The following is a 72089-nucleotide window of genomic DNA, read 5'->3' on the forward strand; positions in this document are numbered from 1 at the left end:
ATCTATTCTATTTCCCTTTCCTAATGAGGTCTATCTGCACACCTAAGTCCCTATCTCTCTATCTAATCTCTGCGATTATATAGATTGTAGCTTGGTTATCATTGCCTTAACAGCTAATATCCAAATATTAGTGAATATATACCATATCTGTCTGTTTGGGCCTGGGTTACCTCACTCAGGGGTCTGACAAGATTGACAGTGCAAGAACATATAAGAAAATGCAGGAATGCCTTCCTATTTCTGAGAATTTGTGAGATAAGGATCCTCACTCAGCTGTCCAGGAAGCCTGTTCCATTACTAAACAGCCACACAACTGAAGACCACCACTGAGCACTTCAGCTCATTTCAGTTGCATCCACAGGCTAGGAGGAATGCCTCTGCTTTGCTAAGGAGGCACTCAGTTGAAATGGTTGGCCATGACTTTATAGCAGATCACTTTTAAGTCAGATGGCCTGAGTTCTAATATAAACCCTAGATTTTTCAGATAGTAAATTACTTTACTTCTCTAAACCTGAGTGTATAAAAGAGTCTTTACACAGTAGTCATGTGGGATAAATGTGACAGCAAATATGAAATCTCTCAATAAAAAACATTTTCAAAATGCTATCCACACCCACCCTCCTGAAAAATATGAATTTAACTCAAGCAAGACTCACAGACTTGACAAGCAAAGTGTATCTCTATGTTTATTCTACAAATGGGGAAACTGAGGTGGCATTAGTTAATGGCAGGCCTACTGAGTTGTTTGGGTCTAGACATCTAGAATTAAAGTCCAAATCAGAATTAAAACCCACATTCCCTAATTCACCACCCAAGCATCATTCTTCCTAATCTACTGGAGAAAGACCTAACCTAGAAAGAGCAGGGTTTGTACAATTCCTCCACAGTTTTACATGCTTTGGTACTTACAAATTATTCAGTTGGTCTTAGTTCTGTCCTTGTAAAACCCTTGCTTTAATCTAGGAATAAAGGCACTGATAGCACAGCTCTCTGCAACACCTGAAAACATCTTTGAGAAGCTCACTCGGTAGCAATACTTGGGAAGAGAACTACTCTGTCTTACTGTAAGTCTGAGCCTCCTTCCCCTCACCATCTCCACACCCTTGTGCCTTTCATGCCTCTTCTGCTGTGGATAAATATTTTCCCACTCTGTCTGTGAGCCACAACCACACTGTCAGTTGCAAAACCGTGTCAAGAGGGCAGTCAATATTTTCAGATTTTCTTCATCTCAATTTATCCATCATTCATACTTGGACAGGCCAAAGCTGTGTCCTTAATTCCAGGAACAACTGGATTCAGCAGCTGACATTTGCTTCTCCAATGTCCTCTAAGAACCGAATGTTCTCACAGGTCATGTCTTCTTGAACTGTGAAGTTATTTTAAGTACTTATACAAAAGATTAGCAAGGGGCCAGCTACTAAGGGCATTAAAAGACATCATTTTGTTGGGTATATCCAAGAGACATAGAAAAACAAAATCCTACTCATATAATGGAATGTTATTTTACAATTACAACATTTAATCAATATTAAAAAGAGATTAATCAATATTTAAAAGATAAAATGTAATTTGCATCTGTAAATTATGCACTCTTTTTATCTATGGCAGCATATAATTCACATTTAAAAGACAGCAAGGCAGAACTGTATCTTAGGAACCTAATCCTAAAATAAGCATGATGAATTAACAAAGATGCATCCTGGGAAATATTCTCTTCAAAGACACCTTCAAACTAACTGTAGTGCTAACTCTGAGAGAAACAAAGACACTATCGTAGACAGTAATGTCTGAGGGGCCTTGGAAAGCATACCTTCAGAGATTGACAACTGTAATCCAGAATATATATATATGAGAGAGAGAGAGAGAAACAGGGAGATTTTTCATGAAGCAAGTCATTATATCTACAAATGGTATGCCCTTTCTTACTCTATTGTTTTAACTTTGAAGATAAATACTGGTCTAGCAAATGATCAGCACCTGAAGGTATCTGCTCCCCAAGCCTGACAACTTGAATTCTATCTCTGAGAGTCATGTATAGAAAGGGAGAACTGACCCTACCCCAATTTGTCCTCTGACCTCCACATGCAACACCTTTGTATGTGTGTGCCTCCCCAAACACATATTTACAAACATGTACTAAAGAAATAAAAATGTAATTAACTCTTTGTGGAAAGTCACTAAATAACTTTTAGAACACTCTAAAAGATCCCATCCAATGGCTATAAAACACTGCTACAGCGAAGTTTTCTCATGTGTTTAAAGAAGAGTCTGAGCACTGAGCACACAATTTCAGGTTGCATGTAAACTAGAAAGGGTTGTTTTCTTAAGCAATTTTAGTACATGAATGCAGTTTATACGACAATAATGTTGTGGTTTTGTTCATTTAACTCTCAGAAATCTTGTCTCTGTGTTTCTATTAATCCTGGTATAGTTATCTAATTTTGTATGGATTTTCTGAGAACTTGAATTTTTCATTTATCCCTATAGATTTAAGTACTGTGCCTTCATTTTTCGACCAATACAGATATATTTTGTCTTTTTCATGAAGAATCTCCTCCAACAAAGCATTAGTTAACACCAGTTGGACATAATTAAAATCCAGCTCAGGTGTCCAAGCCACAAAGAGAGAGAAAAGAAAAAAAGGCTTCAAGTGTAAAAAAATAAAGGGGCTTTATATTTTCATAAAATGTCCCATGAGATAAATAAGTAGCAAAAAAATACAGTTAAACAGGAAACAGTCAATAGTCCTCTATACATGCTCTATACTGAAAGGATAGAGTGGAGCTTATGAAATCATGTACACATGAGAGTAAATGCTTGGATTGTGATTTCCACAAGGTAGAAGTGAGAAAAAGTGCCCACCTCTAAGACAATTTGGCAGCCTTTGACTTTCCCCTAAGATTTATGAAAGAGAAGTTGAAAGAAAGATGACTCTGCTGGATTCTCAAATTGTCCACAAAAAGTGATACAAGTCCTCATGCATGATGTTAAGGACAGACACCCAGGAGGGACAGACTATGTTCTCAAGGAAAACTAGCTCAACCAGTTATCCAATGCAGCCTACAGAAACACTCCAGGTAGAACTACTTCTAGAAAAGCTCTTAAGGCAGAGGGAGAGACAGGGTGTCTTCTGCTGAGTACAGGACTGTGTAGGAAAAGTTCAGCTAGGGAAAGATGATAATGGCATGAAACTTCAGAGAGAATGGATTTCCTTCTTTAAACAAAAATAAGAGTAAATTTTATTATTTTCAAATATTGTGAACATCCAATACATATTTACATGAGTATGAAAAACAAATTAAAAGAAAAGGAAGAATGGCCTTGCATTGTAATACACAAGAAAAACACATTCATTTCAGTGCACAGGCATCTATTACTCTATTCTGTGACACGGGCAGTTTTACTCGGTGAAAATCACTGTAGATACTGTTTATTGGGTATTTAGAACTTATCAGACATTTTACATGTATTTTATCATTTTTATCTGCAACTCTTTCAGATTCAGTGTAAGATAATCCTACTTTTCAAATGAAGACACTGAGTTAGAAGAGAGATCTTCTACCTAGGATCACACAGCTCAGAAAGGGAAAAGGAAAGGGAGGGTCTTTTCCTCAAGCCTCATGATCCCAAGCCTTAACTCCTCACTTGTGGTAGCATACACTGTGCATTGGCAGGCATCCAGGGCTGATACTTCTTCATTCAGATTCCCCATACACTGCAGCTTCTAGTTACACTCTCACTGAACACAGTTAAGGGTTCGGTGAATCATGAACAGTTGCTAAGTCGAAAATAAGAAAGCAAGGCTGGGGATTGAAAACAGCTAGGCTGAAGTGCCTAATTCAGAATGAAGGAACTCATAATTTGTTTAACCACATTCAGGATTTTAACTCATCCTGTCTGTTTTTAAAGAGGTCCTTTTCCTCTCTCGCTAGAACCATCACAAAGAACCTCTAAGGAGCAAGACTGTTGTGTCACAATTGCTTGATGTGAAAAGTGTCTACAGAGCTCATCTTTTCTTGTTGGCACAATCACAGTACTGTGAAGAATGTGAGCCCAAACTAATGAGACCATTTTGAAAAGAATGAAGAAGCCAATGGATAATAAACAAGAAACATAACAACTTAAACACTCTAGGAAACAGAGATGGTGTTTTTCCCCCTAAGCCTAAGAAATTCTCACTTGTTTTTTACTGAAAACAAAAAATTTTATACAATATATTCTGATTATGGTTTCCCCTCCCCAACCCCTCCCAGATCCTCCTCTCCTTCTCCCCCACCCAAATTCATACCTTTTCTTGGTCTCTCTCATTTTAGAAAATGAATAAGCATCTTAAAATAGTAATAATGTATAATAAGAAGAAGATAAAATAAAAACAAATCTGAATAGGATAAAACAAATGAACAACAACAAAAAAGAGCCAAAGAAAAAGCATGATTAACACATAGAGATTCAGAGACACGTTTACACACGGAGAAATCCCACAAAGACACAAAATTGGAATCCATAACATATGAGCAGAAGACCTGTAGAGTTTTTACAAAATGCCCAGACAAAACTTTATGAGGGAAAAATGAACAAAAAGCTCTAAGAATATCATTGAGTTTGTTTTGTGTTGGTCATCTACTGTTGGGCATGGAGCCTGCCTCTAAGTGTGGTTCCTGCATGCAGTGAGACTGTTAGACAGTTATTTCCTTTGTGAGCAATTATCAACTGGGGATAACTTCTAGGTTAGTGATGGGGACTTGTGTCCACTTCCCTTCTTACCTCTTAGACCAGTACAGGCCCTATGCATGTTGCCACACGTGAGTTCATAGGTGCAGCAGTCCTGTTGTATCTACAAGACCTCATTTGCTTGGTGTCCTCCATCCCCATCAGCTCTTACAGTCTTTCCACCTCCTCTTCCATGATCCCTGAAGATGAAGTTCTTAAAATCTCAAGTTCTCAAGGAAGCATAGTTTCAATCACATTGTCCACTAATGCAAACGATTTGGGTTCATGGAAATGGGGAGAAAAAATGGACTCCATCTGCTTTACTCAGAGATGTTTTCCAAGATCCAAGGAACAGAGACCTCTTCATAAGCTCATACTGAACTAGATAGCTGCTGACAGAAAGAAGGGGTTTTGGTAAAAACATGGGCTGATGGTGTTGGCGATATAGAATTAATGGTGTTTTCAAGGAGGTTACTCATTTTATTGCATTGAATAACACCTAAAAATATAATTATAAACTTTTGGATGTGATTCTCATGCTATTCCTTTTACTTATTCATTTTTTATGTCCATGTCCATTGTTTTCTGAGATTATTTTCCCCCTTCCAAACAATACCAAAACCACTCCCACCTCTGGCTCTCTTTTAAATTCATGGCTTCTTATGCTATTTGTTGTTGTTACATGGACATGAATATACACATACCTACCTACACACACACACACACACACACACACACACACACACACACATACCTAAATATGTATACCTAAATACAACCTGTTCAGTCTGTATGTTACTTGTATATATGTTTTAGGGCTGACCACTTGGGCTTATATAATTCTTCAGGAGCTATCCCTGAAGAGGACTAGTTCTCTCACTCAGCAGGCATTGATTGCCCATAGCTCTTCATCTAGATGACGCCTTTTGAAATTTCCCCATCCATGATGACAGCAGTCTTCACACAAGAACATTTTATCAGTTTCCCTTGCCTATGTTTATTGTCTAGAAAGACATTAGGAGCTAGGAGTGAGGTCTATTATCTGTAAACCTTAATTAATGGCTAGGAGTGAGTGGTATGTCTTTGAAACTGTCTGAGAGGTTTAATGGTGCATGACAATGCATATTGTAACCCTATGACTGGTTCCAAAGAGTTTGTACTCATCTCATGGTCTCGAGCTGTTACATTTGATTCTCTTCACATTCCAATGGGTGACTTCCACTTACAATGCCCTAATGTATACATTCCAGTGATTTTTAAAAGGGTTTATTAGTATATATCAATTATAAATGCTGGATTTAGTTCTAATTGCTGTACATGATCTATTTGCTAATATTCAGCCCCCTATCACCCTCTATTGATCCCTTCACACTGACCTCTCCAATTCCCTTCCTCTTCTCAACTAGTTTCCTTTATTCTTTCATTTCTTTTCCATTCTTCTATGCTTTTCTCTTTTCCGTGTGTGTGTGTGTGTGTGTGTGTGTGTGTGTGTGTGTGTGTGTGTAAACCAATGAGTTTAATGAGGGTTGTTTGCAGTAACTAGTAAAAACCTAAAGATACATGGGGTCCAGGAGCTTTTCAAGCTTCTTAATTATCTACATAAATTTTTATATGTGTGCATTTCTGGATACTCTTAAAATTGATTTTCACCTTACTAAACCGGCATATTCCCAAACTATATCCTAAGTGTTTGTCTTTATACCCATAGAAAATTGCAGTCCCCACCCCTCATCAAGGAAACTTCCCTTTGCAACAGATGGGGCTCATTACAATAAACAGCAACAAATCAAAATGCAGAGTTCTGGGGCCCAGCACCAACTGATACATCTTCAAAACAACTCTCACACCTAAAGCTCAGGAACTATTTCAGAAGAGGGTGTGGGAAGATTGTAAGAACCAGAATATCAGGGAGTTTCTTGTGAGACAGAGTCTCCTAGCAATGTCAGAAGCTACACCTATAAATTCTCACCAACATGACTACCTAAACATGAGCTGAACAAGGACAATGATAGACATGCCAAAGTGGACCGGATGGAGGAAAGAACATGAGTTCTCAACCCTACACGTAACTAAGGAGTGCTGAAGGTGGGAAAAACGTCTTCCCCAGGGAAGAGAAAACCAGTGGTTACCCAACATCAAATGGTCATCCCTGAAAACACACATACGAGTAACATTATTCCTACTGAGTAGATTATATTTATATATTTAGGAATGTGTGTGTGAGGGGGAGAGAGAGAGAGAGAGAGAGAGAGAGAGAGAGAGACTACCACACAAATTATCACTATCATTCAAGAATTCACAACTTAAGAGTCACTCACCTGCTTATAGCCTTCTAATACATTTGTATTAACCTTACAACAGAGGCAAGCCCAGGGAACACAAGGTCTTGTACAGCCAGCTTGTCCTCTAGCCCCAGTCTACTTTGTACTGTTTGTATTTTCTACAAGCTGTATTATGTGGAATGATAATTGCTCATTGCTCCAACTCTGACCTAAAGCATTTCTTCCCACAGGAATTCTTTATATTCTTGCTACTGATTTATAAACGTCTACTTCATGCTTCTATACCCACTTGAACCTCATTGATAGTCTAATAATTAATGCTTCTTCATCTGTAGAAATGGAACCTAGGAATCAGGCACCAGTGTTGACAGTCTTGTCTGAGGAGTCACACTTGGAAATTAATTAGTACTTTAAAATAGTCTAGAAAAGCCAAGTGGTAGTGGTGCACACCTTTAATCTCAGCACTTAGAGGCAGAGGCAGGCAGATCTCTGTGAGTCCAAGGCCAGCCTGGTCTAAGAGTGAGTTCCAGGACAGCCAAGGCTACACAAAGAAACCCTGTCTCAAAAAATCAAAACAAAATGTCTAGAAGAAACTTCTGTTCTCTTCCCCACTTCATTTTCTCTTTGGTTATTTTTCTTTCCCTTCCAATGTACCAATGACAAAGAGATGAAAAATGCTGTTTCACTTTGTTTAACTTATCCAAAAAACAAGCTACTTATAAACAATTAGTCACGAAGTTTCACTAAAATAGTCTCATGTTTCAAGTAGAGTAATGTTTTTGTTATTGGCTTACAATGTTATAGTTGAAACAAATACAAAAGGACAACTAAGTTGGGTTAGTCAGGCAGTCTTTCTGTGAAAGAATGTTTCCACTCATGAGTGATATTCTAGTTGTGCCAACCTGTCCAAACACAGGAGGTAGATGTCAGATGACACTCAGTTTAGAGACACATGGGTTGCTCTTTTTTTTTTTTTTTTTTTTTTTTTTTTTGTTGTTGTTGTTGTTGTTTTGTTTTTGGAATAAGTAGAATCCATTAGAGAAAGAATTCTAGACTATTATAGAAAGAAATTTTTCACTGAGCATAATATACTTGTTCTTTTGTCAGAGTTAATACTTAGGTTTTATTAGGTAAGTTACTGTTACAAACACTCTCAGAAGTTCAGTATTATAAATGATACCTAGACACATGGAACCACTTAAATGTTGTGCAAATGACAAAAGCATAAGAACACATGGCCATATAATCATGGACTGGCTCCCATTTATAAGAGGTGTGGGATTCTGGGAAAGTATGAAGTCACCAAAATTCAGAACGCAGATGCACAAGGAATGAGCCACAAGAGGTGGAGGCTTGAGAAGGGACTGAACAGAACCAAGGCCAAGTCAGACTTGGGAAGAAGTTCAAGGCAACACATTCTGATAGAAAAACACATGATATGGCAAATGGCTAATCTCTCTGACTCTTATTTTTCCTATAATGTGCAAATAGTGTTAATAACCATAGTAATCTCTACCTCGCAAGACAGTGGTGACAAGTGAAAGTGTTTCTAAATGGGAAACGGGACATAACAGCGATGAAGAGGTGGTCATCCAGTTGGTATAAGGCACTTCTTCCTTGTCCAGTAGAAATACAATTTACAAGTGCATGTTCTTCCACATTGCAGATCATGCCTTTCAATAGTGTTTGGCCTGTGAGCAGCAGAACACAAGGAGTTCGAAGGAAGTGACTGGGGAAGGTGGCAATGAGTGCTGAAAAGCAGCTCTTGTATCTGGGCACCATCTTCATTTTTACTTTCTTTGGATCTTAAAAAATTCAAAACAAGGAAAACATCCCCGCCATGTATAAGTCCTTACCCATAAAGGATGCATTCTGTTGTTTTGTCTGTTTGTTTTTGTTATTTTAATCCAGCTGAGAAGAAATCAACATGGCAAGCTTGAGTGTAACCAATTTCTCAGACAATCAAGTGAAAATTATTAGATAAAGATAGGGACAGTATCAGTCAGATGAGATACAGCAACATAAGAATAGTGAGAACACACACACACACACACACAGACACACACACTACATTCTTTGCAAATGTAAAACAAGCAGGAAGAGAGGTAGAGTAAGCTATATATAATGTTGAGTATCATAGCAAAGAGTTCCATTCTGTCCTTAGGTGTTAAATACATTCTGTGTTCCATGAAAAAGGAATTGGCCCTATTTGTTTCAAAAAAAGAATTGTATTTACAGATAAGCATGGAATCTTATAATATGTTAATGACTAAGTTAAAGCAGAGAAGATACAGGTTGTAGGAGGCAAACTGGTTTAGAGATGATGAAAAGCAAGGAGACCTGGGACATTCAAGAGGCAGTTTAATGGTAACTGCCAAGTAACAATTCCAATATGAAGACGAAGGTACAAGGTTATTTATTATTGGGCTTTTAGATAATATCTATCTTAACTAAAAGAAGGTACCCAAGAAAGTCTAACATAAACAAGGAAGGATGCAGATGTGTTTCATAGTAGAAATGGGTGTTGTTCATTCTAGGTTATACAGATGGACTCTTTAGAGAGGTAGTTGTGAACTTGAGTAAAGATACTGAGTAGATAGGTTCCATAATCATTTATGAAGGCCACCTCACTAGATGCTATCATATATAGGGAGATAATTTTGAATACACTCAGGAGATACTTACAGTTAAAGAGCAGACTAGATAATTATGAACCTAAAAGTTAAAATTCCACATTTGCATGCAGGGAACTCCAAGCAGCTACTTTATTTGACGCTAAAATGTTCCTAAGGCTACATTTTTTTCCCAATCACATCTGTTGCAGGGTCCTAACAGTTCCTTTAGGGGAGGGGTTCAAAAGGTGTGGTGTCAACAGCACAAACACCAGAGGTCAGGTAAAAGGCAAATAGCAGATTCATTTATTCAGCAATGGGGAGAGCCTTATATACCCTCCTCCAAGCACCCAGGCTGCATCCTGACCCGGTGACATTGCATAATTGCCCCTCATTGGCTAGGCACAATCAGGACCTTTGACAGTGCCTGTTGCTAGACCCTAAGTCAGACTCCAGGTTGGCTCATCTCTTGGCCTCATAGGCCCTATGTTCCTACATATATCCCCAGGACTTACAACTATTTCATTGTAAATGCTTATTAAGTGTTTTCTAGTGCCCTGTTATTCTAGCAGTGTGGGATCCAGTGGTGAGCCAGACTCAGATGCTCCCAGCGCATGCCACCCTAGAGATGTGGGATACAGTGGTAAGCCACTCAGATGCTGCTCCTATAAGCATGAAAGCCAACAGAGACAGCAGAACTCTGCAGCTATATCTTTATTACCACTGAGCCCAAGATTTGTTTATATCCACTGTTTGTGGGCCATGTTTTGAGACATTTCTTAGCTACTTTTAGTTCTTCTTTTGACAGTTCTATTCAGATTCATAGCCCATTTTTATTTGGGTCATTTGTTTCTTAACTTTATTGTTTTTATTTCTATACATACTCTAGATGACAGACGTTTATGAGATATATAGCTGAAAAAGATTCTTTCCCACTCTGCAAGCTTCACTCAATTGATTACTTTCTCATCTGTTCAAAAGCTTTTTAGTATTATGTAGCTAGAGTTTTCCTGGTCCTGCCTGGCCCACAATCGAGACAAATATCTCTCACCTGCCAGTCCCACAGCTACTCAGACCCAACCAAGTAAACACACAGAGACTTATATTGCTTACAAACTGTATGGCCATGGCAGGCTTCTTGCTTATATCTTAAATTAACCCATTTTTATTAATCTATAAGTTGCCACATGGCTTGTGGCCTTCCAGTACCTTACATCTTCCTTGTCATGACAGTGGCTGGCAGCGTCTCTCTGACTCAGCCTTCCACTTCCCAGCATTCTCCTCTCCCCTTGTCCCACCTATATTTCCTTCCTGGCTATTGGCCAATCAGTGTTTTATTTACTAACCAATCAGAGCAACACATTTAACATACAGAACATCACACAGCAGTATTGTGAGGTCCCACTTTTCAGTTGTTGGAGTTAGTTCCTGAGAGAAAGTGGTCCTTTTCAGGAAGTCCTTTCCCATACCTCTTCAATATAAGGTGCAGCCTGTTTTCTTCCAGCAGTTTTAGTGTTTCAGGTTTACATCGAGGTCTTTGATCCATTTGAAGTTGATTTTTATACAGGGTGATAGATATTCATCTAATTGCATTCTTCTATGTGTGGACTTCCAGTTTTCCTAGAACCATTAATCAAGATGCTATTTTCCCAAGGTATGTATTTAGCAGCTTTGTCAAATATTAAATGGCTTAAGCTATGTGCACTGATTTTTGGGTCTTCTATTCTGTTCCATTGGTCTACATATATGCTTTATGCCAATACCATGCTGTCATGCCAATACCATGCTGTTTTTATTGCTATAGGTTTGTAATATATCTTGAAATCTGTAGTGGTAATCCCTTTAACATTGTTCTTTTAGCTTAGAGATTGCTTTGGATGTACTTGGTCTTTTGTGGTTCCATATGAATTTTATGATTTTTTTCTACTTATGTGAAGAATATTATGGAGATTTAAAAATTGGAATTGCATTTAATATGTATATAACTTTTGGTAGTATTGTCATTTGGGCACAATTAATTCTACTGAAACATGAATGAGCATGAGGATTTTTCCATTATTTTTAAATGTCTTCTTTTATCTCTTTCTTCAAAAGTTTAATGTTTTTATCATAGATATCTTTTACTTCTTTTGTTAGGAATATTCATGTGTGCATGCATGTATACGCATTATTGTAAATGGGAGTGTTCCTATGATCTCCTTCTCAACATGTTAATTTTTGGTATATAGGAAGACTACTGATTTTTTTGTGAGTTGATTTTGTGTTCTTCCAATTTGCTGATTTGCTGATCACTTCTAGAAGTTTTTTGTGGATTTTGTGTATCTTCCTAGAAAGCCATGTAAGCTATGCAGCTAAGACAAGCCTTTAGAGTGGTACATGGTGCAAGATGTTGAGTTTCCAGGGACTCACCAGGCTGGATCTGTGCACAAGTGTATAACCTGGGCTATATCTGGAGGCTGGATATGTACAGGTAGGCTAGGGTCTGAGGGACTCACCTGATTGAGCTGACCTACAGGATAATAGATGGGGGAAACCCTGGGTGTTGTGAAGTGCTTATTTAAGACTTATCATACTGGGATGGTACACAGAGTATTCAGTTCAGGCTAGCTATAGGGATTGAAAAGGTTTCAAGGGAGCTAGAGCTCAGTAAACTTACAAGACTGGACAAGGGCAGGGTTGTAAGATCTGGGCAAGGTCAGGAGGTTGGATTTGGCATAGACAATTGAAGTGGAGAATAAGGGGAATAAAGTGAAAGTAGCCTACTTGGGTCTGTGCCACGTGTGGTGGCTACAGAGTCCCTGGTAGTAAGTGGGATTGGAGTCAAGCAATATCCTAAGGAAGAGAAAGAGGGCTTCAGGGAAGGGGCCTGTCCCAACAAGCGGCTGGGTCTGGGACAACTGGAATGAAGGACAAAAGGAGGAACAGTAAGGGTAGCCTACCAAGATCTGGACCACCCACTTGAGGTGGCTACAGAGTTTTTGGTAACAAGGAGGGTTGGGAACAGGGAAGTCTCAAGAGAAAGGAACCAACTGATCAAGGTGACCAGAATGGGATGGAGGAAGAGAGGAATGAAAGCATAGGTAGCCTATATGGATTTATCTGTGTCACTCACATATAACTTTAAATTCTAGTACTCACAATTATTTCATTATTGTGTAGGTAAAAGTAATATTATGTGTCATAAATAAGCAACCTTGAGTCAGATTAGTCTTGTGTTGCAAAAGCATCCTTTTCCTTCACTGCTTCCTTCCATGGTCTAGAAAATAAAGAGCTGAAAGACTCAAAGTTGTTCAGAGTAGAACAGTCACACTGTGTAGGTGTTGTACATCTTTATTACGATAAATATGGAAAAATTCATAAACTTGAAAGCATATGAAATAATATGCTGTAAATAACAACATCCAACATTTAAAAAGTATTTAATATTTGAAAACTATGTACATATTAAGTCATATCAAGGAGAGCCAAAGGCTATAAATGTAAGGTTATTAAGGAAACATTTTGGTTGCTTATCAGTCTCAATTCTGCATTTTTGAGCCTCTGGATTATACAGTGATTGGAAGTCAACAAGTGTACTAAAGCAAATACTAGTGTCTTTTGGTCAGCAAGGACAAGTTATCTTTCATACTGATTTCTAGGAAACAAATGGGCTTACTTCTCAGATCACTGTATCATGAAGCAGGGATATCTCTGATACCTGAAGCATTTAAACAGAAGAGCCTCCAGGCAGCTTCTGCATTCTCCTTGCTAGTGGAGCAGAACCTATTTTCAGATGTACCTTGGAAATAATGGTAGTGGGGATTGTGGGTGGAAAGCCAATGGAATAGAACAGAGGGAGTAAATAGAAGTAGAAATGATGAAAGCAGAGGTTGAGACCATCAACCAGGTATTTGAAAAGAGTCAAATCACCAATATCATTTGCTGAGCATTGATAAAGTGAAGCAAAATAAAACAAAGTCATGCACTTCCAATTAAAATTCTATCCACTGAAGATGTTATTTGGTCCCTGCTACTATTGGGGAACCCAATGGGATTTTCAAGGGCAAGAAACTTTACCCATAAATAAGATGATACCATTCTTCCTGATGACAAACAGAAAGGGGTGATCAGCTCTGAACACTGTGGATTCAGGGAGCTGCTTTTCAACAATGTTATTTTCTGTGGCAGCAGTGGCCTCGGTGCCCTCCTCCGTGACCTCTATGAATGACTTGTGCATCAGCTTTGATACATAGAGACGGCCTCCAGAAGCAATTCCAGAGAGATCGGCTCTGGACTCATCAAAGATATCTTCCAACCCAAGGGATTTCAAATGGTGCCTCATTTCATAATTCTTCTCTATCTTGAACTGAGGAAGAAACACCTCCACATACTGAGATTTCATTTTCCTCCTACTGGTCCAGTTCATTAGATTCCGAAAGCTCAGCTTGCTTTCAATCTGTAGAGATTTTTTAAAAGTTTAGAAACATACTGTTTGAGAAAGGATGTAGAAATAGGAACTACAGTGACACATGGTTTTCTGTAATGACACTCTTCTGGGTTTTTATATTTAAGTACATGAATTAAATATGGAAGGAATCTCAAAGAGAAAATGAAAGAAAGAATAGTTCAAGTACTTTTAAATAAGTTGCCTGTTTAATTCATTGTGCCATGACAAACCATGACTTACGTGTGATATGTGATGTGTGATTTATGTGTGATGACATGTATGATCTCTGCCCACAGTGAAAAAGACAGAGGCAATATGAAATAATGGGTGGCAAAACAGAACCAAGAGGGATATGTACAGGGGCTCGGAAGGGGGTTAGAGGAAGGAAAAGGAAAGGGGAAATGGTGTAATTATACTATACTCTCAAAAGTTTCAAAAATAATTAAAATTTGTAAAAAGAAAAATATTTTAAAATGGAATTAGAGTTAATATTTCTGTGAAGTATTTTAAAGTTACTGTAATGAAATAGGAGTAGACATAAAAAAGAATATGGAAATGAGGGCTCATCAGAGGAAAACAAAGCTTAGTATTTCCCCATCATGAAAGACACAAGTATAAATGTTTGAATAGCTTAAAAAATAAACAAGTGGAGGCTGGAGAGTTGGCTCAGCACCCACACGTGGCTGACAACCGTCTATAACTCCAGTGCAGGGAATCTAATGCCTTCCTTCTTGCTCTAAGGACAACAGGCCTGTGTTTGTGCATAGACACGCACACAGGCAAAACACCCACAGACATAAAATAAAATTAAAAAATAAAATAATAAATAAACCTAGATGGCCTAAGGCAAAAGACCCAGGATCCCAGCTTTGGGGAATGGGATGAAGATCTCTCCCTTCCTTGTAGGGAAGCTTGGACTCACATCTCCTACCCAACACACAAGAACTCGAAGCTCAGAGGATAATGGGAGCTGCACCTGGGTGCAAAGCGAGCAGTCTTGACTGCACACCTGGAGTAAGGACTTCCCTCCAACATCATGGCTGCTTCAAACAGTTCACAAACAAAATTTGCCTGCTTTATAATGGGAAGGATTTTTCATAATTAGTAGAAATTCTACATATTGATACCTCTTAAATTCAGATGCTCTGGATTCTAAATAATTTTCAAATGCATCAAACTTATATTTTTATAAAATACCTGAATTTACATAGTCTAGTTTAGTTCATTAAAAATTTCTGTGTTTAAATAATCTAGTTCATAAATGATCTATAACTTCTTATTCTGAATTTAAGTTTTCTCCTTGATTCTAGCCTTCTGTAGTGTCAACTTCCTCACACTGTAACACATATGCACGCGCGCGCACACACAGACACACACACACACACACACACACACACACACACACACACACACACGAAAATAAAGTAACCAAGAGTATTCTGAGTACAATATTCCCTGTAGGAAAAGGAAATGTTAGCTTACCTGGGATAGGTCATTCATGGGCAGCATGATGTACATGCTTATGCCACCATGATATTGGAGCTCAAGAACCTGCATGGGTGGGTCCTGAATTGTAGACAAATTGAACCTCCGTTCTTGATGCATCATAGCAACTGCTTTGTCAGGACACTGGAAGTCAGATCACAAAGAGGTGTTTACAATCCCATATCATCACACTCATTGGCCAAATACACTTAAAAATATGGGTTTGGTCAATAGACGTTGGAGATTTTTCTGATATGTTGTAAGTGTTGGTTGTAAGATGCATTCATCTTAATTATAAAGGTTCAGTCCTTTAGTTGAAACATTTCTGCTAGGTAACTTTGGGTAAGGTACCTCACATTTCTACCTCCAGATCCTCATCTATCTGATAGAAATGGCAACAATCTCCCACTGCACTGGGTAGTGAGGATTCTGTGGGTTAATATAGCTACTAGGCAGAAAATTGCCTTATACTTCACATTTTAGCTGAAATGTCTCTATTAAATAATGAGTGATTATGAAATCTCAATAAATGAAGTGAATTTCTTAGCTTTGTTTCAGAAACAAAATACAGACTAGACTTATCAAAATCATGTAACTACAGAATGATGTCTTAGAAAAATTAAAAATTCCTGTAAAGTGATAGATTATATCTCATTAACCTAAGGAACATTTTAATTCTTATCTTGAAGATACCTTTCATGGATTTAGAAATACCACACAGGTGTAACAAGTTCTTTTTTATTTTGATATTAAAACAGACAAAATTGTGGACATTTCTGTAATACCCTTTTTTTAGGGCAAAATTTCCACATGGGAAGACAGTTAGTTCTGTGTCCTTGAACCAAAGGTCTCTCCTTCTAGTTTGTTCTTTTGTACTTCAGAAGGAACACACAGGGAACAACAAATAACACATGAACGAATACAAAGAAGTCAGAGCAGGCTTATTCCAAGTAGGGACTAGGAAGGATCAGCCACAGAATGTCGTTTCTGTATGGACAGCAAAAGGGTCACGTATCTCACAGGTATTTCACTAACTTTTGGGTTGTTTCTTATTTTTATTATGCATGTTCTACTGTTCCTTGTGGTGATATTTTATTTGTGCTGAAATGTGATATTTTATTTGTATGTTAATAAATAAAGTTTGCCTGTAGATCAGAGGTCAGGTGGTAGTGGCACATGGCACACGCCCTTAATCCCGATCACATGGCAAGCAGGGTCTCTGTGTGTTAAAAAAAAAAAAAAAAAAAAAAAAAAGACCCACATCCCTTTCCTTTAAAAAATTCCTCTTCTTTAACTAACTTTTAAACTATCAGCACCAACTGTGATATTAGCAATCAAGACTGCAGAGTCTATCCTGTTATAAAGCTGACACGAGGGTATGTGGACCAGCAGGAAAGCTTCTTAAAAAGGCTGTTATATGGTAATACATTCTTTAAATAGACTCCAAAGACAATCCAGTAGGCAGGAATGCTGCTTGTTGTGTCCTTATTATTAAAAGGGAGGCAACCCATATAATCTGTGAGGTGAAAAGTAGATGAAAGAAGTACAGAACACAATTTCACTTCAGAAACCTGACCACCTCAGCCACTGAAGCACTAACAAGACCTCTGGAATATGTTTTGCACTGCAAGTACAAGAGAGTCAAAGTCCAAGTTGTGTTTCACTACGATTTATTTTATTTTATTTTATTGTTGTCCGTGCACAATTTCCAAAGTATTTCTGTGTTCATCTCTTTCTGCCTCACAGAGACACTTAAACCAGGAGCTTCCTCCATCAGCTTTGACTTCCCATAAGGATTGGCCTGTAGGCACCAAAGGCAAGCCACTGCTGAGGATGATCAGTACTTCCATGTCTAAGATTATTGATGTATAAGGATGATTTCAGTCTGTTTTTGTTATATGTAACAAATAAAACTAAGACTTGAATTTAAATCTGCTCACCACTGTTTCTCTGCATTTAATATAAAGTACTGAGTGATTAAAACAAAATTTAGATATTTCTAACTTAATCACTTCAAGTTGTGGGGAGTCCAACAACATTTAGACTTGTCCAAGACAATAATGCCACTTAAAGCAAGAAAAGGATCTTACCACATTGGACAATATGAAGAAATCTGGGCAAATACCACAATTCTTTCAAAGGGTTAATTGGGGGAAAATCCCTTAACAATATGTACATACTGTGGGAGACCTGAAATGGCAGTTGAGGGTCTCACTCTTGGTGAAGGCGGATTTCCATTTGCCTTTGAAGTAAACAGCATTCACCAGCACCATGACAGCAGATGAGCTGAGGCTGCTTCCACTTAGCACCTTCTTGATTTTTCCTTTTGAAAATAAGTTGAGGGGAATAATGTTCATCTATACTGAAACAATTTTTAAGTATGCTCACATAGTGTTAATCGGCATGATTTCCCCAGATCATTATTATACTGACAATTATGAAAGTAGTAGTAACATATTAGTAAGGAAGATGCCTGGTGTTTTCTGAACCCTTTAAGGACAGTATTTGCTTAACCCTCATAAAGTCTTTATGAGATCTGTGCTGCTGTTGTTTGGTTTCCTGTTAAGGGAACTGAAGCACAAAGACATTAGATTATTAATACAGTTACTTAACAAGAAAGCAACTGCAGTCATCACTGTGGCCCTGGAGACCACAGCGCTGTGGACTCAGCCTCATACAGCTGTGAAATGGCCAATGCTGCAATGAAGAAATCAAGCCTTACAGAAGATACTCAAGCCAAGCCCAGGGAATTGCATTTCCAGAACAGAACAGAAACTCAGATATCAGAAAATATGATTGATAACTATACTGAAAGAATATGGCCACACAAACACCAGTTGAGATGAAAGTTTGAGAAGTTCCTTGTAATAAACTGATAAAACTGACTTTTTGATGTGGTTAAAGACCTCACAAGAAAAGGGAAACCTGAAGAGGTCCCCTGTTCTCAGCACTGCTTACAGAAAAACTTTCAAGTGACTCCAAAAATCACAATGAGATTTCTAAAATATCATTCTCAGAAGAATGAAACCCTGACAGCCAAAGCAGGACTCATTGGCCAACAATGACAGGGCAGTCTTGATGGATGGACTTCCCTGAAACACTATCAGCTGCAATTGCACTGGAAATGGTGACTCGTCATTTTAGACTCCTGACAGCATCAGATGTCACAACTATGTGATGAACAGAAACAACTCAGTGTTTCCCCAAAATAATCAATTGCTATTATTAATCAATCAATTGTTGATCAGCAAAACTATAAGACCAACATTTGTGGAAATCTTAAGATTAAGGTGCTTGGTCACTTTACCTAGAATAATAAACCAATTTATCTATTTATGACATAGTTTTAAACACAAAATTGGACCCAGTCATGCATGAGAGATAAAAATATATTACTGAAAGTAAAAATAAATGGGAATATCACTGAAGAAACAGAAAATTATGACAACATGACTCCTACCTGGCTTCCCAGGGCCACTGCATGGCATTGACCGGACCCTCTCAAACTGTGTCACTCCAAGTAGAATTTAATTCCATTCCATTAAAAAGGTTGATTCCTCCCAGTTCACATTAACGAGACTTTTGTTAGTTATATCCTTTATTCTAGGTGCTTAAATTGTAGCAATAAAAGCTGTAGTCCATGCCATCATGGACCTCCCTCATAAAAAGAATTCTTTGTCTATATAGTCATAATATTAGCTCTAATATCTGTTGGCTTTCTATGATTCATTGCCCAAGATTACCACATATTCACTGTGGATTTAGATGTAAACACTCAATTCTACTTATGCCAGCCACAACAATTATTGCTATTTTTCAACAGGAGTTAAATCACTTAGCTGGCTAGCCACATAATATGGAGGTAATATTAAATAATCTTCTGTAACTCAAATTGCTAAATGGTCTTTTAATTTTAGAAAACCCTGAAACCAGATATTGGGGTGAATGCTGAAAGATCAGAGAGACAAAGGAACACGACACCTCTTACCTCTAGGACTCCTCAGCCAAAAGGCTTTAGTTTCTGTCTCCTCAGGCCTTATATAACTTTCTCTGCCCACCCATATCATTTCTTGTCTCAACTTTCCTAGTGCTGGGATTAAAGGCATGTGAGTCCCAAATATTAGGATTAAAGGTGTATGCCAGCACTGTCTGACTCTGTTTCTCTCCTGGACTGAGTCAATCTCACGTAGTCCAGGGTGGCTTTGAACTCACAGAGATACAGACAGATCTCTGTCTCCTGAGTGCTAGGATTAAAGGTGTGTGCCACCACTGCCTGGCTTCTATGTTTAATCTAGTGGCTTGTTCTGTTTCCTGATCTTCAGGCAAGTTTATTACGTTACACCACAATCTTCTACAACTATAGCACAATAGCATCAAGAACCAAGATAGCCACTCTGGTATACAGTGTTGTAGCAATATAGAAGTATGGTGTGCTAAAAGAACACAGATTAGGAAACATTGAATAGGGCTATCTGCTTAAACTGCAAGAATTTAGGGAGCAGAAAGATGGTCCACAAAGCAGAGACTATTAAAAAATATAGGAATATGGAAAAGAAAAGTACATGTAAAGAAATATGCCCCATTAGAGTATATCAACTAGATTGGCATTGGAAAGGTGTGAAGTAAGACCCAGAATATAAGAAAGTTTGATTCTTTGTACAACTTTTGGATTATCCTGAATATGATAGAAAATAGTTAATTGGGTTTCAATGTAAAAGGAAGGACATAGTGATAAATGATCCAACTTGTCATTATAAAGTGTGACTATTGCATTATATAAAGAAAGTGGAAATAATACCTGGAATAATGGAGACAATTTGAAGTACTGAGCATAGTCTTTTTAGATCATAAGTATAGTTTATGCACTGGATGCATATATTTGCATGTAAAAAGAAGGATGAGAGATATGTAAGTGTTGCAAATGGGAGGGGTTAATCAAATGTTCTTGAATATTTTAGCACAGAATGCCACTCTGTTATTTCAAAACCAAGTTATGTCATTTCTTTTGATTGGTAAGTATTATAAGTGTTATCTTTGAGACTTATAATGGGCAGTAAGCAAAGACATGGTAATAATGTAATGGTGAATGAACAAAGGAAATGGAGAAATCATTTTCTTCTTCCAAGGAGTACTTATATGCTGCTAAATGGAGTGTGAGTCACATGGCTCATAGTTCTGATGTAAAGCAAAACACAAATACATAAATAATATTCACAGAACAAATCAGAACCCACTACTAGGTAATGGGTAATAATAGCTTTGGAATCAGTTGATTAGCAACACAAAAGATTAACAGATTTCTGTTTGTTTTGTGTTAGAGGAGAACTTTGTCAAGAATTCAGATTTTAGTTGTGAAAAGTAGCATAAAGAGTTGCAGTTCTCTGAAGGTACTGCCTTTGCCAAATATGTTATCTTGCTAAAGAGTATTTTAAAAATATTTAAATCAACCAAGCAAATAGTCTTAAATAACAGCAATCATTGCTTTGGATTAGGAAGGACTATATTTTATGTGCATAAAGTTCCCATCTTTCAAGTACACTGATCTTAATATTTACATACAACTGACAAACAATGTAGAAAATAAAGTATTTTACTTGCCATGTGTCTCATTTTCAATCCATTTATTAATTTTATATCTGGTTTCTTCTATATCATTTGTGAAGTCAACTCTGTCTACTTTGGCATTGTATAACTTTCCAGCACAGTCAATGTAATTCTGCAAATAAGAATATAAGTTTTGTATTTGTAAATTGCACAACCAAGTACAAAATAAATGTATTTTTAAGTTAATTCCAAACCTTTGAACAATGCCTCTTCCACTCTAATGCTCCTTATTGCCAGCAACTGGCCCACTGGTGTTCCAAGCATTACTTGCTGTCTCTCTTTGAGAGACATCCTTCCCAGGTCCCTCCTGTGACTCATAACAACGTCTTCACTTTCATTTTTCATTTTAAAGGAAAATGAGTGTCTGAACACCTAAGGTTTGAAATGAGGCAGGTACACAGATGATACTCTAGAGGAATTAAGAGGAATCTGGGGTGACAAGAGCACATACTGTGAAGAGGGAAAAAACAGAAACTAGGAAAATGAGGTGTAAAACCTTTCGGCTCTGTCCAGAGTTTGGGGCCTTCACTTATGTATGGTAAGTGGCCTTGAAAGGCTTTTAGCTGGAAGGGAGATAATGGGACATTGAAATACTTGTGATGAGAAGGCAGTGCTAAAGCCAAGGCAGTGAACTTTAACCATCATCTCCCAAAACAATCCAGACAAGGTAAAATCAATATTCAATATCAAGTTCACTACTAGCCTGTTTCTATAACTCTGATCATATTTTCTCATTTTGGGGGCAGTGGAAATGAAGAATTAATTTAAAAATTACACCTGTAGAGAGGACATTATGATAATTTCATACATATATTTAACATATAATTACCAAATCCTGGTTATAAGAACCACCATCTCTTCAAACATAATCACAAATATTATAACGCATTTTGTTTGCATTTGAGATTTTCCAATTCTTCCATAAGACACCAAATTCTCTGAAGCTGAGGCCATGCATGTTTTGTTTATTACCTTTCCTAGCACAAAACACACTGACTTCTACCTAATGAGGGTTCAAAAGCACTTATTTTTAATAAAAAGAGAATAGTTACCCAATTTACCAGTATTATAGAAATATAGCAAACACATACATAATTTTTTGGAACAAAAATTTTTGTATTTGTTAGAAAAATATTCAATACAACTTATATTGATCTATATTTACTAGCAATTATCTCAGTATATTTTATGGAACTTTCAGTACTAATGGTGAAGATTGACTAGCAATCTCTTGTCTATCTACAGGATGAGATTATCTGCTTATGGATCAGACTCTTCATTTATTATTCCACTTCCATCTGCCTGTCCATCCATTCATCTTCCCTTCTACCTATCCACTCACAAATACTAATTACAAGGATTAGTTTTAAAACCCTATCCACATTCAGAGAAGTTAATATCATAAACATAAGCTTTCAGAAAAAAAAAAAAAGGCTAAGAGAGGCAGGGGCTGGAGAACTGCATAGACGCTACTGTAGTCTCCCATTTCTAGGCAGCCCTGGAAGAGTTACAGGCTGTTAGATGTTTATCCATCTTTCTTTAAGTTCAATTAATGCATCAGACCAATCTCTTTTCAAGATTACCACATTTTTAAAAGAAAATATTAGTTGTCAGGACAAATTAATCTTTTTGTCTAGATCCCAAACTCTTCTACATCTATCATTATGAGCTAAAGGTGTTATATTTGTCTGTGGCACAAATCATTCCAGATTATTTTCTTTGTCTTGGAAACAGAAGCATCCCATCCCTTTCCCAGGAGAAACCTCCTATCACTAACCTCTTAGGTGATGGCTGACTTCATGTGTCAACATGACCAATTTTACTTAGCATATATCTGGGAGGGTGTGTGCAATTGAAGCATCAGACTGATGACAGAAGATGTCTACCCCATTGCAGATGGTCTCCTCCAACTAGCTCCCATGAGTGAAAGCACAAGTAGGAACAACCTAAGAGGGAATCATGCAGCTTACCTGCTGCAGCTGGGACGATGACAATTTGACCTTCGGTCTACAACTAAAACATGGGCTTATCTTTAGTCTGGACACCACTGACAACTTTTTACCTAGGGCCTCTAGGCCATCTGACTTGTCAATTGTAGCTTTTAGGACTTCTCTGCCTCCACAGTCAAGTGAGTCAAGTCCTTATAGAAAATCTCTCTGTAGACTGTTATTTCTATCCTCTAGAGAACCCTGGCTGAACAACTCACTAGAATGACATCCACATATTTGCTCCTTGTCTTTCCCAACTCCTCTGTCACATTCTTTCCAGAGACAGCAGAATTCCCACTTTTCCTATTATCCAAAAAAAAAATTAAGAAAATCTGGTCATAAACTTTCTTTTATTTTCTATCTATTTCCTTGATTAAGGTTTTATAGACTGTGGTAGTTTGAATAAGAATGGCACTCAGAGGCTCATATGTTGGAATTCTTAGTCATTAGGGAGTGGCACTACTTGGGAAGGGTTAGGAGCTGTGGCCTTGTTGAGGAAGTGTGGTTGCTAGGGCGGGCTTTGAGGTTTTAGAAGCCCAAGGTAGGCACAGTAACTATCTCTTCCTGCTTCCTTTGGATCTGGATGTAGAACTCCCAGCTTCTTCTCCAGCACCATGTCTACCTGCATGCCACCATGTTCCTTGTCATGATGACAATGGACTAGAACTCTGAAACTAAAACCTCTGAAACTGTAATCAAGCCCCCAACCAAATGTTTTCTCACTATAATTGCTTTGGTCATGGTGTCTCTTCACAAAAATGGAATACTAATACAGAGATCAAGGATAATACTTATTCCTAAATGTTACATTTGGTAACTATTTATAAATGGGACTTTTTTGAGGATTACTTTTCCAGATAGTTGTGGGTAGTGTTTAGGAATGGTACTTTTGGTATGTTAACTTTCAAAACCATAATTTTACTTATTGTGTTTAGGAGTTCTAATAGATTTTGTTGGAGCTTTTAGAGATAGATAGCTAGATGATAAATAGATAAATAGATAACATATATAATTGATAGATAATTAATAGATGATACATAGATTATACATTGATGATAGATAGATAGATAGATAGATAGATAGATAGATAGATAGATAGATAGAAGATAGAGGATTGATATATAGATATGATAGATCACTATCCTTTTGGACAGTTTATCTTCCGTTCTCATCTGAATATCTTTTATATCTTCTTCTCATTTAGACTTTTATTTCTGTATTTAATATGAAAATATAAGTGATGAGAGTGGCCATCATTGTCTTGTTACTGATTTCAGACAAAATTCTTTCAATTTTCTTTGAGTATATTTATTTTTGACAGTAATGTACATTCTATCTCTCCATAATTCACTCAGAATTCTTACTGTGCACATTTAGTTTTTGAATACTTTTTCTGCATATTTTGAGGTGAGCATATGTTTTTAACCCTTCATCTCATCTATGTGACATATTAGATTTGTTGATTTCCATGTACTGAACCATCTTTATTGAACCATCTTTATATCCCAGATCTAAATCCTACTTGCCATGGTAAATGATTCTTTTAATATGCTGCTGAATTTTATTTTCTAATAGTTTATTACAGAATTTTAAAGTCCATATTCTAAAGGACTCGGGCTTTAATTTTGCTTTTTATCAGGGTTCTTGGGCAGCATGGCAGAGCTGTTGTGCAGCATGGCAGAGCTGTTGTGCAGCATGGCGGTGCTGTTGTGCAGCATGGAGGTGCTGTTGTGCAGCATGGCGGTGCTGTTGTGCAGCATGGAGGTGCTGTTGTGCAGCATGGAGGTGCTGTTGTGCAGCATGGAGGTGCTGTTGTGCAGCATGGCGGTGCTGTTGTGCAGCATGGAGGTGCTGTTGTGCAGCATGGAGGTGCTGTTGTGCAGCATGGAGGTGCTGTTGTGCAGCATGGCGGTGCTGTTGTGCAGCATGGCGGTGCTGGCCTTCTAACAAGAGTTTGGAAGTGTTTACTCTTCAGGTTTTTTGTAAGACTTTCACCAAGATTGACAGTTCTGTAATTATCTGGTGACTTCAGGCTTCCTGAACTTTCCTTGGAAAAGTTTTTTATTTGCAAATCAATATTATTCACTGTAATTCTGTTCAAGTTTCCTGTTCTTTTGATTCAGCATTTATAAGTTGTGTGTTTCCAAACACTTTCTCACTTTTATAGTTTATCCCATTCTTTGGCACGTAACTGTTCATAAAGGGCGCAACATCGTTTGGATTACTGGGATGTTAGGAGTTCTCTCTTCTTCACTTGTGGTATCAAGTCTCGTTTTCTTACTGATCTTAGTTAAACATTTGTCAGATTTGCTTTTCACTTCCCCAAAAAGAAAATTCCTGATCTCAGCTCACAGTTGTTTGCAATTGTTCTTTTATCATATATTTAATTTCTATATGCTATATTATTCTTGTTTACCTCCTTCTATAAATGCTTAGTATGTTCATCTTTTTCTAATTTATTTAGATTTACTATCTGGTTTCAATTCTTTTCCTTTTTTAAAGTAGGTATTTGCTGCTACAAATTTATTTCTTAAATTATTTTTTGTAGCCCATAAGCTTTTGTGTATTTTTTTTTTTTGCTTTGTTTTGTTTCAACATATTTTTAACTTCTTTCTTTACTTCTTGGTTTGGGATGAAATGTTTGTTATGTCTGGAACTATTTCAGACTTGAACTTTCTTTTTACAATTTCACATGTATGTACAATGTGTTGTGACAATATTCACTTAATTACCCTGGTGTATCTCCTCCACTCTCTCTGAGCCCCATATCCTTCCCAATCTCTCCCTTCTTAGTTTCATTTTTGTCCTCCTGTTTTTTGAAATTAGGGTGACAAGTAGGAAGAAGACTTAATAGATCACATTTAGTGATGAAATATGAATGTTGGGGAAAACAAGGCCTCAAGGTTGACCTAATGCCTATTGGTACTGCTCATTACAAGACAGCAAAGAAGAAGAGAGCATCTAGAAGCATAAAGCTTGATGCTCACTTGAGGGATTACACTGTGCAAAGTTGAGCTTGGCAATGAGAGGAAGGATGATCCATCATACAGCTATAGAAAAAACACAAAGATTTGAAGGACTACATTGGGGGCATAGAAGCTACATGAATATACCACTTCTCTCTATAAAAAGATAGTAGTTTGAAAATAAATGCAATAAAATTAGAATCATCAACAACTTCAATTTCAAGGATCATTGAAAACAATGATATACAAGAAGATGAATATAAAGCAATCTGAAAGAATGAAAAATCAGAAAAAGCATCTATTTTAATAAAAAAAACATGGAAGGAGAAAGTTCTAGGAAGTGTATTAACTATTTGGAATAGATCACAAGTGAAGGCCTAGCTGAGGCAGGAGACTGTGGTGATGTAGTGGCCATTGGTATATTAACAACTGTACAGTTAAAGTCCTCTATAGTTATTATTTAGTAGACTTGGCACAATCACTGAGGAATTCTGCAGCAGTGATTTGGCTTTACAAGACTGCTTGGAGAAGATGATATTTTTTAAAGATTGGTAAAGTGAGTTATAACAATGAATACATTTGAGAAAGGGGAAAGGTCAAATGATAGAATACTTCAAGTGCTGAAGAATTGATGGAGGTGTTAAAAGAATAAGAAGCATGGAATTCTGTAATCAGAAGATAGCAACCTGATATTGTAAATTTCAGAAGGAAACTAGCTTTGCATGTTCTTGAGTTTCAAGTATGATTTGGTGATTAAATTACTAAAACAGCATCAGGAGAAGGTTGAGAACCTATACAGAGACATATGGGAAGATCATCCACTGGGGTCGAAGGTTCCAATCCACAGTAACACTGAAGATATCCAAATCATAGCATAACTGGGGGAATGTGGAATGTCATTTACAGAAATCTGACCTAAGACATAGGAAAAAATATTCGGAAAGCAAAGAATCAGAGTAATGATTTGATATTTTAAAATTCCATATACTTTACACAGATAATTTATTATTTATTACCAGATAAATATTTTATCCATATTCAAATGTCAATAAAAAGAATATTAATAAAACAAAAATTTAGAAATTATCTAGCTTTGAGCTGATAATTAAATTTGTTATTTTTAAATTCAAAAATATTTTTCAGAATCACTAACTGTGGGGCTGGATTAATGGCTCAGTGTTCAAGAGTTAATGCTCTTCCAGAGAACCCAAGTTCAGTTCCTAACACTCATGGTGAGTGGACCATAACCCTTAACAACAGCTCTAGGGAATTCCATGATCTCTTCTGGCCTCCTTGGGCAATTGCACTCATGTGCACATATCTCCAGAAAGACCCACATGTAGAGACATCATTAAAAAGAAAAGAGAAAGTAAGAATAACCAACTAGGATTATAGATGTTTGAGAGGACAAATAATACCAACGTTGCTTGATAAAACCTCAAGAATTCATATTACTTTGTATTTACCCAAAATTATACATAATATGTGTAATATATATATGTATATATGATGGTTAAGTCACTTGAGTTGACAATGCTCCCAACAAAAACTATGAACTAACAAAAATCCCAGTACCAGGCATGAGAAACCACAACAGTCCAAGTGACTCCTAAAATAATATAAAATATTGATGTAGTCCTTGCTTGTCTTTCAGGGGTTGAGGGTTGTGTTGCTATTGCTGAAGACACCCCAAACTTAGAACACAGGGCTCAGATGATTTGAGCTAGATCAGAATGGAAAACCTCTTTCCTACAATCTAACCTTCATCAATCCAGAAAATACTATGCAAGTTGCCAAAGGAAGAGGAAAAAATTAAACAGTCTAACAAGGGTGCAACAACTATGAGCAAAGCTAGTGACCAGCAAGACAACAAAGGTACAATATGTGGTACTCATATAGCAAAGAGCTTCCTAATTAGACTTAATTACCCCTCAGCAGGAGTGAAATCATGCCCAGTAGTAAAAACCTAGCCAGCTTCCCAGGGCTAGTGAGTTCATGGACATTAGAAAAGAATCTATTACCACCGCTTTGCTAGACCAGCATAATTCCAAACAACATTGTCAACATTATCCTTATACCCACAATAAGTGTAACTACCAGCCCTCAGCAAAATAATTCCAAAATACATTATAAATATTATTCTTATACCCACAATAAGTATAACTACCAACTATCATCAAAGAAGCTTTTCTTTACAGCAAATGAAGATCATCACAGAAACAACTGGATTAATACAGAGTTCAATAGATCATGGAAGTCCTGGCCCAAGAGAAACATCTATGTAACAGCTCCTGTATCTATGACTTAGGGAACATTTAGAAAGAGTGGGTGGAAAGACCATAAGAGCCAGAATGCCAAGAAGTATTTTGTGAAATAGGCTCTTTTAGACATGACTACATAAAAATATTGGAACAATGGCAAAATTAATGTGTATGTTAACTTGTAAAGGGAAAAATTCTAGGGGTCTTAACCTTAGACAAAGAACTATAGGTGATTAATGGCTTCTGAGAGGAAGAAAATGAGTCTCTCCCACAGATTATCCCCTTTATTGGTTGTCCAATGCAAAGAGGTCAGCCCTGAAACCATATACACAGAAACAACATACATGTATATGTGTACCTATGTAGCTATAGTAATCAGAGAAAGAGGCTATAAACTTGAGAGTGGGGAAGATGTAAGAGGGGCTGGAGGGAGGGGACCTGGGAGGGGTCCAGTGGAGGAAATTGAGGGAGGAATGTGACATAATTATATTTTGATTAAAAAGAGTTATCTCTCTGTTTTCCATGTTCTTGATCAAATCTTGCCTTTACTGTGCTTCTTGTACTTCTTACTGCACTGTGTTTTCATTCCATGAGTGTCAGGAAAAGGAAGAACATGAGGATCTGCTCTGTATATAATAGCATAGTAGACAAACCAACTTCAAGTTTAATGATTTAACATTCTCTTAGGATAAGTTAGCAATCTGTGTGAGAACAGGAAAATTAAATACGACACACATAGAATGTTCCTCTTAAAAGCTCATAGAAAACTCTACAGATGGTGGCAAGACAGAAAGTGGCCTCATATTTCCTCTTTGGCAGGAACCAAAGGATCTGGGAGTGTGGTGCTGGGAGGGCAAAGAATCTGAGTGGGTGACCACTGGAGGGAACAGGAATGATTGGGTGGATCACAGAGAGTTGGCAAAGATGCAGGTGACTAACCTGGTGATGTCGCTAACAGGGTTTTATGGACGATTGTTTGAGGAGTGGATCAGTAAAGGGGATAAAGTCCCAGAGAGATACAGGCACATGGTTGCCCAATAGTCCTAACCAAGTGGCCAGCTTCTTGTAGTCACTCAATGAAGGTTTCAAAGTGCCATAAGTGCTCTAGCTTAGAGAGTACAGTCTGGACCTCTTGGCCTTCAGTAGGCAGGATGCTGTGATGGTGCGTTGATTACCAATGTCATTCAGAAATATTAGTCAACTGACCTATTTCTAACTCTTATTGAGTCTGAGCTTCTCCTCTGTCCAGTCTGTAAAGGTTGCCTCATCTGGCTACACCTTCTTGGGAAGAACTCTTGTATAGTCTCATTGAGAACAAACAACTAGAGGGAAAAATGAGGAGCATAGCTGACTCACTGGGAATAACGCATTGTCTCAATAGACCTGCACTCAAAGAAAGCAGTGGTTTGTCTCCGAGGCCATGGACTCCCCCATAGATCCCCCATAGCACTTCCTGTGACCACTCAGCATCACTGCTACTGCCAATGGCCTCTACATCTGAAGTCCATCAGTTGGACCACCCTGAGTATGTGGATACACTATGTCAAAAGGTAATATTTTGAAGACCACAATAGCAGCAAAAAAATAAAATAAAATAACCTTTTTTTCTTGTCTCATAGGAAGGTAGAAGGCATTATTCATATAGTAGATGGAACAAGATTCAGGTCTAGAGTGGATGCAACCTTCTGAGATAAGCAGTTTTACCCACCTTATGAAAGTCAAACACTTTTTCTGCAAAAAGTCCGTTGGCAATGCTGAGTTCATAATCCTTATGAGCTGAGTTTATGTCAGCAAGAACGCTTTTCAACTGATGCTGCAGTCCTGGCTGCTACCAAACAGAGGGACAGAAATTTAATTTCATATGGCAAAGGTGCATAATATCACTTACACATGAAATAAATCACGTGTATTATTCTATGTAAGAATGGGAAAATATTGCTAAAGAAGCAGCAAGCAAAACTTTGCACATCTCAGTGCCTTTCTCCTTCCTCATCGGCGATCAAACTGAAAAATTTAGTGCAATAAAGTTATCAATAAGAAACTATCAATTACCTTAAGATCTGTATTAGTTAATTAACTAATGATTGACTCTATTAATTTATTAATTAAATAAATTAATTTGCCAATGTCACTTAACTGTAAAGGACAGAAGATAAAGGCTGATCATCAATATTTTACTACAACCTGGTAAACAAAAAATGGTAATATAATAATTAAATTATCAAAATTATATTTATTTTATTTGAAATTTGAGAGTTTGAAATGGATTTCTTTGTTTTAATGAGATAGAAAGCACTAAAACATATTCAAAAGATAGGGTTTTTCTTCAATTTAATTTCTAATTGGCTTTTTTTAAGGATCATGTCCTCTTTACCTGGTTGTTAGAAGAGTCTCCTTGTCTTGATGGGGTATTAAAGTAAAGTGCCTGCAAACATGATACAAAATATTGTCAGAATTAGGACATGTGGAGGGATCAGTTAGCAAGAGGTTTTGAAATAAAAACTTATTTCCAAAAATGCTCATCAGGTGTCCCTTCAATTTCACCAGTGTCTGAATGCTTCCTCTTCTCATGACTCCAAATGAATGTCAATGACTGAGACAGAGAAATGGCTTCTAGTTTTCATCTTTATTGCATTTCCTTCCTGCTCCACACACTAACTTACTTAGGGATTTATATTAATTCAGTAAATAATACAGTGATGTTTCCTACAAATATGTTCAATGGCATTCAGTACAAATGGGCATTGCCATATTTTGTCTTAAAAGTTCCCAGAGTTCATATGTTGCAGTCTTAATCTCCAGTGTTTTGATCTGAGGCAGAAATTTTGAAAGGGGTTGAAGTATTAGAGAGCTGACATTCCTCAGTGGTGTACCTAGTTCTGGATTCCTGATTTTGTGGATTCTTAGGAAAGGAAATTGTTGCAAGAGACAGCTTTCTCAATTTGGTCTCTTGCTGCAGTGAGGTGAGTGACAGCCAAGCAACTATGGGTGGAAACCTCTAAAACTGTGGGCCTAAATATGCCCTACTTCTTAAAGGTCATTTTTTAATGGTGTTTTGTCACAGCAACAGAAAGTTACTACCACAGGTGCACAGAGTGAAATTCAATAGTTTTCAATGCATTACACTGAAGAACCCCAGTGCTCACTACAAGAATCGCACAATACAAAATACGCTTTTTTGGGACCCGTGGAACACCTAAGCCTTACTTTGGAATAGCATGGACGCTCACTGGAGCATTTGGGTCAGTACTCATTAGGTCACAATTCATGAGTTTGTGTAATATTTCTTTAAATCAGGCCTACAAGGTTCTGGCTTCCCTCCCCTTTTTTAAAACAGATTTGGGAATCATGAAATCCATTAGCCTTTTTCTATTAACTGTAATTTCTGTTTGTCTTCAAATTTCACTTTATAAAGTAATATTAAATTTTACTTTAATTTGCCATGTCCCCAAAGTGTCATCACCAATTGAACATTGAATCATTCCTTCCCCTCATCATTTTCTGCTCCCTGTCTTATGAGATTCTCAACATATAGACTTTCCCCCCAATTCTCAAGCTATTAGTATTACTAAACTTAAAATTACTTGAATATATGCCTTGTTTTACCTAATAAGTTTCTCTTCAGTGCAGAAACCCAGATTTGGGCTCACATTTTTTCTATTCTTCATAGCTACATGCTCTCTTGCACCATGCATGTACTACAAAGATTTATTTCAGGTATTCATTTATGTTGACCAAGTTTAATAATGTATTTTATATCAAATATGATTCTGATTTGATAAAGAACATTTTTGACGGATAGAGGTTTTCTGTGACAGTACACATGTGGCTGTGACTGCTTCATCTACACAGCTTGTATAAAGCCCCTCACTGTACTGCCCCCATTCTCCTCACAGCTTGCCTTCTGGGTTGTCATGGAATCTTGCCTAGGACACATTTTGGTAGCTTCTGGCAGAAGAAGGAGAGTCTCAGACTTTCTCCCTATAACTCAAAAGTATGTCTATAGAATTTTATAAATTCTTATATGTCTCAAGTTTGGAAATTATAATATCAAGTGGATTTATTTGGAATAAAACTATGTTGAACTTATAATTGAACAAAACTGGAAAGATTAATGTCTTCTGCCCAGTTAAAAGTTTGTTATGGTGGCAAGTTTTAAAAACCACTGTAGATTACAATGTACTTTTGGTCATCTATAATTCCTCACAAAGAGAAATTGGTTTCAATGGTGAGTAATCATACATCATGTGTTTAGTTGTAAAGGATTCTCAGTGTTTATTAACACTGTGGGGCCTGTGAGCCACGGATCCTTGGACAATTCTCATTCAGTAGCTAGTTCTTAGGGCTTTCTTGTCCTAAATCTGTAGGTTTGATAAGCTGCTATGGTGAGGGCTTAACTCCCAAGGGATAGACCATAGAAGTCCATCAGAAAATGTTTGTCGGGCTGGAGAGATGACTCAGAGGATAAGAGCACTGACTGCTCTTCCAGAGGTCCTGAGTTCAATTCCCAGCACCCACATGGTAGCTCATAACCATCTCTAATGAGATCTGGTGCCCTCTTCTGGCCTGCAGTCATAGATGCTGTATACATAATAAATAAATAAATCTTAAAAAAAAAAAGAAAGAAAGAAAGAAAATGTTTGTCTCCACTGGTGCTAAGTAGAAAGGATCTAGTAAACAAAAGCAACACAAGTTACTGAAATGATGAATATGTTAGTCTGATAATCTTTCTATAATTTACACATAGGTATACATTGCATTGTATGTATACACACACACACACACACACACACACACACATATATATATATGACTATTGTTCCTTGGTAAAATTTTTACTTTAAAGTTGAATTATTATTATTATTAATTACCTTACCAAAGAGCAATCCTGATGAGATAAAATACTAAACTGAGACTTGCTTTCTGTGTTTATTTGTCAGCTCACAAGACAGGGAGAGCTGTAGTGTTGTGTTGAGTAAGATACAGACTGCTCACTGGGATATGTACCATGAATGGAAAGTGGAGTTAACTTCAGTGAACGCAAGATGAAGGAAGTTTTAAACTATTTTTGTACATTCTAGAAAAACATCTTAATAATTAGCTATTCAACTTATATAAATATTGAAAGTAATAAAAAAAAACCTGAAAAATATATTTATTCAAGTAGGGAGCAGGGATAGCATTAATTATCTAGGCATTCTTACATGAAATTAAGAAACAGCCACTGACTATCTAAGAAACATCAAATCTGAAAGTCAATCATAATTTGAGGATTAGATTTCTTTTCTTTCCCAGTGTGGCTCTCACGGACCTTTTTAACAATTGCTACTATACCAAGTCTTTATAGCTTCAGGTCTAGACATCCCAAATGCAAAATATTCCCTCTCCTCGGAAGTGGGACAATGTCCTGCTCACATGGTAACTGGTTATGGGACTGTGGATGGACAGCACAGAAGCAGCTTTGGACTCATTTTGCTTCTACTCCTTCAATAGCTAATATGAACGTTAGATAACAGCTAGGCCAGGGTGGATCAGTCCTACAGACTCTGCTCATGACTTCTGGACTCTTGATTGTGTTTCCATAAGAATCAACAACAAAAGTCCATGTTTCTCAGGCTGGGGGGGGGGGGGCTATTCCGAAGCTGGAGAGGGAAATTTAACTAAAACAGCCAGTGTTAGTCAGTGTCTCCCAGAAGCTTTCATCATCAGACTCTTAATTTACCTACTGACTAGGTGAAAGTGGAACATCTCAGAAATAAGTATAAAGCCTTAGAAAGACTCTAGCAACTTTCATTGTAATAGGCTATAGACAATTGGAACCTGCTCTTAATCTGGAATGGTAATGTGAGATATGTTGTAGATAGAGCAAAATCAACAAATCAGGTTTGATATACAGATCAATAGCTATTTCAAGTTTACAAGTTTGCAGACACCAAGATGGCAGCTTCATAATACATATTAACACTGTTTTCTCTCCAGAGCTGTGCTGGGAAGATGAACAGCATCAGACTCCCTTTCTCATTCAGACTTGGCCAAACACATGAATTTTCAGTGACATAGAAAATACAATAGTTGCCTGTTACAACTGGTGGGGAAAGTGAATTTAAAGACAGAATGTGCCAGGGTACTCTAGACCTTTAAAATACAACCTGCCTGTTTTCAGTAGACTTTCTGTACCGTGGAATGGTTTGTTTTCACTACTTCTAAGGAGGAAACAAAAGCATGAATCATAACTTACTAAAGCGGTTTCAGTATTAATGTTTCACCCTTACAACTTCGTGCCATTGGTGTGGGAGTAACAGTCAAGTGCTGGTCATCTCAGGTTAAAGAGAGAGACAGAACCAGAATCCAGTTTGTGTCTACTGACCTTGAACTTGAGGGATCCATTTGGATTTTTTTTTTCTAAAAGGAGAAGTCTGAGGCTGGAAGGGGTAGCTCTCTGCTCTTCCAAACAGTCAAGGAAGGAGTTTAACCATCAGGTGTGAAGGATGAACCAAGAGTGACATTTGGTGATAATATGATGCTTCTTTGAGAACACTGCAAATGGTTTCTTAGACTTATGTAAGTATAAATTGTAAAATATCATTTGATTCATTTGTGCTCTTTAGAGCTTTAGATGGTTTTACAATCATTACTTGTAAAAAGATGCTAATCAATAATGTGAAGCATATATATATATATATATATATATATATATATATATATATATATATATATATATATATATATATATATATATCCCTTAAACCCGTGTGAGTAGACTGTTATTTGAAAATATGCAAGTGTTAGAAAAATATAAAATTCCATGGTGAAATGTCAGGACTCAAATTGCTACTAATAAACTTATGACATGAAGCTAAATTATAAAAAATTATAAATATTCAGAAGATATTCCTCTTAATTTTTTAAATAGACTTTTAGCAGTTGACTGTGTTTAATGTGATTATTTGCATTTTTGCACTAGTGGTTGATCTGGCAGACATAGTTAGCATGTGGAAACCTGGAGCACTGTGATTCTGACTGGGTACCCAGCCTTTTTATCTGAACATAGGAATTTGTTGGTTCAACAGGATTTCTACCCTGGATATAGGGGCAAAATGATAAATAAAGAGAAATATTGAATTTTCAAAGTCTTTATCATAAGTATATTTCTTCAGTTTTCCATCAGAATCATTGTTTTCCCACCTGAAATACTAGTTTATGCTGCCATGGCCTCTTGTAAACATGAGGGAAATCAGAGATTCTTTTTATTTGTAATAACTAGTTACTGAGTTAATTTGGCTAGGACTGAAAATTCTGCCTTGTGAGTTTCTGGATCCCTGGATTGAGCTTTAGATAAAGAGGGAATGGTGAATATAGTTTCCCTCAGCTCCCATCTGAGTACTCACACCAATCAAGAAACGGCCATTTTTCTTACATGGTATAGAGTAGAATATATACTACAATGACTATTTTAAATGCTTTTGGGAAACCTCAACTGAGCTTAGAAAACACAATTTATAAATAATATTATAACCCAAATTCATGGGTTAAGTAGATACAAATCTGGCATAATAGATATTAACGTGACTTGTGAAAGGAAAAAGCAACATCAGGCAAAGGGGAAGAGAAATGTCTGCCCTTCTGTGTTGGGATAGATAGAAAAGGTCAACAAGATCAGAGCTAAGTGAAAAGCATGAGGCAAGATACACGACTCTGTAAATAATTCTGCCTTTCTGTCTTTCTCATAGAATGGCAGCAGCCTTCAGAACATTTAAACCACAAAACCTCAAGTGTGCTGATTCTTGACAGTCCTGTAAAAAGCCTGGCCTCGTTAAAATGCAGCAGAGCCCTCCCATGAGCCAAGAATGTCAATCTCAACAGTGTGTCAGAAAGCAAAGAAGTTTTGGGGTTTGGGGAAAATATTGCCTGACACTACAGGTTTAACTAAAGGTGTTTCTGTTGTAACAGACAGCAGCAATGCTGGGCTAGGGAGATGATTCACTGGATAAGGTACTTGCCACACAAACAGGAGAACTTGAATGTAAATTCCCAGAACCCATGTAAAACTGGGGTGGAGAGACTTCCTAGTCTATAAAGCCAGCACTTCTCCAGCATGCTGGGAAGTGGAGGCAGGAGAATCTGAGGAAGCTCAGCCAGTTGACCTAGCATGATATGGTGGGAATAAGCAAGAGACAACTCAAAGAAGTGGGAAGCAAGGACCAGTACCTCAAGTTATCTTCTGACCTCCAAATGCACAACATGGCTCATGTGAACCAGCATTGCATACATGAACACACGTAAGACAAAGATTTCAAAAAAAATGTTAAATAAAATAATAAAAGTGAACAAAACCAAACTGTAATACTTTGAGCATTGAAAGAATAATGATCAGCCGGGTGGTAGTGGAGCATGCCTTTAATCCCAGCACTCGGGAGGCAGAGGCAGGCGGATCTCTGTGAGTTTGAGGCCAGCCTGGGCTACCAAGTGAGTTCCAGGAAAGGCGCAAAGCTACACAGGGAAACCCTGTCTCGAAAAACCAAAAAAATAAAGAAAGAAAGAAAGAAAGAAAGAAAGAAAGAAAGAAAGAAAGAAAGAAAGGAAGGAAGGAAGGAAGGAAGGAAGGAAGGAAAGAAAGAAAGAAAGAAAGAAAGAAAGAAAGAAAGAAAGAAAGAAAGAAAGAAAGAAAAAGAAAGAAGAATAATGACCATTGGTTGTTTGGCAGCACTTTTCAGAGACACAGACAAGGAAGTTATAAATTGTAACTCCGTTGATTGAACCTGAGCTTCCCTGAAATGTAAACACGTGATCCATAGTGCTAATGGGAATATGCTGTAAGAGAGGCTAACTAACTGGGGCAGGACTGAATCAGCATGCCACAAAGCACTAAAACTTGACACGAATAAACCATAAATGGCTTTAGGACTGTCGTTGATGTTTTCATCTCGTTTATTGTGGGATGGGATGACAGCAGCAGCTATAGAAAGTAATGTATGAGAGTGAACAATAAGGCTATGGATATCAGTGAGAAGACTCCAGCAAGACAGTGGCTTTTTCGATTCACCAGGACACAGTTGAGAAACTTTACTTTACAAGGCCATACAGAGTTTGAATCACAGGCCTGACATACATCACCACCCAGTTGGCATTGTAATCTCACCATAATATCAAGATAATAATGCCACTTCTACATGTCATTGAGAGTACCAAATAAAATTCTATTTTTGGGGATTGTCCCAGATGTTGTATTTGATGATGTCATCAATGAGTAGTTGGGTAATTGACACTGCTGTCACTTTGTGTGGCTCTCTGTGAACTTGGCTGTAAATTTGTCTGTCTCCTAATGAACTGCCAGTACTTCACTAGCTGCCCACTAGCATCAGACTCATTGAGTTACACTTGCAAGATAAGATAAGAATCATTGCAGTTTAAATGGCATATGCAAACAATCTTCAACAGCACTGAATTAAAACAATAGGTACAAATGGGATCAGAAAGGGGTGGCTTCTGGGACTGTGGAAACAGCTGGACTTGGCATGGCAGCTGCTGTTGAGTGGCTGAACTTCTACAATGATTCCCTAGGAGATAGGAAGTAAACCTTGACCACTGTGCTTCAGAGCTATACAAGGATTTATTAATAAGCACTTTCTGAAGGTAGTAAAGAAGGTGGTGGTTACAAACACTGTTTAGGCAGCCTCCTATTATCTGGTATATATGACTGTCATTTGTGTCCAGGTAACCAGTGTTTAAACTAGGACATCAGACTGTGGTTGAATACCTGTCAAGCGAGTATAAAGGTTCCATATCCAGCACCACAAACAAAACAAAACTGGGATGCTCTGTCAAGTTCGATGGTACCTCAATGTACTCATCCAGTGGCGCTCAAACATTAGAGAGCTTGCTAAAACATCAGATAGCTGGCCCACGCCCACACTTAGAGTTTCTGATTCAGCCTAAGAATTTACATTCTCAACAAGTTGTCCAGGTGATGCTGCTGCTACTATCAAAGTAAAGGACTTTCAGAAGCAGTGTTAAGTAAAAGCATCCAAGATCTATTTCTTCTTCTTCCCAACTGAAAACCAAGGCCTGGGGGTGAAGCCCTGTGTTTAACATGAACTATTCTCTTGGAGAAGACAGTTTACTTCTACAAATGATTGGAAAATCCAACACTGACCTTGTCAATTTGACGTGCACAGTCACCTCGAGCACCCAGACGGATTAGGGTCAGGGCAGTGAAGATGCTCAGGGAAGAGAAGAATACATTTCCATTTCCTTGACTGCTATCCATCTCTCTGAATAAGTCGAAGCCAAATTCTGCATTTGCTGCAGCAAGGGAGGCCATTGTGAAACCCAGTGTTGCCTAGAGGTCAACGAAGAGTTAAATTATCTCAGAGCACATTTGTTTGTTTATTATTATTAATTCAATGCTTCATTTCTTCAGGCTTGTGTGCATTCATCAAATAACTTGGGGCAGAAAGAGATGATTCATTAGCTCCTGCTTCTTGATTCTGATAATCTAAAACTTGGTGTGACAACAATACAGAACACATTTATTTTCCTCAGCATGACATATCAGGAAAACCGAGCTCTCTTATTCACATTGTAAGCATAGTCCTGATTTTCCTTGATGGAGTACTCTATCCCCAATGGTCCTTGCTGACCTGTTTTCAAGTTGCACATTCATGTACTTACTCATTCTCATGTAGCCTCACATTTGCAAAGTGATGATTGACTGCAAGGAATACTCCATCATCACACAGTCTGTTCAACACAGCTTTTGTTTCCTAAACCATTCTTACTTTCACCACATCATTCCTTCACACTGTCTCCTTTATGGTCTCTATACATGCCCATTAGAGCCATTGTTCACCATGATTTGTTCAGACCATCTTAATTTTAAACACAGTTCATCTTTGGTTTTGTAAATATATTTGCCTTTTGAAAGACCATTGTCAGGTTTTTTAAATAGAGAATGTAGTTATTGTTACAGGTATCATGACCATTCCTAAGACCTTTCAGCACAGAGATCTAGATTTTTCTAGAAAAGTCAGTTAGGCTACAGTAGCAAATATAGAATCAAGGATAACACTGTCTTAGAATTCCTAAAGCATTGTTGCTGCAATACAGAGCAGTGATACCACACCAGAATTCCCCAATTACCAACTCAGCATTTCTTTGAAGATTTTCTCCACAGTTTAGTAAGTCCAATGTCACAGGGGGACTGACTCTGATGAAGTGAATTTGAATGGATGCTCAAACTACTCTCCTTGAGTACTCTTCCATCTGGTACCACGGGAGCTATTCAGATGGTCCAACACAGGTTGTTAGCAGTTACATGAACTGGAGCAAGGCTCTCACTCTTCTAAACTAACTTTCAGCTTATTCCATGAGATAATCTTTTATTGGAACTATAGTAGTGATGTGTAACAGAAAACCATGCATCCTTCTACCTCTTTATAAAAGGAGAAAATGTTTATATCAGTCATCAGGTTGGAGAAGCAGAAGTATGGGAGGAGATAAAGATCATCTCCAGGAAGAAGATACAAATAGCACAAAGGTATATTCTACAATTGCCATTTTTTACAAGTTACATTCCAGGAACATAGAATAAGAAAGTCAGTCACACTGCACATACACTTTATTCCAAGAAAGAATAGCTATGCTATTTTATAAATTATTTAGAAGGCTGGATGTAGTGGCTCAGGCCTTTAATCCCAGGACTCCAGAGGTGGAGACCTCTATGAATTCAAGACCACCCTGATCTATACAGTGAACTCCAGACAAGCCAGGGATATACAGTGAGTTCCTATCTCAAAAGAAACAAACAAACAAACAACAACAACAAAAAAAAAAAAACAGAAAAAAAAAACACAACGAAGTATAGTTTAGGGAAGGAGGAGGAAATGTAATTTAGAGCTGAAATTGAAATTCAGTAGCCCAGAATACATAAGGCTGTGGGTTCTCTAGCAATGTCAAAATCAAAACCAGATAAAAACTACGCAGAAAATTATTAAATTTATTTTTTATCTTATCCAACTAATACAGGACAAAGAGCACTTGTGACTGCTATTAACACTACAAATAAAAGATTCCAGCAAAAGATGAAAAGAAAAATACAAATCAGGGCTCTGGGTGGATTCAGTAGTGATGTGCCAACTTTGCCCACTGTGTGACACTGACAGTGTCTATGGTCCTCAAACCTTTAAGAGACTCAATTGTATTTTGGCTGTGGAAAAGAGGATTACATCTATAGCTTGAAAAACTAGGAACCAAATGAATAAAAACATGAAGCATAAAAATGGAATGTGCACTGATGTTTTTCATTAAACTTAGAAGCATCAGAATTTCATTACTTCCACAAGGACGATGTGTTTAGAACCTTTCTCTGCAGAAGAGTCTGTGTTGGTGGCAGAGACTCCGTGCAAATGATAGGAATCACTCTTGGGAAGTACTTTGACAGCAAAAGTACAGTAATCCATCTGAAATATCACAGGGGAATTGTGTCCATCATCTGTTTGAACACACTGACATGGTGCAGGCTAGAACTGTTAAAATGAAACTAAAGGGATTTTTAGGCCCATGGAGGTTATCCAGTAAAATTATAAAACAAGTTATACCCCAACCCTGCTCATTTCTTTATAAATTGTGTCTTATTAATTTAAATTTTGGGGATAAAAAAGAATAATTTCTGACTTTTCAACATTATTCTTTGCATTCCAAAACAATAAAAGCTTTTATTTTCTAAACTTTAAGTCAACATAGTAATGTTTCATAAAATTGTCATGATATCAAAAAGAAAGCTAACACAAGAATTCACTCATTAAAAAAATTAGTGTAACTATTTTCATTAGCTAAGATAGATTTCAAGACATAGAAATCATACTGATAAAAAGTTATTATGGAAAAAAATGAGCCAAGACATTCCTAGACAATAATAAATCCTGAAGCCCTAACTTTTAACATGATGGATAGCACTAAATCCATTCAATAACCCATGCAAACAGGCTCACACATGTTGAAGATAAATTCAGAAAAATTCTATTTTGCATAACTGATTTTATTAACTTTCTCTATTTAAGGTGCATTATATGTTCAGGAAATGAAAGCAAGATTCCCTCCTCTTCGTAGGTGAAGCCTGAATTCCACTGGCAGACAGACACTTAAGACTGACTCAGTTACTTCATGCCTCAAAGTTCCAAATGTTGAGTAAAAATTACCATCAAAAAGAGTTTTCCTTTCTCCGATAATAACTTTGTAGTAACCTAAAAATAAATATGTAAAATGCCAATAAAAATTAACTGTGTGAAAAAAGAAAAGTACCAATTAGCAAATGTTTGGCACTTAGTTACATAACCAAGGCAACTGTAAAGGAAAATAATCCAGGCTCAAGCTCCAGAAGGTGTTCCTGCAGTATCACCCAGCTCACTAAGTTACAGGCGTCCCTGCAGTGTCACCCAGCTCACTAAGTTACAGGTGTCCCTGCAGTATCAACCAGCTCACTAAGTTATAGAAGGCATCCCTGCAGTATCACCCAGCTCACTGAGTTACAGGCGTCCCTGCAGTATCACCCAGGTCACTAAGTTACAGAAGGTGTCCCTGCAGTATCGACCAGCTCACTAAGTTACAGGTGTCCCTGCAGTGTCACCCAGCTCACTAAGTTACAGATGTCCCTGCAGTGTCACCCAGCTCACTAAGTTACAGATGTCCCTGCAGTATCGACCAGCTCACTAAGTTACAGGTGTCCCTGCAGTGTCACCCAGCTCACTAAGTTACAGGTGTCCCTGCAATATCACCCAGCTCACTGCTGTTGAGATACTATAATGACAAAACAAATCATAAAAGAATTTGGCTAGACAGAGGATTTTTTTCTTTTAACCCCCAAATACCACATTCTTGTGTTTCTTATAGATATGTCAGCTTAGAATAAAACTACAAATAATTTAAAAAATAGTTCATAATTTTAAAGTTAATAAAAATAGAAACATCTCATGTAATGTCTTAAATCTCAAATTTCAGATAAAAAACATAGCTACCTGAAGGCTACTCAGTCACCTGTGGAATGTTCCAACACTATCAAAGTTTACCTTCCATCTTCCAGTGTCAACTTTTTGTGAAAAAACAGAAGCAAAAAAACCGAAAGTACAAATATCACCAAAGCTTTGTTTTAATAATCTAGTTAAACTATGAAGAAAATAGTTGAAAAATGAATCATAAGCAAATCTAGGCATGAAACAATTTCAATAAACCATGGAATTAGAATGATTCTGTTTCATGGTCCAATACTCGCATCTGATTGATAAAATAAATGGTTTAACTGTGCGGTAAAATCATATGTAATCTTAGAGTAATTTTTATTATGCAAGAAAAATTAGTTGGTCTTATTAATTAATTATTGTAGGAAAGCTTTTATAATTACTGAATTAAAATTATATATTAGAACAGAATAACTATTAAACAAATTTAATTTTTATTTCTTACCAGTACTCCAAATATATTATAAGACAATTGCTGCTCTAGAAGTATTCTTAAAAATTTAAAATGTTGATAAATGTATGACTCTCTCCCTTTTGATTGATTCTATTTTAAAGAATTGGTAAATTCTAGCATATGGTGAAGTAAGTAGGGGCACTGGAAATACAAAATCTCGATTTGTATGTAATCTCTATTTATCTATTCAAAGACTGAACATAAACATTTTACTGATAGCTGATCTTCCATACTGTGGCAATTACCATTCTCCACCATGCTAGTCAAAGTCCGCCAGGAGAAGCCATGAGCCAGAGAGAACTGAAGAACATTTTCAAGCTTGGATGCATTTAATGTCTCACGTACAAAAAGTAGCCAAGATTCACTCACCTCTCTCTCTCTCTCTCTCTCTCTCTCTCTCTCTCTCTCTCTCTCTCTCTCTGCTTTACACCACGGACATTAGGAGCATTTACCTTACTGTCTTCATAGAGGAAGTTGCAGCTGGTTGGGTGAGTCTGGAAGAGTTCCCTGCATTACTCTGAAATATAAAGCCTCTGACTTAGACACTCCCTTTTTCCTACTGTGATGACCACAATAGCTTAAAATAATTCTACTTAGGTGAAATTGTGCTCAGGCCTTTTATAAAGCAAAGTGGAAAAAATTGTAACTAACTATGGCTTCAATTCAAAGTTGTCAGAATAGACATTTTCTCATGAGACTGAATGGTTTTGATATTATTATAACAGTGTTTTTCAAACATGTATATATGACATTTTACATATGAAATTCAGGGGCTGATCTGTGATACTGCTGTCTTCTTCCCCCCTCCCCTTCTGATTTTAGCAGACAATAGGAAATGCAGTAAAGTGCCCCCCCCAAGACTCATTTACTAGCAAATTTGGACAAGGGAATACTGTATTTGAGGAAGACGGTGAGCTGACTCTTTCCAGAGAAGCATGCTTGTAGTTTAGTTAGTAATTCTGAGTTGACCTCATATGTTATTTCCCCAGTTCCAGCATTGCCTTCATTATATTGTATGGATTAATGCTAACATTGAATAATCTTGATCATTCAAGATTCTCTAAATGAATGTCTTTTTAGACCAGGACACTCTGAACATAGGGACAGAGACAGCTACCTTCATCAGAAGAGAAATAAAGCATTGAAGAAAACAGAAATCAAACATATAGAAAAAAGATAATGTGGTCATCATTACCATTATAAAAAGACTATGCTGTGAAACAGATATTATAAGACAACATCTAGAGCATCTGTGGATAAATTTCAATGGCTGATAAATATTGAATACAAATAGAAAGCACCATATATTTCTCTAGAGGAAAGGCGGTTGGATTTTAAGGAGTGTTGTGAAGAACAGAATACTCAAAACATATACCATGTTTTCATATGAAGAGATGTCTAAAGATAGTCATTAGCAAAAGGCAAAAATGAGTGACATTAGCATGCTGGTTAGATATGTGGAGAACAAGACACGGTTCAAAGCAGCAGAGTGCTGCTGTTGCAGTGTGAGGAAAGGTGGGAGGTGGAGGAAAGTGTGGACACTGGTTCACATGACAAGCGTGGAGGTTTAGCATTTGGACTCCTCATTACTTACACCATATGTAATCTAGAAACAAAATAAAGGCTAAATTACTGTCTAGCCTTATGTTCCAGTCAGGCAATTCCAACTAGCCGTGCCCTTGAACAAGTAACATAATTTTTTGGTGGCTCAATTTTTTATTTATTAAATAATAATACAAATTAATTTGATGATACATATCATCTTATACGATAAACCCCTATAATTTCAATTCCCCTTATCTACCTTCCCTGAGGCAGCTGAGGTGCAGAGAAGATGCTCACCAATCTAGCCCAGTGTTCCCAGGATTCCTGATTTCAGCATCCTGAACTTCCTCTGGCTAAGGTGACTTTTATAAATATTCATCCACTTCCTTTGTGACAAGTCTTTTCACACGACCTCTACTTATCTAAGACATCTCCAAACAAGGCTCCACATAGAACAGTCCCAATTCTCACCAGATATTCTAGTTCCCTCAATGATGCTATCATGTGATGACTAAAATCTCTTCTCAGGACAAAGGGCTCACATGGTACTTACAGAATTGAGGTTTAGAAATCAAATATTCACCACAAAAACATGCCTACAGTATAATAGTCTACCAAAGACTAATCCAAGAAGGGTATATGTATGAGGATGTTCCCATGGATGAACCCATCATTCAGAGGAAATAGCTTTAGTCCCCATGAGAAGGAGGGAGATTTTCTTGAGCACAGAATTAGATAGAGGTGTCAAGAACACTGGAAATGTTCTTTCAGTGAAACCCTGTGAATAAATACATCAAGAGCAACTTTGTGTTTCTGAGCTACAGTTCATAATTTTTTAAAATCTCTACAAGAAAATAAGGAAATACATCAATGATAGGTCCACAGCTCAATGTATACAGCTGACTAGCATTCTAATTCTGATACAAAGTTTTGTTACAGGGTGGACTGGAATCCTAGTTAAGGATAAACAAGTCCTGAGAGGGTGCACAGTAAAGCCGAGAGGACTGACAGCTACAGCTGATGGCCGAGACTGACTGAGTTTCCTTCTGCATCCCCAAATCTAAGCAGAATAACTGCTGGAAATGCAAGCTGCACTGTCCGAAGGAGGAACCTTCCAAGAAAACAACCTAGAACACTGCATATGACCTCTATCATATACGACGGGCTGTGAACAGTGAGCTCAGCTGTCACCCACAATAGTGGATAAGAGAGGCATATTTGAATATGAAAAACAACAAGGTGTTTGCAGCAGCATCTCTACACACAGAGCAAGTGATGATAATTACACTCACTCACAGGCAAACATCTCCACCCTGCTCTCCAGCACTCATTGTCCATGTCATGCACGCAGGAAAGAAGCGGAGGCCAAAGTGAGAGCCTCACTTACCACTATTCAAGGAGCCAAAGTGAGCATTCCTAGTCCAGTTTGTTCAAAAAACATTAGAATTAGGTTTAGGGCCGTTCCTGGATGCTGTCTCCCATGCACCTGCTTACTGATGTTTTCATGTCACTTTTGGGGTGGATCCTCCATGACTCAGAGCACAGCACTGTCGCCACAGAAGTTAACAAGCATTTAGCTTTCCACAAGGTTTCAAAATAGTATCTGACTAAGATGATCATTATGTGGTTCATTCAGTTTGGATGTGAGTGAGATTTAAGATGGTAATTTTCCCATCTCTGCGCTTTATAGTAAAATAGTTAAAGATACTCTCGCAAATAAATTAAGACAACAGTGCTCATTAGCCCATCTCATTAACATTCCCCTTTATAAGACTATATCAAGATTAGAAACAGCTGTGATTCCAAGTTTAATATTCAATTTTATTGCAATTTGGCATTTATCTCTTATGGCTCAATTTTTCATAACTTAGGCAAATTTTCCTGAAGTAATAATCTAAAACAGATTGAACACAGCATTTTTATCATTCATTAAACTCAAACACTCTTTTGTACCCTAACTTTGTCTGGCTTCCTTTTGTACCATTTTCCATCCTTCCTTGTTCCTTCTTGTAATTTTCCAGAGGAGTATCTGTGGAGTTAATCATTGCACTTGACCTCTCCAGATTCTTCCCTGAACTAAGAAAGCTTCAGGTAGTTCATTCTTGTCATTGTGCCAGGCTATGCTCCCAGCCTATCCTCCACCCTCCTGACTGGCAGTGGAAAACCACACCACACCACCCAGATTTACTCTGTCATCCTACGGGCTGGAGCTCAATGAAGAGGATTTGTACCTGAAAAGTGACCGGATGTAATAAAAGTGTCCAATCAACGGCGCATCCCTTTGCCACACAACATTCCAGGATCTCCCATCACAACACCAAGCTTTGTGTTATAACCACCACAGCCTACCACACACAGGACTATAGTCCAAATTGTTCCAGCTGAATGGCTTCCAAAGAACAGTTAATGTCAGCAGAATTAAACAGTACCATCACCATAGAGGTGTTTGTTTATTTTCTCCACATCTGCCTCTTTCCAGTGAAGAAAGAGAGCTTGCTTGCTAAAAAACCAATTAGCTATTGACTGCCTCCATGATACCTTATGATGACTGTAACAGCAGAAAAAAAATAAAATAATGAATAATCATTAAAACTAATTTTTGAAGTAGATGTTGCAATAAACTTTCTGATGGAGATTGCTATTAAGATGGAAAAGTTAAAGCTTATGAATGGATTCCCTGTTTTCTCTTCTAATGATGGGGATAATTGACTACAGTGATTCCAAACCCCTTTAAGCTTATATCCTTTGTTTTCTGCCTCTACTGTAGAGATAAAATTACAGGTGACTAGAAGTTTAATTAAAGGCAAAGGACCCAAATGACATGCCAACTGAAAAATCCTCCTCAGATTTTCAAGTCCACCTTAATTAAAGGTCTTCTTGTGATTGTTTTCTTCTCCACTATACTCAGAAATCCCTCCCACTCCAGTGTCTGCAATCACTTACTTACAACCAACCAATCCTAAAGTGACATAAGTCCAAGAAGGAAATTCCATCATGGGAACAGAACTGGAGTGTCACGTCAATTATTCTCTATTGCCAGATAATTGTAACCCAAATTTCCATTGACCTTGCCAGCCTCCAAGTGCATTTGAGGCTACACAAATGACAATGACTTGAATTTTACAGTCAATTATTCTCATTCACTATGATGTGTATGACACTCCTCTCCCCCAGAAGTTTCCATTCCAGCTGAAACCACCTTAAGAGGTCTCCCATGGTTCTCACCACATTGCCTGGTCCTTCATCTGCACTCTCCATCCTGAAAAGCACCATTATTTCTACCAAGAACACTGCTTTCAGCTACCCTCTCAGATGCCTACTAACTAGTGCTGTCCCTGTGCCTTCGATCTGATATTCATTCTCAGACTTTCTACAGATGAACCACTAGCTATGAATTCTCTTTAAATGCCTCATATAAATGTGTTAAATACTCACCTTTTAAAACTAAATGACTCAGGAATAAAATAACATGGTCTATCTGAACCCAAAGTAATTCTCTTCTCCAAAATTAGAGAACAACTTTTTAAACCACTGAGAGTACATATGTAGAGGAACATTTAAGTCTATAAGTAAAAGAAATGCTTGGTGGGAAAGAAATGCTACGTTTGAAATCTTTGACCTTTATATGGGGTAGCTAAACCATAGAAAGAAGAAAAGCATGTGGCAAGAGAACTTGGAAAATTCCCACATCTGAAGGATGGACTTAATGAGGATTAACTAACGATTAACGCAGTATGGTTGGAAAGTAATTATTCTAGGAGACAAATTGTAGGGTTATATGTAGGTTTTATTTTTCTGTACCAATATCTGAATCCAAAGAACAAAACAAAACAAAATTGTTAGGTCATACACTATGAGTATGGGGTTATGTATTAAAGTTTAGTGTTAACAAGTATGCATTTAAAATGATAAGCCATAAAGTTCTGATTAAAAACAGCACAATAAAAAGAACAAGTCTCTTCACTGTTTCCCAAAATTAGTGTTTGCTTCAGGACCATGGACATCAGTCCATTTGCTTCCCTCCTGCAAATTCTTACAGTTGTTTAAGATGGCAAACTGTTTAGGCTAACAAAGAAGAAGCTAAGGAAACTTAACACACTGTAAGATTTTGGAAATGACTATAATGGAAGTTTGAAGTTAGATATGTTCAATGGAAAACATAGATTACATGAAAGCTAGTAGCATACTTGAGAAAAATACTAAGATATAAAACACAGTTGTAGCTATAGCTATGCTGAGGGGCAGGGCATACAGCTTGAGGGCAGAGTGCTTGCAAGCAGGAATGAGGTCCTGAGTTCAATTCCACATGTTTAAAAAGAAAACTAGTTAGACTGGCAGTGTAACGTCTCTCTGGTAAGTGGATAGTAATACAAAAGCACAATAATGAAAAGGAAATTACTTAACTGAAAAAAATCTCTCAAACTAAGGGAAATACTCTGCACATCATAAAACATGCCAACACATTGCCTTGAAGATTAAGCTGTACTTCATTTGTTTGCTTAACACATCACTTGTTCCAAATTCCAAGCTTTTAGTATATATATATATATATATATATATATATATAAATACTGTGTTTACTATATCCTTTCAGTTGATCTGAGCTATTAATTTGAATAAAATCCTGTAGGAGCAAGTTTCAGGGCTTAATTACATGTTGTACTGTGATAGATTCATTTTAAGTGATTGCATGTTTTGTCTATTTTTATTTCTTAGTACATTTTTGTCACTGTTTTGAGGGCAGAGCACAAATGAATTCAACTAGTCTACTTATCTTGTTTTTGTGTAAATATTTATTGTGTCTTCTTGCTCTACTTCTGCCAAGCTCTTCTCATTATCTTCTATTTATGAAACAAATCGTCTTTAGCTTTCACTCAGAGATAAATAACATCCTTCTCAGACATTTAAATGAATGCAATTGTTGAGACTTCTAATCTCATTCTATCAGAAACCCAAATAGTGAAGGCCATATTGGTTTTCATTTATTTGTGCATGTTATTTCCTCATGTTGTCATAGTGACAACCATAATGAATAGTAACGAACAACAAATGCAAATGCCCAACAACTGAGTCACTCTTGCTGCCTGTTAACCATCCTCTCTCCTTGAACTTAGTTCTGCTGACATTTATGATCAGATTGATGATAAGAGTTTCATAAATAAAATTCAACTCGAGCTCTTTAATAAGAAAAAGTTTACTTTCTACTTTAGAATTTCAACTTTCCAAATAAATGTGTTATTTTATAAAGGTATCAAGAATATCATGAGGAATCAATCTTTCAAGTACAGGGACTAAGTGCAATGCAAACATATTTAGCTTATCTATTTGCTTCTATTTTTTATATCAATTAAGAGCTTTAGTCCAGCTTCCAGTAATAACCATAGAGCTTCTATTCAAAATCTCCCACTTGAAGTGTGACTTTAAAATCTTTTTTGCTTGAGTGCAAACATGTGGGAGATGGAGAAAGGGATGCTTTAAGTTTACATAGATAATGATATTTATAACACAGAAAAGTTAACCCCTGCAAAGACATTTAGACAGTGCTGCTCCCCTGGACCCTGGAGTTTGTCTCAGGGAATCAATGGTCAGTGAAATGACTCGACTAATTGGATACAAATTATTAGGAAAGAACAATAAAAATCTATTTTTTAAAAGAAACAGTAATAACAGAAAAACAGTGTTTTAAGAAATGATTTAAAATATTCCTATAATAAGTGGAAAACAGAACCAAACTGAATATTTAGAATCAAAAGTAGTAAAAATTAAAACAAAATTGAGGACTTGTGAAATGACTCAGTCAGTCAGAGATCTACCATCCACGTAAAAGGCCTACTGGTCAGCAGGTGGATGCAGGGGAATTATTGAAACTCTCCAGCCATCCAGCCTAGATGATCAGTGGTCTCTGGGTTAAGTGAGAGACTCTTTCTCAAAAAATATGACAAAGAGAAATGAGACCATTCCCCACACCATATACACAAAAACTCCACAACCAAAATAAATACAATGTCACTGATGAATAGTATAATTGAAACAGCAGGAAAATAAGTTAGTAAACTTCAACAGGTATTTTCTAAATTAAGTAAATGAGAAAATAAGGATCCCCTTTAATTTTTTTTTCAGATGACCAGTGTTTCCAGGACTTGTGAGACAACAAGGAGCAAGCTAATGTTTGTATCACTGAACTGACTTCCAGAACAGAAATAATGAAGGAAAATGGAAAATGCTAGAAGAATGCTTTATTCCTGCCTTAGTTATGATTTCTATTGCTGTGATAAATAAACACTATGACCAAAACTTATTTATTGAGCAAAGGTTTATTTTACCTCTAAAATTACCACCCATTACTGAGGAAAGTCACAACAGGAACCTGGAAGCAGAAAGTAGAGGTCATGGTGCCAGACAGTACCAAGCCTCAACTTCTCCCCATGAACACTGCAATCCTGGGGCTTCTACTCCTTGACTTCAAAACCAATACCACCTTTTAAACTCTTACACATTATCAAATTTGGCTTTTGAGATGATATACAACCTCTGGAACACAGCTTCTGTGTGCTGACTCTGAGGACACTTGCCAGAAGACTTCACCTCAATTCTTGATGCTGGTCTCAATCATGGCTGATTCTTTAGCCTCAACTGATCAGAATCACTGATTCTTAATTCAAAATATCAAATTCCCCGATAAAACCTTTAGGTGCCTCTCAAACATCCCTCTTGAACTTCACAGGCCAGACTTTCATCATCTGCACTGCTCTAAACAGTTGTATCTTCTAAAATCCCACAGGACAATCTACTGAACAATGGGCATTGAATGAACTTTCCAGCTCAAAGATCAAATGATACCAAAGTCCTCCCAAAAAACACATGGTCAAGGCTTTTGCAGGAAAAACCCATTTCAAATCCCCAATTCTGTCTTAAGTGAGTTTTTTGTTGTAATAAAGAACCAACCAAAAGAGACTTGGGGATGAAAGAGTTTATTTCCCATCACAGACTATAGTCTATCACTGAGGGAAGTCAGGGCAGGAACTCAAGCATGGCAGGAATTCTGCAGCAGAAACTGAAGCAGTATGGAGGAACTTTATTATTCCTCACAACTTGCTCAGCCTACTTTCTTAAAACACCCAAGACCACCATCCCAAGGGCAGCAACTACCCACAGTGATCTGGGTCCTCTTGCATAAATTATCAATCAAGAAAATGCCCCACATGCTTGCCTACAGGCCAATCTGAATGGGACATTTTCTTAATTGAAATTCTCTCTTCTCAAATGATCCTAGTTTGTGTCAAGTTGACATAAAGTCACCCAGTACAACTCAATGTCTAAAAAAATCCCTATGTCTCAAAACCAGTGAAGGAAATATGAAAGAGAGTTAGCAGAACACAAGCAAAAAGAAAAGAGAAATAGGTAAAAAAAAAAAAAAAAAAATTAAGTGGAACGGAGGATGGTGGTTAACGCAGAAACTCAGTAGTGAAAGGGCAGGATAAGTGTCTGGAATGCTAGCCTATAAGAGGCACATCTGTATCACACCTACTCCCTCAACACTCAGGTACCACAAAAAGAGGGGGCAGAAAGCTTGTAAGAGCCAGAGGGCATGAAGGACCAGAGTGCTGTGGATATCGCTCTGTGTAAATAAAGTTCTGATTGGCCAGTGGCCAGGCAGGAAGTATAGGCGGGACAAGAGAGAAGAGAATTCTGGGAAGTAGAAGGCTGGAGGGAGACACCGCCAGCCGCCGCCATGAGAAGCAACATGTAAAGACACTGGTAAGCCACAAGCCATGTGGCAAAGTATAGATTAACAGAAATGGGTTAATTTAAGATAGAAGAAGTAGATAACAAGCAGCCTGCCATGGCCATACAGTTTATAAGCAATATAAGTTTCTGTGTGCTTTCTTGGTTGGGTCTGAGCGACTGTGGGACTGGCGGGTAAGAGAGATTTGTCCTGACTGGGACAGGCAGGAAAACTCCAACTACACCAGAGTGAGGCAGTGTCTCCTGGACACAATGAACAGCTGCACTCCTGAAGTCACAGCAACTGTGGTGGCCTGCCCAAGTTCAAGCCAGGCCACATTCCAGCACAGAGAGCAGAGACTGGTGAGCCCCCGCTCTGAGTATGCATGGGCGGGGGATGGCTTCTGGGGAAGGGAAAGCTGGTGTCTTTTTTTTTTTTTTTTACTTATGTCTGCTAACTTTATTCCTCTAAGACAAAATTACATCAATTCAGCTATAGTTCCACCAGGCATTCAAGGCAGGAATAACTCTAGACAGACCCAGCTTCTATATCTGTCTGCTTTATTTCTCTGGGATGAAATCCCATCTCCATAACTACGGCTCCCTAGCTCATAGTCCTGCTAATGACTAACTCCTACACTTTCAGACTCATCTAAGTCCTCTGTATCCTCTTTCTCCATCTCTGCTGCTCTCTACTGACACTCAGAAAACTCTACTAAGATCTGCTTATCCTCTATGGAACCTCTCTTGTCCTCTCTTCTTCTGGCCACATTGGCCTATCTGTGTCTACAGAAAATGCCTGCCCTTTCTTTCCCTGGGCCTGCAGTTCTCTGCCTCCTCCGGAATGTTATTCTACCTCTCCCTTGATATGTAAAAGCATCCTTTGTGCTCAGTTAAATACTCTGGAGAGCCACTAGGCCTCCTCAAAGTGAGGGGATGGTCTGACTTTCTTTAGCACTCAGGCCAGCTTGTCTCCTCAACTCAGCAGGGGAGTTAGTAACTTAGTAGGTGCAGCAGGTCTGGGAAGCTGAACTGTTTACCAATTGGTCTGGGCATGCAAGGATTTCATAGCAGAAGACAGCTGGAATGTTAAAGGCTTATGCTTGAACTGTTTGTGAGGCACCCAGGCAGTGGGACCCTGACCTGTCCTTAGTGCATGAGCTGGCTGTTTGAAACCTTGGGCTTACACGGGGAAACTTTGCTCAGCCTGGAAGGAGGGGACTGGACCTGCCTAGACTGAATCCACCAGGTTTAAATGAATCCCCAGGGGAGTCTTGGCCCTGGAGGAGATGGGAATGGAGGGGAGGGGATGGGGGGAAGGTGGGGGCGGGAGGGGGAGGACAGGGGAACCCATGGCTGATGTGTAAAATTAAAACACAAATATAATAAATTTTTTTTTAAAAAGGCTATGCTTATGGTTTAATATTAAAGCTGGTGTCTTTTAAAGATACAGCCTCTGGTAGATCTAGCCTGCTCCAATGCATGGTCCTACAGCAAGGAGGACACAGGAGAACTAATCTGACTAAGTGGTCATGAAACAGACAAAACCAGAAAACAGAAAGTTTGCAAGGGGTAAAGGGTAGGAAATACATTTGGGAGTAGTTAGGGGGAGTCGGCAGATATGATCTCTGGTGATTTGAATGAGAATGGTCCCTACAAAGTCATATAATTGAATACATGGTCTCCAGTTAGTTGAACTGTTTGAGAAGGATTAGAAAGTATGGGCTTGTTGGAGAACATGTGTCACTGAGGGTGGGCTTTGAAATCTCTCTGTCTCTGTCTCCCTCTCTCTCTCCCTGTAACTTTTGGGTCAGGTGAGCTCTCAGCTACTGCTCCAGGGCCATCCTGGCCTGCCTACCACTACTCTCCCCACCATCACGATCTAGGACCAACTTCCCTCTGAAACTGTAAGGGAGTCCTGAATTAGATGCTTCCTTTATAAATTGTCTTGCTCACAGCTTTTCATTGCATGAATAGAACAGTTACTAAGATTTGATCAAAATAAATTTTATGAATACAAGAAATTCTCAGAGAATTAATAAACATGTTTTAAAGGCTGGAGAGAGCACTTGTTGCTATTGCAGTGGTCCTGGGTTCTGTCACCACCACTCAACATGGTAGGTCACAACTGTCTGTCCCTCTGATTGCAAGGGTTCTGATGCCCTCTTCTGGCCTCTGCAGCCAGGCACACACATGGTGCACGTGCACACATACAAGCAAATCAAAGCCCCCTTACATTTCTCTGAATTTTAATGTAATTACTAAGAAAACCTCAGCAGATTTTTTATAGAATAAAATAATTCTAAAATTTGAATGAAGTAGAAAGGCAACCAAAATGACTAAAATGATTTCAATAAAAGATTTAGAGGGGGTTGGGGATTTAGCTCAGTGGCAGAGCGCTTGCCTAGCAAGCACAAGGCCCTGGGTTCGATCCTCAGTTTAAAAAAAAAAAGAGATTTAGAGGAATTCATGTTCAAGTTCAAGGCTTGCTGACTGTGAAAGACATGTAAACCACTCTAGCCTTGCAACAACTCTGATCTGTTCTGAAATACATACAAAGGCACCTCAGTGTGGAAAATTTATCTGTTCAGCAAATAGTCATAAAATGATTTAACTTGACTTCCCTATAGTGTGTACAAATTAGGAAAATAGAGACCATAGATCTATACCTGAAATATGAAATATAAATCATAACAGAATGTTTTCACGATTTAGACGAGCGGAAGGTTTTTAAGCATACATCAAACACATGGCCCATAAACAGAAAACTGATCCGTTAAGCTCCATTAAAATATAAAAGATTCACTCTGTTAAGGACATTGATAAGAGAATGAAAACTACATACTTTGGCAACATCTTTTAAAAAGCTGCAAAAGCAATCATTTGGACCCAACAATCAGAACTCTGGGACTATCAAGGTATACTTCTGACAGTATAAAATGTTGGTATATGAAATTATTCATCTTAGCATTGTTTGTAATTACACAGTCTCACAAATAAGAAGCGGAGAGGAGATTCAGTAGATAGGAGAGAACTTTCTGCTCTTCCAGAGGAACTGAGTTTGACTCCCAGGACCCACATGAAAGCTCACAACCATCTGTGACTCCAGTCCCAGGGGATCCAACACCATGTATATGAGCACACACATGGTACATAGACATACGTTCAGGCAAAACATCTATACACATAAAAGAAAATTAAATATTTTAAAAATCAAAAATGTCATAAATAGCCTCAATTTATAGGAGGCGATTGAATAAACTGTGATGTGTCCAAACAATGGGTATATGAGACTCTAAACAGTAAAGAAAGGAAATCTGAGTTAAAAATAGTATGGAAAATAAAACAGTAATTGTCTGTGATGTAATGCCTTTCAGGTAAGTAAAAATGGAATATAAGAAAATACAAATGCATCTATCTACTCAGTTGTTCAAAAGGTCACCCTAAAACCAGAAATACTAAATCATTTTTAATATGTAGTATGCCATATCAAATATATGTGTATATATGAATATGTGATCATATCTATATCTTTCCATCTATACATGAGATCTGGGTTTCTTACAATTGTCCAATAATAAGTTTATAAGAGAGGCTGAGACTAGCTGTGCTATTTGCTTGATTTAAATCAAAAATAGTATTAAACTAATATGAAATGACAATATTAAAAAGATTCTTACTATAAAACCAAATATCAAAGTCAGATACAAATATATGCATGGCTAGTGTATGTATGCAATGATTTTATGAAATACAATATTCATGAAAGCAACAGTCTAGAGTTGTGATGGTTAGTGTTGTAAACAGAATCTAGAATCACTGGGAAGACAGACTTCTAGGCATGCTTCTGGGAGATGTTCTCTCTCCCCCTTCCTCTCTCTTTCTCTCTTTCTCCTCTCTCTCTCTCATGAATTTTTTTTCTTTTTTAATTTTATTGAGGTGACATCTTCCTCTGAGTCAGAAAGCAAGTTTGTCTTTAAAACCCTCTAAGAGAATAATAGTTCAGCAGCAGACTCGAGAGGATTTCCTATCATTCCATGCACCTCTGTGTCATTCTACCTCAAATATCTAGAAGCAAGGCTGTAAGTGACTGATACCAGGTCAACCAGCATCCTGGGGGAAGCCATTTCTTTTTCCCTGACATTTCTTTTTCTCTGGCCAGCCTTTCCTTTGCTCAAACCCCACAATGGCATGGTGAGTTTCTGCTTTCATAACCTGGGACAGCCTCTCAACAGCAATCACTTGCAGCGCAGTTCTGCACTGTGACCTACTTAGCAGCACAAGTCAAACTTGTTCTTTTGTGTGTTCCACAGTTTGGAATGTGTTCCTAACTTATGGAATTCCCAAAACATGACATGTGAAATGTGATGATTCAAAATGCCCACACTGACTGTTCAACTTAGTGAAGGAACAAGTGTGTACCAAGAAGGATTGACCTGTAGGGGAAGTCCCTGAAACCTTCATCAGAGTGATGGGGCTGAAGCAGAAGAAACAGCATGCTGCCTGGTGGCCAGTGACTGTTTTGCTAAACATAAAGTCAACACTGAAGGCTGCAAACCATTAAAGTTATGTCACCCTCCTCCTCCGGGTTTCTAATATTTAAAGTACATTTCTGGGATGCCTTATATTCCCATATGACCTTAAAATTAGCTCCTTAAATTTTGAACCAGTAAGCCTTCTTTAGGCCAAGTATCTTACAAACTTAAATCCCATCACATATAGCATCCGGTCATTACTCATCAGGATTATCTTGAAACAAATGTGTTCTTATATCTTCTTGCACACATCACAGATTATTTGCTAACTTTTTAAATATTAAAATATTTAGAATGACTTAAATATGAAATGATTTTATGTTGAGAGTTTTTCAAATAACTAACTAGTAACAAGAGAAGCTCAAGCCTTTGATGTCTCACAGGCATCTTAAACTTCTTCTATTCAAACATAAGTCTGTAAATTTCCCCAATTCATTCCTCCTTCCCCAACTTTCCTCATTGCAGGAAAGGGAACTTCTGTCCTTCTAGTTGCAAAGCCTGAGCTGCCTCATTACAAACAGAGATTGTGTAGATTTAACTAATAATACAAAATAAGATCATCATGAAATACTCAAGTGGCATCTAAATTCAATGATAATACCCTGGAGAGAGGGAGAGAGAGGGAGAGGGAGAGGGAGAGGGAGAGGGAGAGGGAGAGGGAGAGAGAGAGAGAGAGAGAGAGAGAGAGAGAGAGAGAGAGAGAGAGAGAGAAGACAGAGCAGAAGCTATAAGAGAAAGCCAATCCAACCAGGATCTCACTGGAGTCTTCCCGACACTTTCATTCCCATCTTGTTGCTCCAGAAGGCTAAGAGAACAAATGTGTGTGTGTGTGTGTGTGTGTGTGTGTGTGTGTGTGTGTGTGCGTATACTTACACACACAGAGATATGTGTGGAACTGGATCCTTAATATACATAATCTTTTGCCATTTCCTAGTGGCCCTTATTCATTTCTAAGAGATTTCAGTATCTTCCAGTTTTTAGCTTCCACAACAGCTTATTAATCATACTCAATGAAACTGGAAAATCAGGCGGGCAGCAGTGGTGCTGCCTTTAAATCCCAGCACTAGGTAGGCAGAGCCAGGCAGATCTCTGTGAGTTCAAGGCCAGCCTGGTCTACAGAGTGAGATCTAGGACAGGCACCAAAACTACACAGAGAAACCCTGTCTTGAAAAACCAAAAAAAACCCAAACCAAACCAAAACAAAACAAAACAAAAACAAACAAACAAACAAAAACAACTGGAAAATCTTGGCAAGTGAATTCTGAATTATCACACAAATACTAAAATTCAAGAGATGAGAGAAAAATGGTTTTTCTTATATCACAATCTCATTTCTTAGTTAGGAAATTCTATGGATAGCTTGGCATTGTATATGAAACTAAAAACTTGTGGTTAAGGGCATCACTCAGTGGAAGAACGCTTACCTAGATGGTTCAAGGGCCTAGGCTCAATCTCCAGTACCTCCAAAAAGAGCATGAACTATGGTAGAATTATCTTAATCAATTTGGTCATTTAAAACCTTTGTCTACTTGCCTTTCTTCCCTCAACTTATTATTTGGACATATTTTCAGCTTTATCATAGAAGAGGCTGGGCTTCCCCCATATTACAGATACTCAGGACAATGGCACATTCTGGGCCCGAATCTACTGACAGACAAGTGACAGACGTTGACAAGGCAGAATGAGATGACAGAGACCTTAGCTAGAACAGGGCAATGAGGCTGATCAGCAGTAACACAATAGAGCAGGGAGGGAGGTAGGAAGGATCTGGGAGGAGCAGCGGGAGGGGAAACTACAATCAGGATATATTATATGAAAAATCTATTTTCAATAAAAAGGGGAAAATAAGAAGTAGTTTCTGCAAAACCTTGGACCTGGACACACTTGGATCTCATGTGTTACAATGAAGCAGAGAGCATCCTTAAGAAAGAATCTTGTGACATTTTGTTTCATTCTCCATTAGCCACTTGACCCTATGGTTTATAAACGTTCCACACAACCATGCAATATGATGGCTGTATGTGACCTTGTACAGTAGAATTCAGAATTTGTCATCGAAACAAGAAACAGCACACTGCAAAATATATTTCTGGTTTTCTCTTTGTATCCCCTAAGGCATGTTCTTGTTACATAACATGTTGGAACAAGAGCATCCTACTTTTAGATTTCAAAAGTTCATTCATGTGAAAACCTTAAATGTATAAATTTAATACAGGATTAATATAGATTCTAGGAAAGCTTTAGCTGTTCAAGCTCCCCTCCATAAAGCACTTTAGGATTTGTGTGGTAATCTACCCATGTCCTTCTCTGAAAGTTAAATTATGTTTAGAGCACTTATTATACCTAATACAATGCAAACAATGCAAAAATGATAGCTATTTTGTATTTTTTTGTGGAACAATGTGAAGAAAAGTAATGTTATGTTTGTTTTCAGTATAGTTTGTTTCCCTCCATGAATGTTTTGGATCTGCTGTTGGCTGAGTGGAACCTCTGGATACAGGTGGCCAACTTGATATATGAACATGATTGTTAGTTTTCACCTTTCATTATAGATAGCAACATGATGGTTAATGGCAGTATGAAGAGGAACTTATACTTTTATTCATAGAGTGATATAATTGTTGTAAACTATTTAATGGGAATTTCAAATAGTCTTCAAGTTACAGGCTTGTTCATCAGACACAATTTCTCCTTCATTTGTCTGACACATGCTTTTGATAGTGAGTTTCATTCAGCTCATTTGGGATCTCCACTGTCCACAGATGTAATAGGTTTACTTAACTAGTAAGAAGAAATTAGGATCAGTTTAATTTGTCACTTGAACGCCTTCTACAGTCCCCAGGTTTCTCTCAGCTTCTTACAGGGAAATTACAGTTAAAAACAGAGAAGATGGGAGAAAGCAGCACAATGTTTCACTATTTCATTTAAAGCTTCAGTGGCCTGGATTAAATGCTCCTGAAAAAAATCAAGAACTCTTAAAGCTCCTAATACCCCAGTTTAAAGCACTACCAGTACCAAGAAAACAGTAAGACAGCATTCTTCCCCCCTCCCCCGACACACACAGAGTAGAGTGTGATCTGTTCAATTAGAAACTTAACAATTGCAGAGTTTCTGTAAGTGCTTGGAGAACAGGAAGGCTTGCAGAAGGCTTCTGCAAGAGAATGGAAACCAGAGATACTGGCATGGTGGGAGGGGCCTGCCCACCCGGTGCCCATTACTCCAGCCTCTCTCTGGACTGCTCTGATGACTAGTGTCATCTGTGGCCATTCCTTCTTCAAGGAAAATGATGAGACTCCAGGGCTCACACCTACTAAGTGTTACTTATGAAGCTAGGCTCTTCTGGTGATGTTCCACTTAGCACATCCAGGGACAGTACAGCCAACTTCACCCAGGAAAACACGCTTCATTTTGTTCTCAGGGAACAAACTAGGAAATCTGTGTTTCCTCAGAAACACACTCAACCTAAAGCTAGCTCTGCTCATCAAGCAGGGATAACATTGTAGTCTCCTGGCGTGGAGTCGATTTCTTCCTGTGTCTGCCATCTGCTGGTCTCTAAAGCACTCCTCAGAAAAACTAAAGAATTCACACTTGTTTTTTAAACAATAATTGAATAGATTTACTAGATTCCCATAGAGGATTTAATTGACTTAAATATGAACATCTCCAGTAATGTATTAACATTAAAAACCCTGTCGCAGAATGGAATCTAAATCTTTCAGATATGATTATGAGTAAGTAAGAGGTTTCTTGTTGAAATTGGTATCTTAATCACCACAAATATTAGGACCTCATGAACACAAAGAAAACTTTTTTCAAATAAACAACTCTTTTGGGTTGTTATCTATCATGGGCAAAATGACTAGCAGAGGTGTTGAGGCTATACATTGTGGAAGACAGTTACAATGTGGAAATATTTCAAAGCTCAACAGTCCCAGTTTTGGATCTGTTGGAGAACTTAAAACTCAAAAGCATTTCTTGTTATTTTTTAAACAGAAGTCCCCAACTTTACCATCAAAAGTTTCTGAATATTTATAATAAGCAAAATATGTTCAGCAGGGACTATCCAACTCAACAGACCTTTAAGGTAGTTAGCACTATTGTGTTATGGCCTCTAGACCTGGGGTTGGCATGTAATTTGTATGGTAGGATTTTTAAACCATTGCTTTAGAAAAGGAGTTAGAAATGAGTATCTTATAAATAACCTGTCATTCATTTGTTGATTCACAGATATTTATTCAGTAGTGCCAAAGCACAGACTCTGGTCTTTGGATATTCACTGCATTTCTTGTGCAGGTTATCTTTTATAAACCTCAAGAGAAGGCAGCAGTGGTAGGCTTTTTCTTATGAAGTGAAGAATAAAGGTGCTTCTTATATGTAGGGTGTGTTGATCAATGTAGTAGATATTGCCATCCACTGTCACTGTTATTATGAAGATAATTCTACCACAAATCCCTATAGAGCCTAGAGATTGGTTTAGGGGAACTTAAGACACCCTCAGAAGAGTGAAGGGGACAACTGTCACCAAAGTAATGGGGTGTGTGACTGCCAGGTGTTAGACATTCAGCTGTCACTTGAGGAGTAGATGAATGCTCATAAGCTTATCAAGCACCAGTCACTCATATTTAGAAGCCTAAAATAAATCAGCATGCATAAGAGTGCCACTCACCTCCTCCCACTGCAGCTCTGGGACCTTCACTGCTTGGCTCCAGCTCCTCCTGCCTCCTTCTTCCTTAGACTCTCTGCTCCTCCCTGCACACTTCTGCCAAGGCACTGGGAAGACTCTCCAGACTTCCCATTGGCTTAACTCCCAAGGGAGAGGTTAGCAACAGGAACCTAGCAGCAGTGACAGCAACGAATGAAGTCCCTCCTCCTTCCCAGACTTCACTAAGAGGAAAATCATGTTCATGGAAGGGATACTAAGAAGAGGATCCACATGGGCTTCCCTGTCCTGCCCCACAGGATGTTTATCTCAAGGTATGATGTCATACAACTTCTCCTTCCACTGATCATGGGAAGCAAACCCAATGAACCAGAGAAGCAAAGCTTTCTAAAGGCTGTCCCTACACACACCCAAGCCATATGTACTAGGGCATAGGGAAGAATACAACTTAAACCAGCAATGAGAGCCAAAAGAACAGAATCCAAGAGGAGATGATTGAGACAATCTGGTCCTCTACCCAAGACAAAGACTGGGTGCCTAGGTTTTGTCCATTTCCTGGGCCGTCATTAGCTCAAGTTCATATGGTGTTCCTGAAAGATTAAGTGGCTCAAGTCCCTGATGTCAGAATAAGCTTGCAACATCTGGCTAACTTTTGCCACTAGTAAATAACAAATGTGCAGCTCAGAAGAACATCAATACCTTACACTCATAACAGAGACTATATATTCTTAGCTAAAAATCAGTGCATATTTCCGGGGAAGAATGCTTGTGATCACAGAACCTGAGCTATGGTATGGTATCAAAACCTTTAGAGCCTTAATAGGTTCAAATTCCAGCCCCTCACCTTGAATCTAGGTGCCTTTGGACAAGTTATTCTATGACTTTACATCTTGCTTTACTTGTTTGAAAAATGTGGGGAATTTTAGTAACTTTATGGCTAAGGTGATTATAATTAATATGTAAAGTAATTCATATAGACTAAGTACCTAATGAATGTAGCTGTTATGTAATAATAGGTTGAGACAGTCTTGGAAACTTCATGATATGTATGTGCTCCACCTATAACATCCATATATAACATCCAAATATTCTATGATTATTTCAAGTCTCACAACTTCCATTATTCAGTATTATCATGAGATTACACTGATTTATGTATTTGTTTAAATATTTGATTTTGGGGTGTGTGTGTGTGTGTGTGTGTGTGTGTGTGTGTGTGTGTGTGTGTTATTTGTCTGTAGGTTCATGCATGTGCTGGTACCAATAGAAGCTAAAGAGGATGTCAGATCTTTTGGATCTTGAGTTACAGGAGGTTGTGAGCTGCTCAACATGGATGCTTAGAAATAAACTCAGGTCATCTACAAGAATAGTGTGGTGATTTGAAAGAAAATGGCCTCAAAAGGAAGTGGCAGTACTAGGAGGTACTTTGTTGGAGTAGATGTGGCCTTGTTGGAGGAAGTGTGTCACTGTGGAGATGGGCTTTGATCTCACATATGCTCAAGATACTAACCAGTATGGCATCACACTTCCTTTTGTCTTCTGATCAAGATATGGCCAGCATCATGTCTGCCTGCACTTCCCATGCTCCCTGCCATTATGAAATGAACTAAACCTCTAAACTTCTGAAACTATAAGTACCACCCCAACTGAATGTTTTTTCCTTTATAAGAGTCACTGTAGTCATGGTGTCTCTTCACAGCAATAGAAACCCTAAGACAGAAGGTACTGAGGGACTAGGGTATTGCTGTGATAGGCCAGACCATGCTTTTGTTTGAAGAAATGTGGACCTTGGACTGTGGATTAGAAAAACAGTTGAATGCTTTAAGAGCTGTTTATGGGTCATCCTAGTAGGGACATGGAAGACAGTGGTGCTGAGTGTGATTTGATGAACTGTGAGGGCCTGGATCAAGAGGTTCCAGAGGAGAAGAATATTAATATGTGGCCTAGAGATCATTCCTGTGATATTTTGGTGAAGAATGTGGTTGCTTTTTGCCCTTATCTTTAGACTCTACCTGAGGCTAATGTGAAGAGATTTGGATTAATTCCATTGGCAGAGGAAATCTTGAAACAGCCTAGTGTTGACTCTGTTGTATGGTTATTTCTAGTCACTCTTATACAGATTTAAAATGAAAAGGAGAAAGCTGAACAAGGAAAAATATTTGAGGAGAAAAGGAACATCAGAAAGTGGAGTGGAGCTAAGTCCTGGATTCAAGGAGATAAACAGATTAAGAAATGGAATAAAGGGAGTGGTAACCTCAGGGCAAGATCCCTTCCAGCTAAATTTCCAACTTTTGAAAAGGAATTAAAGGAAAGATAAGAGCCAGGTGTGGTGGGGCATGCCTTTAACCCCAGCACTCTGAAAGCAGAGGCTGATGGATCTCTGAGTTTGAGGCCAGTCTGCTCTACAGAGTAAGTTTCAGGACAGCAATCTTAGGCAGTAAAGGATGGAATGCTGGTAAAGACATAATTGAACAAGGAAGACCTTGTTCCAGCCCCAGAAAACAGAATTTGGCATCTTTGGCCATGTAGTTCTGTCTTTAGAGTTAAGGACAGAAGAAAGAGGTTATGGAAGGAAAGCCTCTGAGGCCAGACATGTATCAAGGTTGTCCCTGCATGGAGGCCATTGAATGAAGCTGTCAAGTTGAAGCCTGGGCTGCCTTGAAGACCCCAAGATGCTGGAGATGCCAGAGCCATGGGATACCTGCCAAGGAAAGCTGCTAACAGGGAGTAGAACCAGCCCAAAAGAAAGAAGTGTGTTGCAGTCAACAAAGCTGAAAGGAGGTGAAGATCTGAAGAACATTTTGACATCAGGCATGGAGATGCAGAGTTTGGAGTTTGCCCAGCTGGTTTTCAGTCTTGTTTCAGTCCAGTATTGCCTCACTATGCTCCCTTCCCTACATTTTGGAATGGTTTTATATATATAAATATATATATATATATATATATATATATATATATATATATATATATATATATATATATATATATATATCCTGTGCTATTTATGTTGAAAGTATGTGATCTGCTTTCTTATTTTGATGTTACATTTAAAAGATTGCATAAATATCCAAAGAGATTTTGAACTTTGTACTTTAAAACATTGTTGAGACTATGATAGACTATGGGAAATTTTGAAGTTGGACTGAATGCATTTTTGCACTATAATATGGCTATAAGTCTTTAGAGACTGGGGAGTGGAATGTGGTGGTTTGAAAGAAAATGCCCCCAAAAGAAGTGGCAGTACTAGGAGGTGTGGCTTTGTTGGAGTAAGTGTGGCCTTGTTGAAGGAAGTGTGTCATTGTGGAAGTGGGCATTGAGGTCTCATATGCTAACGATACCACCCAGTTTCTCAGTGTACTTCCTGTTGCCTTCTGATCAAGATGTAGCCAGCACCATGTCTGCCTGCACTCTTCCATGCTCTCTGCTGTGATGATAATGGAATGAACCTCTGAATTAAATTTTTTCCTTTAGAAGAGTTGCTGTGGTCATAGCGTCTCCTCGCAGCAATAGAAACCCTAGTGAATACAAGCAGTAAGTGCTATTGAATACTGAACCATCTCCTCAGCTCCTGATTTCTTTATTTGTTGATAATATGTTTTGATTATGTAATTTACTCGGTTTCCCTATTTACTAAACATAATTTTATGTTATTGTCCTAAATAACTTCCATGTCACACTACTTAAAAAACTGTATTGTTTTAAACAAGTCATGTAAATCCAGTAAATTTCAGTTAGATAAGAGGAGTGAATGAGTCCTTTTTTCTGTGTCTATACCAAATAACAAAGTATCATACATTTCAAAATAGCAAAACTAGAACATTTTGACTATTCTCACCTCCAAAAAATGATAAATATTTAAAGTTGTAGACATGTTTATTTGATCATTACACAATGTTTGCATGAATCTGTCCATCGCATTGTACTCCATAAGTATCTGAAACTTTCCAAAGGTTTACATAAAATTAAAATTCTTCAAAATAAAACATGCTTTTGATTAAATTTTTATTTATTTTTCATACCAACCACAGTTTCCCCTCCCTCTTCTCCTCCCATTCCCTCTCCCCACCTCCTTTCTACCCCCACCCACCATTCACTCGTTAGAAAGGATAAGGCCTCCCATGGGAGCCAACAAAGTATGGCATATTAAGTTGAGGCAGGACCAAGCTCCTCCCCTCTGCATCAAGGCTGAGTGAGGCATACCACCTTGAGGAATAGGTTCCAAAACATTAACTCATGGGCTAGGGACAGATTCTGGTCCCACTGCTAGGGGTCCCACAAGCAGACCAAGCTACACAACTGTCACCACATGCAGAGGGTCTACTTTAGTCCCATGCAGGCTCTCTAGCTGTCAGTATAGAGTCCTGAGCTCCCATGAGCTCCAGTCAGCTGTCTCTCTGGATTTCCCCACCATGGTCTTGACCCCTGTTTCTCATATAATCCCTCCTCCCTCTTTTCAACTGGACTCCTGGAGCTCGGCCCAGTGCTTGGCTGTGGATCTTTGCATCTGCTTCCATCAGTTACTGGATGAAGGTTCTATGATGACAATTAGGGTAGCCACCAATTTGATTATAGGAGAAGGACAGTTCAGGTACCCTTTCCAATATTGCTAGTCTTAGCTGGGTTCATCCTTATGGATTCCTGTGAGTTTCTATGGCCCCAGATTTTTCTCTAACCATAATGGCCCCCTCTATCAAGATATCACTTTTGTTACTCTCCCTCTCCATCCCTCCCCCAACTCAACCATCTAGATCCCTCATGTTCCTTCATTCCCTCCCCTCTACCACCCCCCATACCCAGTTTACTCAGGAGATCTCATCTATTTCCCCTTCCTAGGGCAAATGATGAGTCCTTTTTAGGGTCCTCCTTGTTACCTAGTTTCTCTGGGGTTGTGGATTTTAGCCTGGTTTCCTTTGCTTTACATTTAATATCCACTTATGATTGAGTGCATACCATGTTTGTCTTTCTGGGTCTGGGTTACCTAATTCAGGATGATTTTTTTTCTAGTTCCATCCATTGACCTGCAAATTTCATGATGTCATTGATTTTTGCCACTAAGTAGTACTCCATTTTGTATATGTACCACATTTTCTTTATCCATTCTTCTGTTGAGGGGCATCTAGGTTATTTCCAAGTTCTATTATGAATAATGCTTCTTTCTATAAACATAGTTGAGCAAGTGTCCTTGTGATATTATTGAGTATCCTTTGGGTATGTGCCCAAGAGCAATATTGCTGGTTCTTGAGGTAAATTGATTCTCAATTTCCTGAGAAACCACCATACTGATTTCCAAAGTGGTTGTACAAGTTTGTACTCCCACTGGCAGTGGAGGAGTTCCACTTACTCCACATCTTCTCCAACATAAGCTGTCATCAGTGTTTTTTATCTTAGCCATTTTGACAGGTATAAGATGGTATCTTGGAGTCTTTTTGATTTGTATTTCCCTGATGACTAAGGATGTTGAGAAATTCCTTAAATGTCTTTCAGCCATTTGAGATTCTTCTGTTGAGAATTCTCTGTTTGGCTCTATAGCCCATTTTTTAAATTTGATTATTAAGTATTTTGATTTTTAGTTTCTTGAGTTCTTTATATATTTTGGAGATCAGCTCTCTGTCAGATGTGGGATTGGTAAAGATATTTTCCCATTCTGTAGGCTGCCATTTTGTCCTATTGACAGTGTCCTTTGCCTTACAGAAGCTTTTCAGTTTTGTAGGTCCCATTTATTAAGTGTCAATCTCAGTGTCTGTGCTACTAGTGTGATATTTAGGAAGTTATCTCCTGTGCCAATGTGTTCAAGGATACTTCCCAATTTCTCCTCTATCAGGTTCAGTGTAGCTGGATTTATGTTGAGGTCTTTGATTCACTTGGACTTGAGTTCTGTGTATGGTGATAGATATGGATTTATTTGCATTCCTCTACATATTGACATCCAGTTATTCCAGCACCATTTATTGAAGATTATAAAAGATGCTTTTAAATATGGAGTCCCACTGTACTCCAGATAGTGTTCTAGAAGGAGACATGAATGAGACAGTCAGCTTCCCTAACAGGTAGCCAAGAATCCTGTAACAAATTTTGGGTATGCTGAAAAAATCAGGAGACAAACTGAATCTATTTAATTAGTATCAAAAGAAATTATAGTATAATTCTAATAGAGATTTATAAATGAGTTGAAACTTCACATAAACTATTTTTATCATGAGGATTTAAGACACGATTGACAAATACAGTCCATCAACCACACCCTCCTCTTTTCCATGAGACCACAGCTGCCATCTACTGATGGACCTGAGAGCTGCCACCCCTTGCTCAATTGGATCTGTGCAAAACCTTCCTAGAGACTTTAAGCTGACACCATTCTACAAATGGTTATCTCTTTAACAGAAACTTTTAAATTATTTCCTTTATTTTATTTTATTTTTTATTTTTTTGTCTTTGAAGACAGGGTTTCTCTGTGTAGTTTTAGTGCCTGTCCTGGATCTCACTCACTCTGTAGACCAGGCTGGCCTCAAACTCACTGAGATCCTACTGACTCTGCCTCCCAACTGCTGGGATTAAAGGTGTATACCACTGACGCCCAGCCCTGTTTCCTTTATTTTTTAAGATAACATAATTATATCATTTCTGTCTTCCCTTTCTTCAAACTTTTTGCTCTCTTTCAAATTCATTGCTGCTTTTTTTCATGCATTATTGTTACATGCATATATACATGCTTCTAAATAAGGCCTGCTTAATCTGTATAGTCTTACTTATATGTTGTTTTCACAACTGACCATTGGTATTGGATAACCAATGGTTCTCTTCCCTGGAGAAGACTACTTTTCCCACTCTGAGCCTTTTTTAGTGACTTGTAGTTCTTTGTGTATGGTTCAGGCCTACTGGGCTTCTAATACCCAATCCAAGTTAGCATGTCCAATATTTTTGTGTTAAATTTCACATAGTCTCTATTTCTTTCAAATAGTCACAATTTCTAGATAAGGAATTTATTTCAGTATACAATGTGGCCTCTCACCACCAAGTGTAAGGAAATCTCACTGGAATGTCAGTTGAATTCTCCTGTGACCTTGGGCAATTATTCTGACTGACTTAAGGAAGGAAATTTAAACCCAATAATCTGAAGGATCATAACTGCATAAAACAATGTATAATAAACCTGACTCTAGCCTCCTTCTTCCCTAACTCAACATTCCCATCACCCTCCTCTCTTGTCCTAATGACACCATACTGAGTAGTAGCTTTCCTCAAGCTACTTGCAGCTTTGAATTCTTATTCTTGCCTTTGGTAGTAGTATCCAAACCCAATAGTAGAAAGCATGAATTTTAAAATGACTTTTCCTGACTTGTGAATATTAAAAGAATACTTTAAGCTGATAATTAATGACCTTTGGATTTATAGTTATCAAATTTGTTTCATTTAAGAACTAAGAAAATCAGAGTTGTAGAGCACTTACTAACGTGTTTAACATGAGCCTAGGTTTAACACTTATCTAATACTTATCTAATATGAGCCTAGGTTTAATGTCTAGCACTATGAAATTAATAACAATAACAACAATAATAATATGTAACAATGGCATCCAGTGACTGGTGGGAGTAGATGCAGAGATCCATTGCCAAACCCCAGGTATAGCTCCAGGAGTCCAACCAGCAAGAGAGAGGAGGGATTATATGACCATGATTGGAAAAAGCACTGGGACAAATAGCCAAACTAGTGGAAACACATGAACTGTGAACCAATAGCTGAGGACCCCCCATGGAACCGGACCAGGCCCTCTGGATAAGTGAGACAGTTGATTAGCTTGAACAGTTTGGGAGGCACCCAGGCAGTAAGACCAGGACCTGTCCTTAGTTCATGAGCTGGCTTTTTGGAACCTAGGGTCTATGCTGAGACACTTTGCTCAGCCTTGGAGCAGGGAAGAGGGAACTGGATCTGCCTCAACTGAATCTACCAGGCTGGGCTGATTCCCCAGGGGAGACCTTGCCTTGGAGGAGGTGGGAATGGGGGGTGCATTGGGAGGAGGGTGAAGGGAGGAGGCGGGGGGGGGGGGGGATAGGGGAATCCATTGGCTGATATGTAAAATTAAATTAATTATAAAAAAATATTTACAAAAAAGATATCAAACTATAAAGTGCTGTATAGATGAACTGCAATATCACTTCAGGGGAGGAGGGATACTTGACAGTAACATGTTCAGGTTTTTTATTCTAAAGGCTTATAATCACATCTGTCTTCCAAAGACAATCAGGCCAAAGAATTCCACCCCACATGGTCCTCCAGAGTTCTGTCACCTTCACTTCTAGGTGGGGCGTGACTCCTTAGGACTTCAAGTTTAGTGGGGTATGACCAGTATTGGTGAAATTATTAAGGCCACTCCACGTAGCTAAAAGGGAGGTTTATTTTGTGGGGTAACTTACAAATGAAGGGATAGGTTGTAGGGTCTGGCAAAGGTATGGCGCAGTCTGGCGGTGTTCTCTGGAGAACACTGCTCAGTCCACCTCCTTCGTCCAGCGTCCCCCAACCAAGCCAGCACACCCCTCCTCTCTATCTTGGGTCCTCGCTTCCTCCTCCGCCCCGCCTTGTGGGCGTGACCATTACTGAAGCTTCAATGGGGGTTGGAACTTCCAGGCCAATGCTGGGATGGCTACCCACTACAGACCAGGCTTGAGACTTCCTGGAAAACAAGGTTATGGGGGGATTGGTACTGTGTGACTCCTAGAACAAAGCCATTAATACCATTGTTTTCTTTATTTTGTCAGGTGAACCCCTGTTTCTAGGTAAAAGTCACATAGCCTGATACTGACATAGTATGAGAAATCCAGAACAACTAATGGAGGATTCCCAGATGGAGAAGGCCCAAGTCTATATGCACAGAACAGTCTTGATTTCTTTATCCTCACTCTCCAGAACTGCCTGCACTTGCCCAAAATACCCCAAGCCAGAACCACCCACCTAAGTCTTCACAAAAAATGCATTAAAAAATACAAAGGCTTATCATTTAAACCACTGAATTAGAAGGCACCCTGACACAAAGCAATAATAGTAATTGAACTGAGAACTGAACTAAGATTATCATACCTTCTTCTTGTATGTCCTGGGAGAAATTGCTTAATCTTTCTGAGCTTCCATTTTTAAACTTAAAACTGTAGTTGTTCATATCACTATTTCCTTGGGTTGTCTTGAGAACAAATAACTATAAAGCTATTATACTCCAGCTACAGAGTAAGACCTCAATAACTATTGCTGTTAATTATTGTGTAACCCAACTTTCCTGAAACAGCCATTAGGACATTTTAATGTGTTGTTGGTTATTTATTTATATTTAAAGACCCATGTTTTCTTGCTTTCTTTAGCTTCTGGTTAATTGAATTAATAACAGTTGTAAGTTACTAGTAATGGTTGCCTCTTGCCTCGACTTTCTTACTTATCCTTCTGCCCTGGTGCTTGGGGTCTTGTTTCCAAGGTGCTAACCTCTGAAGGCACGTACAGGCAAGTTCCAGGACAGCTGTCATTCCTTGAGGACTGCTGGCCCTTGAGCTAACAGCACCACTGTTGTTCTCTTGGACTTCAGCCATGATGCTACAGTTCTGTAGTCCTCTTCCCCACAACTGTCCGAACAGTGAGGAGATAAAGGTTGTCAGGATCTACCACCCAGCTTGATACTGCTGGACAGCTTTTGTGGTGCATTATGGACTATCAACCTTCTCAGAGACCATTTAAGCTTTATATAAATCCTGTCCTGCTTTTAGACCAAGCCCTCCCAGATCCACTCCCACTGCAATTTCATCCCATAATAAAATACATATACAATGATGCTCAATGATAATTCTTCCATCACTGAGCTTTTCTAAAGCCTAATACAGATGTTAGCCGAAAACAAGTATCTACTGTTAGCATAAGCTGTAAAGAGGACAATTTGTGCATCCACTCAGGATAAGCTGAAGGCCCTGCCTGCTGAACCCAAACTCAAAGCCCACTTCGAGGAGTTGATGAGGATGTTGAAGATTTGACTATGGAAGCTGGAAAATGGGAAGCTCAGTTAAGGAAACAAATGCTGCTTCCTCCACACTAGTAATGAGAAGGTGTGACTTCTCCATTCCTTACTACCATCAGACCAGAGGGTCCTGCGATTCCTGATAAGCTGAGGAAAAAAATTCAATAGCAGATGTGGAAACTACAAAATGTCAGATTTATTGTAGAATGAAAAAAATCCACTCTCACAATATGCAGCCTGAGCAGTAGTCTTTTGTAAGCTTTTATGAACACATGTGACGACATAGTAACAGAAGAATGTAACGCTTTTTCCCTCTCAATTTGTGAAAGGTCAGGTCTTCCTTTTAGGGTGTTTCTTCTGTGGTCCTCTTCAAAAGTACACAAGTAAGGTTAAATCTACTGTGTAATCCATGGTTTAACAAAGTCTGGGGCATTTATGGATATACCCCTTCACTAACAAATGCATGTATGATAAAGAGGAAAGTCCCCTGGAACCATAGTTTGTGATACAGGGAAACAACCTAACTGTAGTTTCCAGTGATTAACCAAGTAGGGCTGTTTTAACCATCAGGAGACATCACTACACAGCTGCCGCTTTTCTGGTTACCTCACATCTAACCACATGCCTGACCCCTCTCTCATTCATTGCATAAGGACTGGATTCAAGAGAAACTAAGGCAGGCGTTCAGAGAAGGTTCAGGGCTTGCCATTAGGAAAAAATGACATCTTCCTGGTGGCTGGGTGTTTGCTGGGATGTCAAAATCTTGGTGAGATAAAATTTCATTTTTGTGAGCAAAACAGTCTTGGTTGAAATGATAAAGCGTGATGGCACCAACC

The 72089-nt window shown here is 38.2% G+C and overlaps 1 protein-coding gene across 2 annotated transcripts; it reads right to left on the bottom strand.

The window, feature by feature from the left end:
• Window positions 1-13640: 13640 nt before the first annotated feature.
• On the bottom strand, window positions 13641-38655 carry Serpinb7 (serpin family B member 7). 2 transcript variants are annotated; one of them, XM_036201824.1, is made up of 7 exons: window positions 38488-38655; window positions 30709-30759; window positions 30043-30159; window positions 21114-21231; window positions 17696-17838; window positions 15513-15659; window positions 13641-14039 (listed from the first exon to the last, which is right to left on the bottom strand). In XM_036201824.1, the coding sequence occupies exons 1-7, from the start codon at window positions 38653-38655 to the stop codon at window positions 13641-13643; spliced, it is 1143 nt and encodes a 380-aa protein (XP_036057717.1). The 2 variants fall into 2 exon arrangements, with proteins under 2 accessions (XP_036057717.1, XP_036057719.1); XM_036201826.1 differs by lacking the exon at window positions 30709-30759.
• Between the last annotated feature and the right edge of the window lie 33434 nt (window positions 38656-72089).

Source organism: Onychomys torridus, chromosome 11 (genome assembly GCF_903995425.1).
Source record: "Onychomys torridus chromosome 11, mOncTor1.1, whole genome shotgun sequence".
Classification (NCBI taxonomy): domain Eukaryota; kingdom Metazoa; phylum Chordata; class Mammalia; order Rodentia; family Cricetidae; genus Onychomys; species Onychomys torridus.

Coding starts and splice junctions, on each gene's coding strand:
- Serpinb7 (XM_036201824.1), bottom strand. CDS start 38,655: ATGGCCTCCCTTGCTGCAGCAAATGCAGAATTTGGCTTCGACTTATTC. Junction 15,660..17,695: donor GCCATTTCAGGTCTCCCACA/GTATGTACATAT, acceptor TCTGACTTCCAG/TGTCCTGACAAAGCAGTTGC. Junction 14,040..15,512: donor CCATGAATGACCTATCCCAG/GTAAGCTAACAT, acceptor AAATCTCTACAG/ATTGAAAGCAAGCTGAGCTT.